This window comes from Anser brachyrhynchus, assembly GCF_964034855.1.
Source record: "Anser brachyrhynchus genome assembly, chromosome: 2".
NCBI classification, from domain to species: domain Eukaryota; kingdom Metazoa; phylum Chordata; class Aves; order Anseriformes; family Anatidae; genus Anser; species Anser brachyrhynchus.
The window spans coordinates 124144177-124216265 of record NC_137695.1 but is presented as its reverse complement, the minus strand read 5'-3'; the positions used below and the strand labels follow the sequence as shown (position 1 = coordinate 124216265).

The 72089-nt window shown below is 40.7% G+C and overlaps 2 long non-coding RNA genes across 2 annotated transcripts in view; both read left to right on the top strand.

The window, feature by feature from the left end:
* The window catches only part of LOC308189633, a 5934-nt gene extending 5200 nt beyond the window's left edge, over window positions 1–734 (top strand). Inside the window, exon 2 of the long non-coding RNA XR_013946491.1 lies at window positions 1–734. This exon is cut by the window's left edge and continues 1471 nt beyond it. This is a non-coding gene — a long non-coding RNA (uncharacterized lncRNA).
* An 11882-nt stretch (window positions 735–12616) lies between these two features.
* On the top strand, window positions 12617–59151 carry LOC308190753. The gene is made up of 3 exons (XR_013947475.1): window positions 12617–12677; window positions 54344–54508; window positions 57837–59151. It is a non-coding gene; the product is annotated as an uncharacterized lncRNA (long non-coding RNA).
* Window positions 59152–72089: the final 12938 nt, after the last annotated feature.

The following is a 72089-nucleotide window of genomic DNA, read 5'->3' as shown; positions in this document are numbered from 1 at the left end:
ACATATTTACTACGTTTCTTTTGCTATGGAACAGTATATAATATTTATAACAGATCTTTAGTATCCGTTTTCAAGAAAGAAAAGGTAAGCGAGTTGTGGTGGGTGCAATGCCTTGATGCAGGAATGATCAGCTCAGGTTTATAATCCTACAAAGAGTTTAACCGAGCACTTCAGGTCGCTCAGTACACGAGGTATTTAAAAGTCCTCCCCGCTCTCTACCTGTGCAAGGGTCAGTCTCGGCTGCGGCTCATTCTGGCTCACACACAAGCAGGCGAAGATAGACTTTCCTCTGCTCCCTGCTCAGCTCCCTGAAATCCTGCGAAGCTGTGGGTATTGCAGAGGAAATATAAACAAGAAGCAATGATGAGCAGAAATTATAAGCCTGCATAGGTATTATAATGTAAACCTGCATAAACACACAGATATGTGTATGAGTGCGTATGCAGATGTATGTATGTATACGTATATCTCAAAGCAAAAAATGAGAACTGCTATGCGGCATGGCAGGAGCATTGGGAGAGACTCAACCCCAACTCGCTGCACTGGAGGGAAGGGACAGAGAATCTGATGGGCCTCCTCTGTCAGCTGGACCATGCAAGGACAAGTACAAAGCGAGACAAAGGCAAAAGTCCGGAGAAAGGGCAGAGACTGTCCCCTTCATACCTTTGCAGAGAAGGTGACAAGTCCTATCTACACTTTAATCTCTGGAAAAAAAAAAAAAAGGCAAAACAAAAGCACAAAAGCAACACCATGCAAAAGACTGTGATCACTGCTCTTTGCTGAGCGCAAGAAGAGAGAAGGTGAAGACCCCCCACTCCAGGCGGGGGCGGATAGTACGGTTATCATTATTGTCCTTGTCCTTATCACTGTTGTTTAGTTGGCTTGCCTTATTTACTCTCCGAGAGCATCCCCTTGCTCTTGCCAGCTGTGGCCGCCGTTCGATAGCGGGCAGTGCAGAATGAGGCCCGCCGGGGTGCCCTGCGCCGCCTGGCGATGGCCGCTGCCGGTGCCTGGACGGGAGCGGGGCCGGAGTCCCTGCAGGACCCCCTCCAAGCCCTCCTGCTTTAGGGGGCGGCGGCGGGCTTTGCCGGGAGGGATGCTCTGCGCTGCGCTCCGGGGCACCCCGTCGGGGCATCGGCTCTGCACGGCGCACAGGGAGAGCCGGAGGCCGAGCCTCTTCTCAGCCCCTTCCACACCCCTGCCCTGCCTGCCGCCATCCCTCCTGCATCTCAGCCCGGTTTGGGATTTTCCCTCCGTGCTTCCCCCCGGCGCCGAGCCGCTCCGTGCGGCCGGGCCAGCACCAGGGACAGCGCCGGCCCCGGCCTCCCTCCTTTCCTTTGTTCCTCCGCCGGCGAGGCCCCGCGGAACAAAGGAGGCCGCCGCCGCTGTCTCCGGAGCCCCGGCCTCTCCCCTCCCCGCCCCGCACCCCCTGCTCACCGCACCGACGTGGCCCCCGCCACCTCCTCCTCCTCCAACCGCAGCCTCATCTCCGCTGCCCCGGCCTTGCATGCATCTGCCCCTCTGCTGGCGTGTCCCCCCCCCCCTCGCTCCCCGCTCCCCCTTTCAACCCTAAGCCTCCTCCGGCCTCCCCCCACCCCTTTGCCCCGCTGCCTCCCCCCGCTCCGCACCCGTGAGCCGCACCGCACCGCTCCGCTCACCGAGCCGCACATCGCTCCGCTCTCCCCGCCGCACCGCTGCCCTCCTGCAGCGCTCTGCTTCCAGCCTCACCCCCCCTTCTCCGCCCCCCTTACCCCCCCCTTCTTTTTTACCCCCTCCCCGGTGCACAAAACGCCCCCCCGACCCCCGAACGATCGTGCCGCGGAGCCCCCCGAAAGGAGGAGCCACCGCCGAGCCCGCAGCGCTCCTGCCACCGGCTGGGCGATGCGCAAAGAACAATTCCTCGCGGTGATCATAGCAGAAAATGTATTTATTTCCCAGTCGTCGACTTTACATGGTTTTAAGCCCAGGAAAGCGAGAGGTCGAGGCACCGCCACCTCGAAAGACACCGCTGCCACCGCACGGCTCCCGCACTGCCCCACGTCCCCGTTACCTGCTGCTGACAGCTGCCATCCCCTGGCAGCGGTCCCCTCCTCTCCACGGGGCTCAGCCGTCCCGGCCTCGAGTCCTATTCAGTGGCGCTTTCCGTAGGTGAGTAGAGACCGTCGAGCCCTTTATTGCTTTTTTCTGTCCTTTCTGATGTGTCACTTAGCGCTATTCTTTTTATTCGTAGTGCTATGCTATGTTCGGGCGAGAGCTCTAATGCTGCCTGGAGGATCCGCTCTTGGCATTCACCGCGTGCCTTAATTGTATGACATTAAATCAAGGTCCGCTGTGAACACGGAGAGTCAGAGCCTTGGAGCGCTCCCGCTCGCTCTCTCTGCAAACAGAATAGCAACCGAACCCCGAAAAAAAAAAAGAAAAAAAAAAGAAAAAAATACATACATAATTCCCCTCCGCCCTAGTCCCGTCCTGGCCTGGGCTGGATGTAATTCATGCTCGAATTTTTCTACTGGCCCATCTGTTGTTTGCAATGCCCAGAAAGCTGTTACATATGTACTTAATGGCCTAAAAAAAAAATCATGGAAATTAAGCGTGTGCTTATAACGCACTTCCAGGCGACTGCTTTAATTTCGCCAGCGTCTTCGCGTGATTTGAAACGCAGGAGTTGGCTCTCCCCGCATCGACGTCTCTGGTTTGGCATCCCTGCCCGTTAGGGACCGTGTCCCTGCTCCTGCGGCTCGGCTGGAGCCCGGGCCGTGGGACCCGCGCCCCTGGAGCATCCCCGCTCCCCTCGGCCGGGTGTCGGCGGTGAAAAATGAAAGGACAGGACATGTCATCTTTCTTTGTAAAGCGGAAAAAAAAAAAAATTCACCTCACTGGCACCTGCCCCTTTCCCGGGAGGGTCTGGGCAGCCCATCTGGCCTGCCTACGCTGAACTGTGCGAGCGAGGAAATGAGGGGTGAAGTCATTACAATAAAAAAATAATTAAAAAAAGCCTAAGCTTATTATTATTATTATCACGGTTGTTGCCGTCTTTCACCGCTCAGGACGGGGACCCTTCTGTTTTGGTGCCGATGGCACGCCGGGGAGGAGCTGGGGGGCGGCCGGGCACCGCGCATCGCCCTGCGGGCTCGACCCGGGATGGACCCCACGACCCGTGCGGGCTGACCTCGACTGCTGCCTCCGAGCCTGGCCCGGGAGAGGGAGAGGAGAGGCGAGGAGAGGAGAGGAGAGGAGAGAAGGCGAAGCGGGTGCGCTGCGGCTGGGCTCCGGCGGCGAGCTGAGCTTCGCGGAGATATTTCGGCGGCTTGCCCGGGCATCCGGGGGGCAAGCCGGGCAGGCGGCTCTGGCCCCCCTCGGCACTGCAGCTCCTGCGTGCGATCGCCTGGAAAAGAGACAAAGCGAGAGAATTAGAAAGGCAGGCGGGGAGGGACGGGCGCCGGGAGCCCGCACGCCGTGCGGTTGCCAATGACAAAAGGGAGAGAGGGGGGAGTCAGAGCAGGGGAAGGGCGGGGAGGGAAGGGGAAGGGGAGGAAGGAAAGGAAGGCAAGAGAAGGCAAGGGAAGGGAAGGGGGGCCACACGGGTTGACGCGGAACTGGTGCCGGCCAGACCTCAGCCTCCCGGGCTGCTCGCTCGGCGGCCGAGCCGGGTCAGGCGAAACGCCCATCACCGGGGCGTCGGTGGGAAGCGGCCAGGCGGGGGGAACCGCAAAGGGCAAGCTCCCTGTCCGCCGCTGCAAAAACATCCCCGGACAGGAAAAAAAAAAAGAAAAAGAAGAAGAAAAAGAAAAAGAAAAAAGGGTATTTAAATGTATTCTTTTTTTTCATTAAAAAAAAAAAGAAGAAAATGGATGAAAGAAAGAGAAAAAACACCCCAGCTTCTTTTCTCGGCTTGAGGAGCGTAAGAGAGCAGAGAGCGAAATCCATGGGGAGAAATCCGAGCACCCAAATAAAAGGAAGACTTATGACCCCGCTCCGAGTATTAAAAAATAGTAATAAAAAAAAAATGGCCAAACCTGCCGAGGGCTGGCTTCTCCTCCGCCCAGCCGGAGCCGCAGAGCGCAGAGAGGAGGAGAGCCCCGCGAGCTGCTTTCGGGGGGTACGAAGCGGTCCGGTCTCTCCCCCTCGCTTGCTGCTCCAGAATTAGGGATTAATGCCTCTCCAGCCAAACAAATAAGGCATCTGCCTTCAGTACAAGAGGATTACACGGGGCTGCTGACGTCACCAGCCAGGCAGATGTTGGCTCCCAAAGTCCCGATCATCTCCCGTGTCCTTGAAACCCGGCGCAATCCCAGCCCCGCTCCGCCCGCCCGGGTCCCTGCGAGGTCGAGGGGGACCCGCTCGGAGGGGACCCCGCCGAGCCGTTCTCTCCCCAAACGTCCTCTCGCATGGTGGGGAGAGAAAGGTGTGAAAAGCCGAGCCCGGCAGAAAGTTCAACCCTCCCCCTTCCCTCCGGCTTCTCTCCCTCCCCCCCACTCCGCCTTCCTCCCACCTCCCCAACCTCAATGTCACATGAATCTGTACAGTCATAGCGAGGAAGAGGAGCCCGCTGCCAGGCTCAACCCAGAGGCCACCCTCCCTCCCCGCACGGCGACCGCCCCCCCTTCACTGCGGCACCGCCGCGTCCCCCCTCCGGCGCCCCCCGGCCGCCCCCGGTCCCACCCCAGCCCCCGCTGTGGGGCCGGGGGAGCCCGCCGCCAGCCGGGCCCACCCGAAGCGCCCGTGGGCTTTGTCCCCGGGGGGCCGGGCCCGGTTAGCACGGGTCTGGCCCGGTTGTGCGGGGCCAGCTCGCTTACGAGGCTCCGGGCTGGGGCTCTGCGGCAGGCGTGCAGCAAGCTGCCGAGCCGAGCCGTGCCGTGCCGAGCCGTGCTGAGCCGTTCAGTGCCGAGCCGAGTTAGGGCAGGCGAAGAGCGCTGAGGTCGGTCAAGGCCAGCAGTCGGTGGGCTCTGGCTAACGGGCTTGTGCCGTTCCTAGGAGGGCGCAGAGCGGCTTGTCCGTCTCCGGGGCTCAGCTCTGAGTTTGCTGCTGGCTGCTGCGGAGCTTTGGGTGGGCTGGAAGGGCCGCAAAGTGCATCTGAAAGGGGAGTCCGACTGGAAGCGCGATCAAAATAAAAGAGAAATTTGCCTGAGAGCCATGTCTGTTGCCTTTACTGTGGCATAAAGTCCATGACTCATCATCGTTAGTCCCTTTGCATCAAACAATGGTTTCAATCATTTCGGTACCGCAGAAAGGCAAACTTAATGATGTGACATAACGGAATGGGATGAGGAAGAAGGGATCGCCAGTACCTAGGCTCCTGTTGGGCTGACGTTGTTGTTGATGTTGTTGTTCAAAGGAGATGCTTTATAGATCTGTTCCATATTATCCTTGTCTGTCAAAGTGGCATTTAATTTTTCCAATTGTGGAACTTGGTCACTGATAAAATCAATTTAATTTACACCACTGTCATTCAGCCGATCCGAGCAGTAGGTTTATTTTTGGCTCGGAGTTGAAGGGAGGAAAAAAAGAAAAAAGAAAAAGAAAAAAAAAAAAGCAATCTTGTGCAGAACGGAGAGATCTTTCTGCTTCTTTTATGGGAGGTAAGAAGAGAAAACACTAGCACGGCATTCTAACAGGGCTTGCTCTCATGCCGGAAAATTCTACATGTCATTTCTTAAGGCTTTTGTTTGCAAACACGAAACGGAAAGCAGGGAAGGCAGGCCAGACGGGTTTCGCTCGGTTCCGTGCCATGCCATACCATGCCACACCATGCCATACAATGCCATACCGTGCCATACCATGCCGTGCCGTGCCGTGCCCGGCTGCCCCGGTCCGGCAGCCGCCGCCCGGCCGCGCTCTGTCCATGGTCCTGACCGTCGGGCGGCAGCGGCACGGGCTGGGCTCGCTGCTGCTGCCGCCGAGGGCGAGGGACCCGGCAAAGCTGTCCCGGGGCACTGCTAGGCTGCCTCTACTGTATTGGTATTAGTGGTGATAGTACAGATAGATTTCAGTTCAGCACCTTGGAAGGAGGTGTGTGTGTGTGTCGGGGGGGTCTGCCTTTCTTGGGGTTTGTTTGATAGCCCGACGGTTTCGAAGTGCTCTCAATCACCGACGCTTGGGCAAGTCCACATTGCAATGAAAAGTGGTTAATATCGGACAACGGTCTTAAAACGTCGGGCTCTCGATAGTTTCCTTGAACGGATTAATGTGGAAATTCAGAGGCGACTTTTGGTAAGTGGTACCGACCTACCGACCGACCTGAAAAGAACTGACAGCCTTGCAAACTATTTTTCTTTCCATGTTACAGCGGGAATAACTTGCAGACAATGGTTAAATATGCTCGAAAATAGCACAATACACATACACAACCTATTTCCGAGCCTAATGTATTCTCTTACTATGTGGCTACACGCATAGACACTCTCTCTCTCTCATACACACGCACAAACACGTATATATAAATAAAGTTAAAATAATTTAGTGGAAAAGTCAGATATTCGCTCAACAGTTCACGAGCCTTTTCTCAGCTGAATTCGACCCTCCAATCCCCCAGCTGGCTAACGTTGCTTCTTCCTATCATTTTATACCAAGGACAGTTCTCAGATTATTATTTCTTCGGTCTCCCTTCTTCCCATAACCTGTCCCCCTGACTCGAATAACGCTAAAATTGCCGCTCCGATGCAAGAGGCTCCGAAGACAGCAGCTTTAGAAATTGCGCACCAGCCCTGCGAGGAGCAATGTGTGGGCTCTCTCAAACGTGAGGTACGACTGGCTGGGGAAAAGGCAGAGCTGCAGCCATTCACACTTCGTGGGCCGGGAGACTTCTTTCAAAAGAGCCCTGAAGTATTTAGGATTTGGGGGAAAACCCTTGTACCGGAAGAAAATGGCCTAAACACAATAGGACTCGCCATTTTCTCCTTCCAAAGCACAAAGCAGCTCCGCGGCTTCAGTACCACACAAAGAAAGCCCGGACCCTCTGAATTCTCTTACATTTTCCCCCCACCGTTTCAAAAGCCTTTCCCTCTAAGCGATCCGCTTTCCCAGGAATGCTCACACAGAAATAAAGGAAGAAAGAAAGGAGGGGAGGGGGAGAAAAGCGACTAGCTAAGGAGAGAGGAAGACAGTTTTGATCTTAGTTTATTTAAATTAAATACTGCCACGGAAAAGTCACGTTCTCACATGTGCTCTTGAGGGAAAAAATAAATAATAATAATAAGAAAACCATCTGGAAAGCTGTTTTGACCACCGCATTCCTTCAAGCTGGGCGGACTCGCGTTGCGCCACAGAGACTCGAGCAAGACCACGCTGCCTGAGGATGTGTATGTACACACACAGGCGCGCACACACACACCCGCTCCGGAGAAAAATGCCTTTTCGGGCCGGCTAAACCCACAACCTGGTGTCGAAAATGCCCCCGTGCCCCCCACACCGCCGGGACCCGCCGGTCCTCCTCGCCCGCGGGGCTCCCGCGGCTCGGCCGCCTCCCCGCGCCGCCCGCTCCCCCTCGCCGGGCTCTGCCTTATTTAGGTAACTCGGCAGGAGGCTGATAAAGAGGCGATGATATTAAAAAGACAGAGAGGGAACAACAAAGAAGCAAGCCAAACCCGAGCAACTCAAACCCAAACCGCGGCGGCCTCTCGGTATCGCTCAGAAATGCAGCAGGAGATTTTGTACTTACAGCCAGCGCTAAAGTGAGTAATCCTCATCCCAGCGTGCTTGGGTTTGTAATTTCTCTCTCTCTCTCTCTCTCTCTCTCTCTTTTTTTTTTTGGTCTATTTGTTTTTAAGCACTTGTTCGTTCCCATCGTCCATGGCTCGGAGTGGATGCAAACAAAAACGGCCCGTTAGCAGGAATAAAAACAGAAGTGATTTCATTATGTAAATGCAGGAAAGAGGCAAGATGCTGCGTTTCTCCTAATACTTTCTGCTTGGGAACCAGCAGCTCTCAGCTCAGGAAAGCAGGACTCTGTGTGTGTCTCCCCCTCCTCTCTCTCTCTCTCACACGAACACGCACACACACGCACACACACACACACACACACACTTACTCTTCTCCTTCTCCTTCTTCTTCCTTTTTTTTTTTTTTTTTTCAAAAGAGGGCAGGTCGTTCCCTGAATCCCAATGAGTTAAGTCAGTCACTTTCCTTCGCATGCATCACAGCCTCCTTAGAGCTGCAGGCACAAAAGAGCATTTAGCTGCCTCCAATTTGTGTAGAAGGCCTGTCCTTATTTTTTTTTCTTTTTTGAGTATAATTAAATCATGTATTTCACTCAATATAAAAATACCACGTCCCCAACTTTGACGATTGAACCACTAATTGTAACCTTTTAAATAAATTCCTGAACTTGTACGCGTACTTAGCTGGTCTGCAGGGGCTTCACAGCAAATTGATGCACAGCATTTCTCAGCTGTGCGGACCTGCACCCTGCTTCCTGCAAAGGTCAGAGCTGTACAATCCACAATTACTTTCCAATGAAGTCTTATATCAACAAAATCTCCTTGAAAGGATTACGGGCCTTTCAGAATAAAGCTTTAATCTTAAATATACACGCCGGCATATTCCATTTTAATCAAATATGAGAGATTGTTTAAAAAAGTAGCTGCACACGTACATATGTTTTCACGAGGGGTTACTTTTCTCAGGCGGAAAGGGGAAAGTGTAAGCCCGGTAGCACCCACTCCACATATCACTTGCTGCTTTATGTCTGTCCTTCCTTCCAGGCAACACAGGAACATGCATGTGCGTGTGTATACGCACACATACACACATACGTGCAAATATATACACAGGCAGTCTTACACGACTGGGCGTATCTAGCCCGCTCATGCCAAAAGCTGAGAAGCGCAGGGCTGGCAGAAGCCTGCCAGGAGGCGAAGGAGCACCCAAGGGACCCAGAGGAGGGCCGTGATGGTGCGGAGAAGATGCGGGCGGGTGGCAGGGCCCCGGTGGGTGATGGGCGATGGGTGCTGGATGCTGGGAACCTCCCGACCGCGGCCGCCCCCCCCGGGGCCCTAAGGGGAGCCCGGGGAGTTTCGAAGGGCCGGGGCCACCCCAACATCTCGGTCACCTCAGGAGTTCTTGGCACTTTCTTTCCACCCTTGTCATCTCCTAATTCCAGCTGCACTCGCTCAAATGGGTGGTAATCCGACTCTAGAGGAGATTAAGGAACCAGAGATAGCTGCATTTAGGATTACCGAAAGGAAATGAAGGAATCTAATCCACTCCTGCCCCTTACGTTACTGGGTTTCAATAAGACCTTATACCACCTTTTAGGATTTTAAACAAATGAAATCGCTTGGAGAAGGGGACAAAAAGAGACCGAGTGCTGGAGAGCGTGTTTACCCATTACATGAATGGAATAGCAGAGGATAAGGTGAATTGCAAAAGCGACCGCGGCTGGGCTGCTTTGCTTCTGCATCCCAATAGCCGCCGGGTCTGGATGGGCCCAAGGCTTGCAGCCCCTTCAGAGCTCTCCTCAGGACCAGAGGAAGTCCATGCTGGAAATGCACCTATAAACCGCAAAAGCAACCCGGTAATGATTTGATATCAACCCTACCCCCGCCAAACCTCACACCTCGAAAGAAAAACATCCTCACTATATAATGAGGCTGTAAGTACATTGTTTCCAGTCAATAAAAATTATCAGCAAAACTTAGAGTGTACTTAGCTTCGGAATATTTTCTGCTCTATTCTGATTACGTAAAGCCAAGAAGAAAATAACCAGTGCTTATTACAGTGATAAAAATATAGTCTTCTTGCTTTTTTCCTAGGTTCACTTTAAACCGAGGAAACAGGATACTCTTTTGCTTCCAATGATACAAGCAATCTCCAGAAACAGCACTGCACTAACCTAGTCCCGAGACCAGTTCCTTCTTTGGAAAGACTGTAATAGGAGTGACATGGAAAATTAAAAAAAATACTGTGAAATCTAAAGATGTTTTCATGTTGTCATTTCAGATATAACCTTTCCCTTCCCCAGATGATTTTTTTATAGTTGAAGTACTATACTGCCTAAACCTAGCCTCTCTAAATAATATTTAATATGAATGTGGTTAATTATATTGAGCTTCTTCATATACTGATTATCCTCGGTGCATTATCAGGGCACTCTGAAACGCTCTTCGGTGGCAAGAAAAGAGCCTTAATATAAGGAAAAAAAAAGGCTAGTCATCCTCGAGTAAGATTTTGTTTTGTAGAGTGCATGTCATGGTCCTTTGCAAGCCTGGAAGCAAAGTGAATCAAACGCCTCGGAAGAAGACCTACGTCGACAGAGGCTCCATGTATAGCAGGCGCTAATTATTAAAGCTCGTTCCCTGATTTAGGACTCTATTTTCCTTAGCGAGCCCATCACCCTGACACAACGCAGCTCAGGATGTTTGTTCAAAGCTTATGAAAATGTAACCCAACTCATTGCTAGAAGTTGTTGCTAATTAGTTGATAATAAACTTCTCCGGACAGGACACAAAAGTCTTTCAGAAGTGCAAGGTGTTCTTTGTTATGCCCTCACAAGGGGAATTAGCATATCAATCGAGCAGGGGAACAATAGAGCAGGGCGCTTTTTTTCCTCCTGTTTTTTTTTTTTTTTTTTTCTTTTTTCCTCACCCCTTTCTCCCCTTCCTAACATTTTAAGTGGATCTGGTGGGCATGAAAGCGAAAGGCCGAGGGCCGCCGTGCCCCCCTCCCGGGGATGCTCAGGGCTCCGGCTGAGGCCCCCGCGCTCATCGCACTTGGAGCCGGGCCCCGCTTCGGGAGCGAGCCCCCGGGCGTGCGGGGCTGCAGCGCTTTGCGAGGCCGGACCACCGGGCAACCCACCCCACCGGGCAGCCCACCCCTCCAGCCCAGCGCCTCTCCCAGCCCTCCTCTGCGGCGCTGACAAATGGGAAGAGTTGGGGGGTTCCCAGCCGCCGCCCTGCCTCCCCCTCCCCTCGCCGCCGATGAAAGAGTTTCGGCCTGAAAGCCCTTTGCAAATGGGTGTTTTACGACGCCTCCCCCCTTCCCCCCCCCCCCCCCCCCAAGGTAATCTTGCTGCCCGATATCCTTAATAAAGACTGTTGTTGTTGCCCCTTGGGTTGCAGGGGGGGGGTGGTCTCTGACAGCCTGGTCTTTCTTCCCTCACCTCCAGATTTCCAGACCTCCCTGCACAGGTGTGGACCTCGAGAGAGCAATGGGCCTGATAAAAATGCTCAGTCAGTTATAAATTCAAATAACTGAGGGGGAAGAAATCCCATTCTTAGCAATTTAACAGGAATTTGTCCTATTGATTGCAACCTCCTCCTGTTCCTCTCCCCCACCTTTCACTTTTTTTTTTTTTTTTTTATATAAATGCCTAGTAGATTCACAGGAAGACACACAAACTACACAAGGCACAACCAAATACCCAAACCTCCTAGCTGCTTGGTGACATGTGTAAGTGGAGGCCGTAGAGGAATGGAAATACATGCATAACGGGCCGGGGAAGGCAATTAAACAAAACTCCGCAGTTCTGAGGCCTCTGATCCATCTAGCTGTGTTCCTACCCAAAGGCTCTACAGCTGCAAAAGTTATTTATCCACATGGCTAGAGTGCAAATAAATGCATAGGTTAGATTGAGAAATGTGGTTTGGGCCCTACAGGTAAATCAGAGCATGTCTATGGAGTGGCATTTGCCCTCCTTGGTGGCTGCAGATGAACTCTTTGTTTGGAGTGTGGGGAAGGGGCCAGCCTGAGAGGAGATAAAAGCTAGGCTCGCCTAATCAGGGCAGAAATAAACCAAGAGATTTCAATCTTTTTTTTTTTCTTTTTTTTTTCTTTTTTTTTTTTTTTTGGAAAGGAACAGCACTCTCCAGTTGGCTCCCACTCAAGAGAGAGGATGCTTAAAAACAGTTATTTTTAGGAGCTGCAGTGATATGTCGTGTGCATTAAAGCATAGTGATGTACTAAGAAATAAAAGAAATCTCCCTCCCCCCCAAAAATATCTCTGGGGAAGCAGTTCCTCAGGAAAAATGTGTTGTGTAATTAAAAAAAGAAAGTATTTATTAAGAGAAAATGTTTGTTTTCTAAGGTTTATATAGAAAGTCTTGAGAGATGAGAAAACCTCAAAACCTAGGAGTTTTTATGAAATTCATTTAAGGGAAAAAATGTTAAGGATGGTTGTTTCCCCAAATGCAAAACATCAGGGAGGAATCTGAAAAGAGCTTTACTTTCTGTGCAAAATCTCCATTGTTGCTTGGCAAACAATGGGAGCTCTGGGCGACTGTAAGGCTGTGAGAATGAATAGGGAATCCGCAGGATGTGTGCGGGTCAGTGCTTGGGGTCTCTGTCCTAAAGCCCCTTTCTCAGCTTGCCACAATAAAGTAGCACAAGGTTTAGTCTTTCCTGGGTCACCGGCCATCTTCTATTATTCAACACTTCACAACAAAAAACACTTATTAATCAGCGCTGACCAGAGGCCCCTTTCGAAACAAGAGAAGGGGAGAAAGAGAGAGGGGGGAAGAGAGAGAGAAAAGAAGATTGAGAAACCCTGAACAGACCCTCCCAATACAAGAGCAACCATAGGCACTTTCTCAACTGGCCAAAGCGATTTTTTTTTTTTCTTTTTGCCACAACAAAGTTTCCAATCAGGTCACAGAGGACTGGACTTTCCCCCTACCCCCACCCCTGTTTTCCCTCTCACTCTCTTCCCTACTTGCTCTGAAGATGATGGAGACTTTGTTTTGCAAGTAAGGATGGCTTTAGGTCAAATTGCCAAGGTTGTCTGATTTTAGAGGTTCATCCTTGCTGTATTGGAAGATAAGGCTGTTTCTCATCTGGGCCTCAACTCTGGAGATGGCGTAGGAGAGAAGAGGTTTGCTTGTGGGGCGCTGCTCTTGTGCTTTATGAGCTGATGGATGAGGTGTCAGGGCAATAGTTGTGTGAGGACTCGTTTCAAAATGGTATGAGAGAGAGTCAAATGTGCCATTTATTGACTCTGCTGAGGGCAATCGTGGGCTTGTTGTTGTTGCTCCTGATTTTCTAGCACTATGTTTTGCAAAGGGCTAAACGGTGAGCTTTGGAGTGAGAAGGAACTGAGAGATTTACAGAAAAACTTTGTATTCCTCTGTGCAAAAAAGGATGCAAAGACAGTGGTGAAAAGGGATCTTAAAGGACCTCATAAGTGATAATTTAATTCTCAAGGGATAGTGGGGGGAATTCTTTTTTTTTCTTTGTTGCCTTCTAATAATTTTTCAGGATGTTTATTTATTCTTAAGTAAGCTGGAATTTCTATGTAATGAAATATGCATAGATTGTCACACAGCCCACATTATTATGTTCATGTCTCTTACCCCCAGGAAAATTATCTGAATAAGTTTGTACCAGATAAGTTTAGCTTGTTGGATAAATTTTCTTTTTTTTTTTTTTGAGTGGAGAACGTGACTGAAAAATCTAGGTATTTCAGACTCTGTTAAAAGTACAGGTGTAGATGTGCCTAAGAGAAAAAGGCAATTTGTAGTATTTTTTGTATTTAACAAATGCATAAAGACAGCAAATATTGAATCCCCTGTGGATTACCTGAGAAATTGAAATTATTCTCTCAAGAAAATTTTAGTCCACCAGAAAGGTAAAACTTGCTTTACTTATTTATTTATTTTTGCTGACTAAATTTTGTGTGTGTCTGCATGTCATGGGGGTGGGCTTTTTTTTTTGTTTGAAGTCGTTGTGCACATTTTAGCTAGGGTGTATCACTGGACAGTATGAACCTAAGGAAAAGCTGCTCCTTAAGCCCTATGAATATTGTACTTTGTAGCGTGTAAGCTGTGACCAGTGCACTACAGAACTCCTAACTAATGGGTTTTGTTAGGGGAAACAAGAATACAGTATTATTTGGGAAGCAGCCTCAGTGGTGCTTTACCACAATTTGCCTTGCAAACACAAGGCTGCAGTTCATGTTTTGTTCTCAGGAAATGTATTTTACTTAAGTGCTTACAGAAGAGTATTCTCTCTTTTCCCCTCAAATATTGTGTTACTCAGATTTTGCAGAGCTTGACGTTCCAGCAATGGAGTAATCAAGTGTTACCTAAATTATTTAAAGCTTGGGATTAAAGGCCTTAGTGCTGAGTGCTGACAAGCTTTCAAATGTAGCCTGGGAAAAGTTTTGTATCCTTTCCTGTGCGTGCACTTTGAAAATAATTTGGAAAAGTACAGTGAATTATTCTCAGAATGTATGCACAGAGAGAATGAATAATTCTTTTACAAGTTGCTCTGCAAAGGAACGAGTGACTATTAAAAGCAGAGTAGCAGTGTATACACAATAATATTGTGGCATCTGCAATGTTATTTTTTATCGGATCCATTCCTTTCACCAGAGCTTGCTTAAAGGAGCTCTTTTATTTTTTAACTTTGGTTTGGTCCACAACACAGAGCATGCATTAGCCAAGAAAACCGGCTATTTCAAATGTTAAGCTCCTTTATGTTTCGAGGCCTTACCCTTCATTTCTTGCTCTTCAGAACACCCAGTGGCTTCATTCTTCTGTGCACTGAAAATAAAAGGTGACAACATATGAGTACCTTAAAACATTTGATAAAATGTGTAGAAATGCATTTTAACCAGCTAAATTTTATTTCCACTTGTGTGTGGATTTGGTGAGCTATGTATATATTTAGTTATATGTGCTCTTTATAGATTTTTATTTTATTTATTTTTTAATCTTTTGGTGAATGGGTGGATTGTTAGCATTAAACAATTTTGGAGAATTCATTTATTCTTTTAGATAACATTCTGTTTCTTCTATCTTGCAATGTAAAAACAGATGCATGGCCATTATATTCTGAGTTTTTGTTGCATCACTACTAAGTAATTTGAGTGATATTCTTTAAAATTAAAGTAATTCATAGAAATTAGTATTTTTCTAATTTGTCAAAAAAGAAATAGAATTAATGGTTACATTTTGCAAAGGTATCACCACCAGTGGGTTGTTCTGTGCCATCAGAAGACATATTAGAAATGTTACTGTATAATGTATGCTTCTCTTTCCATTCTTACTAATGGCTGATTGTATGAATAACTCCCATTTAAATCAGTGAGACTATTCATGGACTGAGATACTGCTCTACATGACAAAGGAGAGGACAAAATTTGGCCCACAGAAGTGAATGGGACTATAGGAAGAATGAGATAGCACTTGGAGTGTGGAAGGGTGCACACATTTCTCTTTAATATAATGCTCCATCTTTGCACAGTGCTTTAAAAACAGTGACATTTCTGCACATAAGAGTTTGTAGCTTTAGCCCAGAGAGGAAAACTCAAGTCACTGGGGATAAGTCAGGCGTGTGAGGCTGGCAGTGATGGGAAGTGGAGAGTATCGATTACAGGCAGCAGTGTGGGTTAAGGTGGTGAAGACCAGGAGGGAGAAGACCCCGGTGCTTTGTTGATGGAAGATTTGTGCCAGGCTGAAGGGCTGGTATAAAGCTGAGGATGGGTTTAGGAGATAAAAGAAGCTCAGGTTTACTGCTGTGAAGTACTCAGAAAGCAGAAGATGTTCTTCCTGTGTGTTTACATATCATTTGTTGTTTTAAAATAGCTTCATATTTATTTGTATTGACATTTTAAGGTAGAAAGATTTCTAAAATATTGCCGTGTTTGTACAGTGCATCCTGGGTTAAAAATGACTTATTGTACTGTAACAGTTCTTGATATCTATGGGAATTCTGATGCTCTTGGCATAAATTATCTCTGATCCAGTGAAGGCTGCTTTACTCAAATATGAATTGTATTCACCCCACTTGTTAAAGGTTTTCAAGCCAACTGATTTCAGAGAAGGCTTGGTTACGATTCAAAATAGATAGAGCAAGGTTTTATGAAATGAATTCCTGAAAAATTGGCAGGAAAAAGAATACATACAGCATTTTAGCTTTGTACAGATGTACAAATATGCCTTATATACACCTGAGGCGTTACACCTTCACAGCTGTTTGCATATATGTGTCACTATGGACTGACAACAAAAAGACCTTGCATACACATATTGTGGTTTTTGCAAATTTGACTTGGACATGTAAAAGCGTGTTTTTTCTTTTAGTAAGTCAGGTCCTTGGTACTGAATATGAAGGTTATGTTCATTCATGAGAAAGTATGCTATATCTAAATACAGCGGGAAAGAATGTGTGAGTTTATCTCCTAAGAGAAATATTTGTCTACTCTAGAAATGGTAGTGTTACCGTGACTGAAGGTGTTTTTGTCAAAGATAGGTATAGACTAGGTAAAACTGTGATAGAGGTATATCATACTTTGTTGGGTGTAGATGCATATTCAATAAATGAGAGCATGGAACAGGCAGAGCACTGTGCAATACAGCAAAAACTGATGCACACAGACTGAGAGTACTTTCACTCTTATTCACACCACAAGTTTTCTGTCCAGTTCTGCCCAGCACTACTGGACCTTCATGGAGATTTTGTCAAGTGTTTTAATAAAGGCATTATCTCAGAGGCCTGCCAGAAACTGTCTCTTTAAGAGGAGGCTGAAGCCTGCCTACCTGCTGGAAGGCATCAGCTCCTTACAGACCCGTAGTTTGGGACCTGCAATCTCAGCAGCTGATGAGCTGGGGGACCTGCTGGGAGGCAAGGCAGGGGATAAAGGGCTGAATCTCTTGGTCAGCTTGAAAGCTGTTTTGATAAGTTTTAAAAATTATTATTTTTTTTAAGGTGGAATCTGAATGATGAAGCATTCACCAGAAATTAGTATTATCTATCTAAAGAATTCAAAACTAATGAGTAATTCTTTACAAGGCTTTGATTTTTTAAATTATTATTATTATTTCTTTTAAATTTATTTTTAATAATAAGATGCTTAGGGCTAATATGGCTGTTTTTGAACCTAGAGCCCTATTTTTTTCAGACTTTTCATCTGCAAAGGCTGGAAATTCACTTTAAAAACAAGATTTGAGCTTCTCTTGCAGATATCTTGATTGCAGCAGCTGGGGCTTTATGAAACACTGGCTCATGGAAGTGGGAGAGCTAGCAGTATTAAGAAGCGAAGGAAAGGGCCTAGAATTATTATGAAGCCTTATAGCTGAGAGAGATCAAATCAGTATTCAAAAGCCTTTAAAGAGCTCTATAATTCAGTGTGCGGGGTGTTGTTTGTGTAGGGGGCTGAGTTTGATCACAGATCCTCACTAAAAGACTGGAAATCTGAGGAGAGGATGCTGGTGAGAGTAAAGTTTGTGGCTGATGCAGCAGGAGTGAGGCTGTGCATTGTGAGGTTGATGGGTGAGCCCTGGGTAGGAGTGCAAGGATGGAGGCAGTAATTCCTCACACGGGCAGGAGCAGGGGGCTGAGAGGGAAGCTCTTGCTCATGCACCTGATGACTGGTTGCTTAAATGGATCAAAATTGATAATTTATACAGCCAAGATCAGCTTGCTGTAGGCAGGAGCTGCTCCAACGTGGCTGCAAAAGGCTGAACTCGATGGAAGATTGAAATTGCTCAACTAACACCATCTTTCATGACAAAACTGCATTGTAAATCTAGATGTCATGGTTTGGGGAAAAAAAGTACCGGTAGATGGCGTGCAAAAATATTCAGCACTGTTCATAGGTTTTATTGGAAAATGTAAGTTCTTATTACTGCAACTGGCTTTGGGTACGGAGACATTTAAGTAGCGAGTTTAATGAGGAGGTCCCTGGTAAGCAGGGACCTTGCGCATGCAAGGGGAAAAAAGGAGTGAAAGAAATTTAATCCATTCTTCATCTGTTTTCACAAACTGCATTTCAAGTGCTGCTGCTTCTTTTTTTAAACCAGCCAAAACATGCACACCTCAGCAAGGATCATTTCCTCCCTGGGCTTTACACTGCAGTCTCCTCTTTTGTAATGCTACCAAAAATACATTGTTAGAGTTTCACTCTGTCTTGAGAAGGAGGAAAACACCGAGAAAAAGAAAAGCTTGTTTATTTTTCCTTTATTCAAACTTACAAATAATAATAATCTGTAAGAAAAATCAATCATTAAATACCTCAGCTGAAAATATCAGTCCTCTGGAAAGATATGAGTTCATGAAACAGGGTCTAGTTGGTGTTCTTAATTTTAGTGGGTGTTACTATTGCATGTCAAACTGTTTAGTCTCGTGTAACCTTCCCGCAGAACTGGAAATACTCTATTTTTTCTTTTACTTTTATTTTTTTTTGGTGTGTGTGTATGAGGTATCGACAATAATTAATTTCTTTTATGATGGTGGATTTTTATAGCTGTCAGTTGACACTGCCCACCTGCAGAGCTAAAAGTAGTATTGTGTGACTTTGCTGTCAGCAACTCTTACTCTAACACAAAAAGGTGCTGAAATCATTTGTAATTATAGGCGGTCATGATGTGGTTGTGTGTACATGAAAATACTGTGTTTGATAGGTATCTTTGATCATATTAGTGACGTTCTGTCTCCTAATCAGTAGTTCTCCAAAAATGGTTTTGAGATTGCAGGTATTCCTCACCTGCTCCACAGAAAGATATTATATAGTGTTATTCAACTGAGTATGATATGGTGTTAGATGACCTACAAGAAAAACTGAAGTTTGCTAGTAGTTTGATATAGATTTTTTTTTAAAAATGAGAGTCACTGCATAAGCCTGCTACCAACCAACTTTGTTCAACCATTTACAGTGAGAAAATATCTTCAAAGGCCTACTCTTAAAAACATCTTACAAACACTGTCTTCCCTTTCTGTTCTTACCATAGTTCACTGAAACAGTGTGAAGGTATATCAGAATTTACAGAGGTGAGATTTCTGCACGAAGACATGATATAAGTGTGTCTATGAAAAAGACTGAGGGAGAAAGTACCAGCAAGAATATACTGTGTCGCTTGTAGGCTTTCTTGATTTAATACAAATTGCTGCTCATGGAGATTCAGACTAGAAAATACTAAACTCTAGATCATTGCTAGATTCTAGCTGGATGCATTGTAGAACTGGAAGTAGGAGTCTCAAAACACTGGAGTGCTTTACTTTTATAAGGGTGAGATAGGCAGAATTTTCTCCACCTGTAGGAAAATGGGAGGCATGGAGCTTTGTGGTTATAACAGGAGAAAATTAAGTGCATTAAGAAAAATATTTTGGAAGTTTTTGCTAATATTTATGACTTATGCTTTCCATTTGTCAGTTTTGCTTGTTATTTGCACAGCTATCTTTATATGTGGAAATCCTAAATATAAAATGAAATAAACTATGTTGGCTTTTTATTTTTTTCCAGTTAAGTTTATCTACTCTACGTCTTGCTTGCCTTTCTATTGTGTTCTGTCTTAATTAGAGTTCCTTTGCAGCAGTCTGCATAACTTGCTTGTTTGTTGTGACAGTACCACCGTTTAAATCCAAGCCAATAAAATCTTTTCTTCATGCCATTCTGTCTTGACTTCTCAATTTTTTATGGTGGTGTGGTAGTGATTCTCAGATTAGATTAAAGTTTGAAGATGAAGCAATCACAAAATTCACTTAATTAATTGATATTTTATTTCAGTACATTTAAATGGTCACATATATTTTATTTTCTTCACAACTGAGTATTCAGAATGTCTAGTGGCAAAGTAAGGTATGATGAGATGTAAATGGAAAATGTTGAATTCTACTCTCTTGTACACTTTTCCCACATTAAAAACAAAGCATATCTATCTATCTATCCTAGATGAATGGTTAAATTACAAGGTTTTATTCTTTTATTATTCACTTGCCCTTTTGGCATGGATTTTAATAGTAGTATATGATCTGAGGTTTCTGGTATAGAGAGTCAGTGTGGAACTTCTTTCTTAACCTGTAATTCTTGTTGGGATTTGTTATGGGTAAGGATTTAAATATTTCTGAAAAGTAAATGCCTTTTCTGTCAAAACATTAACTTTTTGTGAGACAAGATGATTTTAAAGATTTAATTTTATTCAAATTGAAATTTAGTTTTTGTTTGTTAGTTTGTTTGTTTTTAAAATCTGGAACACAGTTCTGTGAGTTGATGATTCCTGTCACTTACATGAATGAATAAACCGTGTTTTAGAAATTAGTACTTTGTAGAATAAACATTGCATTGGTTTTATGCTTTTCACAGGTCAGTATTTTATGATATGCACTAAGAATTATTTTTTTTTGTGTGTTCCACAGAGAGAGAATGTGATCTATTGCATGTTCATTAATGCCTTTACTGGGTGTCTTGAAACATGTGTGAGACACCAGGTAACAGTGATGATGGTACATCTGAAGGAAGATACGTAGTACTATTAAAGAGCATATAATTTAATGAAGTCTGATTAACTGCAATTTGAAACAAAGTGTTCTTTAGTAATATTCAGCCTTGTAAATGCCCTCCAAATTTTATGGGCCTTTTAAAGGCAGCCCGTCAGATGTTCATGCCAAACAATAGTTAGCCAAATACGTTTAGATTTCCAAGTAAACAGATCTAAGTATATGCTTTTTAACCCACTCTGCTGTTACAAGCAGGCTGGGGACTGCTGCTCAGGACAGCAGTCTGATTCCCCAGAAACCAATTCAGAGAAGCAGCCAAGCCAACAACAACAGAAAATGCAAGATTAGAAAATTAATTCTCTACTGTGATTTAAAATAGTTTGTAAGTACAATATCAGTTCATTCGTCTCTGCAAGGATACCCAGCTTAATTTTATCAATTCAGAGACCTACTCAGCTCTAAAATACTAGTTTCAGAGTTCATGTCCCTGTTGTGCTTCCTCCGTCCTTTGGGTTGACAGCCTGACTTTGGACAAAAGTATGAAAATGAGAGGGTGGATGGCCGTTTTTTAACAATTTCTGTAAATAGTTGGGATGAGTTTTAAATTTTGTTCTCAGATTACTCAGGCTCCAAACCAGTTCATTGTGAAACGCCCTGAACATCAATATTACGTTTAAAAGTCACCACTCTGAAAATCTCTAATAATTTAAGAAAAATGTGGGCCTTTGCCTGTATTCTTGCTATAAGTCCTACCATTACTCCCTTTGCTGAAAAGTAGGGTATCAATTCTTTGGTACCCTTCTCTATGTTAACATCCTTGACCATATCCTATTTCTAATTCATTTTTTTTCCTCTGTTCTAGCATTACTATCTGAAATATCACTCTACCACATTGAGTTTACCTACATAAATTATTTCTTTCAAATTATTCTGACTTCCCACACTTTCACTTCTCTAATTTTCTAGAATCTTACAACTACAAAAGTTAATTAACCAATAGTCAGATGATGGTTTGACAAGGGTAAACAAGTATTGCCTCTGGTTTATCCTACTGGAGAATGAGAGAGGGAGGTTAGAAGAACGAGCTGTTGGAAAAGAATTTGGTGCAGAGGTTCACATCGGAGGAGAGATTTTTTTCCCCCCTCCTTTACACATGTATATAGTCTGGCAAGAGGAAAGCTTGGTAGGAAGAGGGGTTGCATGGTCTACACCTTCAATAATGCGAAGAAATAGAGCATGCTGCAAGCCATGCTTTCCCCAGACTTTGGTATCTGGTGTACCAAGGGTGCCAGGGAAGGTCAGGCTTCAGTACAGGAGCATAACCCTATGTGACTTACCACAGAGGAACTTGGCTACCTGAAGGGTTTCATCTTTGACCTCAACTGTGGTATATATTTATATATACATACACGGACACTACTGGGAGGGCTGAGAGGAGCTCTGTAAAGGGAAGCCCAAGCCTAGTTTTAGAGAGAGAAAAGAGCTTGCTGCTGGCATTGTGTGCATGAGGTCAGCCAAGCCCAGAGGAGCATCCCACCAGCAGTGGTGCGCTGGATGACTCTCTCATGTTTTATAGGGTTTAAGAGCTCCTGATAAGATGACTTGCATAGCAGTTGTGTTTTGAGTGTTTAAAACTGGAGAGCTAGCTCTCAAAGTTACTGTCTATACTCCAGTTGCCCTACTAGGGGACATTTAACTGGAATTAGCATTGGCCAGCCAGGTGTTTGCTCCTGTGATGCACACAGGGAAAGGGCTACAACTGTCATGTATAAGAGCTCTGTCCAGGAGAGGAGTTACATCTACCTCAAGGTGTAGATTTGCCAGAATAAGGCTTTGTTTCTCTTTTGGGATAATGTGTCCAGAGAAGTTGTGGATGCCCCATCCCTGGACATTTACAAGACTAAGTTGGATGAGGCCCTGGGCAACCTGATATAGTGGGTCATATCCCTGTCCATTGCAGGAGGATTGGATCTACATGATCTTTAGGATCCCTTCCAACCCAAGCCATTCTATGATTCTATGGTTCTTTGCCAAGTTTTATAAATAATGTTAGAAACAAACTTGAAAGCTTACTTCACATGATAATATTTACCTAGTCAGTCAGTGTAAAATATACTGTGTAAATGGCCAGTAATCAAAAATACTCATCTTTTTTCTCCCATTTGGTAAATTTATTTATTTATTTATATTTTTCTGTACATTTTTGTAATTTTTGGTATTCAGACAGAATTTGTTAAAGTTGAGTTTAGGAGTAATCATAAATAAGAGTCTATGGATCATTATATAGATAAATGCTTGAATATAGTCAGAAAAAAGACAATTCTTACTTATGTGAGACCCTACTTTTATTAAAAAAACCTCTGTAAGTTAAAGGAATAGGTCTGGCCTAACTAGGTTAGGACTTTTTTAAACCTGATTCTACCTTAGTTAAAAAACCTTTGTCATTGCATTAATAGGTGTGCCCAGCACCTCTCAGAATCAGGCTGTAAAATGTGTACAGGCAGTTAATATTTTTATGAGAGGAAACCATTGTAGACCACAAACTCTGTGAGGTAGGTTTCTTTTCTAATTATCTTTTCCCTGAGGTACCTATTATACCTCATGGTGGAATAAATTGTATTAATAATTTTATTCATTTAAATGGGAAATGGTTTCTCAAAAGAAGAAACTAAAAAAGACAGGATCAGAAAAGGAAATGAAGGCTCCATCTTGCTACTAACAAGGCTGATTTTTGAATGTCCTACAGTCATGTATCCCGATATGATACCTTGGGTAAATGCACTTGCTTTATTTCATACATGAAGTCATACTGACTTTAAATGGGAACTGATCAAGTGAATAGTCCCCACAGTGTTTTTTAGTTTATTTTAAGGCAAGATTTGATTATCATTTCTGTTAAACCACTAATATTTATATACTGAGTACTAGTTTGTTGCATGGTATAGGTGAGCGCTAATTACTGCATTTTGCAGTAATATTTTTAAATTTGCTGTACTCATACTAAATCAAAAAGAGGACATCATTGCTAACCCAGCTATGGTAACTCAGTAAGATTTAAGATAGTTAATATGACAATAAAAAAAAGTGTTAAGGTTCCATAGTTTCCAGTGGGGGGTGACAGAATGAAACCAAGAAGGGGGAACTCTCCCACCTCATGGACTGACTGCTAATAACTGTGGGTAGAAGGTGAGTTTTAGAGTGACAAATACTAAATTGATAAATACAGTGTTGTCAACTACAGCAAGCTGAGACTAATCCCAGCTTCTATGCAATTGGACTGTACTCATGGTAGGCAATTGATACATCACCAAACAGCAATGTGTGTGGAACAGTTGTGCCAGATGGTTATTGTAATAACCTCTCATTTAGTTAGTTGTTACTATATGAGGTGATTATTGACTGACCAAATTAAATCACCCTGCACCTGCATTGCTATGGAAATGGTGGTGTTGGCAGGTGTGGCTACTGGCTAATGTTGGTTAAATGCAGGTTTAAGGTTGAAGAAGAGAATATTCTAGCTTCTGTCAGATCCTGGGAAATACCATAAGAAGATGAGCAGTGTTTGACTATGGGAAGAAATGAGATGTTGAATGAAAGATGTTTCTGGAAATGGCTACACTATGAAATGGAAGCTTTTGTGAGCAAGCCCAGGGCAGTAGTACTAGCTTAAAATCTGCCCAGTAGTGCAGAGATGAAAATCTCTGAGGAAGCATCATCTCCTCTTTCTCCCCATCTAGGATGGAAAATATGACCTGAGCTCAGCATGCCTGCATACGGTCTCTGCAGGAGAAGAGGTGCCAGGGATCAAACAGTGTTCACTGCAGTTCCCTTCTGCTATGCAGTCTGACACAGGATTATAGACAGAGCCACTTGTAGTCCAGAATCTGTGCTTTGCAGAATACAAATCTTACACTTTTGTATGTGATCAGGCTTTGGAACCTCACATAACAGTGTAGACTTTCACCCTAAAATCCCTGTATTCATCCTACAGGATGGAGCACATCTTATAGACAGTGAGAGATTCAGTAGGAGTTGAGCGTCCATGCAAGTCTCTATGTGGACTCTATAGATTAAATGATCTCTGTCAAGTCACAGGATAAGCTCAGGAGAGTAAGCTTACTTCTGTGCAGTAGTTTCATTCCAGCATTGTCTTTCAAACATAGATACCACAGCCCAAGATGAGTTCTAGAAACCATTTAGTTAACACTGTACACTGTAAACCTAGTACTAATGCTTTCTCTGTTTCTGCTGTCTCTGTTTTTTTTTTTTCTTTTTTTTTTTTTTTCCCCTGGCTTGTAGACCCCGCGATCCTTTCAGTCACTGTGTCACGCTGAGAGCCCAAATTGAGCTGCACCAGGAGGTCCTCTTATGGAAGCAGGAAGATTTTTAAAGCATGACTTGAGAGGAAGTGGTGCAACATTGTCGCCTTTTCTGAGAATCCTCTAAAGCGATATTTCTGAGAGCTGTAATTTTTTTCCCCTTTTAAGTGGGATTTAACACAGTCCTAAACATGAAAATTCTATTGACAATGTATTTTTTTTCCATTGGTTATTTTTTTATTAATATTATTTTTAAGATAGCATGTAGCTGTTGAATTTATCCTAGAGTCTTAAAATGTGGCCCATGATTTCCCAAGTACACAAGTACTACATGTGTGTATTCATTCAAAAGTACTGCAGAGCTTCCAATCAATGCAGTAAATTCAGGAGACCATGTGAAGAATTTAGTTCTAGCTTCAGTGCAAGAACACAAGACCTTGATTGTATGGTTCCTTAAAACACATGTGACAGGCTCAGACCCACTCTCCAGTGAGCTGGGGCAGGGCTTTGAAACAAATGCTTGAGCTTGGCTTGTTTTGTATTGAATACTGAAATGCCAGTTGAGAAATTGTGGCCAGCAGGTGAGAACAGCTCTAGTCTGGAGCTGAGGATGCTCAACTGAGAAGGGACTTTCTGTTACACTGAATGTTTAGTTATTTATGCCAAGTGGAACCATATCACTGAGGAGTAGGTCTTTGATTCCCTGCCAAATTTTGATAATGTTATGGTGAGGATGTTGTGCTGGTAGGCAGGAGAGGGAAGAATGTATATGAGTTTCCTGTCACATAGGGGGATGCCTGTACCACTGGAATTGGTGCCGGAATTTAAACAGATTATCATTCTTGTAGCGCTTTTTCTGAAATTTCTCAGTTCCAGAAATTTGTCCCCCAACTGAAATAATTTGGAGCGTTTTACTGAATCCAGCGTAAATGAGACAATACTTTTAGTATCTGGATTGTGCACTGAAAAATTCTCCCCCAGCTCTGCACATGAATAATTGGCATATCCTGCTCCATAGAGATCAATGGTAGCAGAATAGCATAGCATAAACTGCTGTTGCTGGAAGGAAAGGGGAAGGGACAATCTGATGAAGTCATTGCTGAGAGGCTGAAGCCCTTGGATTTTGAGTGATTAGATTGGTCTCTTTTTGTACTGGAATATGGAAAATGTTTTGATTTCTCAGAGGTCAATGGTCTACTTCAGACAAGGGGCCCAATAAGTCTTTGAGATCTATATGCTCTGGAAATATTTTTTACATAGCTCATGGATGTACAAATGGATATAACTTAACATTGCTTTCTCTCTTCCATTCCCTTTAATGCAAATTGATAGAAAACATGTAGAAAGATTTTGCATTCTTATCTAGGTATGATCTTCTGTGAACTTATCTCAGAAAAAAAAGCTGTCTTGAAGGCAGAATGACACTTCCAAGGGGTCTGTCCCTTAGCCCTTTTCATTTCCTCTCTTTTTGCATCATTTCAGTAGCACGAAACACAAATTTGTTCCTCATATCATTTCCAAACCATGTCCTCTGATATTTTGACATACTCGAGTATGAGGATTCGAATTCTGTCACATGTGACATCTGGATTGAGTCTATGAAAACTTTGCTACTATTTCTTCAGGCTGGAGTCAATAATAACCATCCTGTACAGATATTAAGTTTACATTATAAAAAATGTATATGATATAACAGCAATATCAAGTGCATCTTTCTCTGTAATTGTTCAATTTGCCCTGAGGGTGGTAATAAAAACTGGTTATCTTGTAGAAACTTCTTTTCTGGAATTCAAAATTGCAATAAATAAATAAATAAATATATAAATTACCAGCATTATTGTAAAATGGTCACTTTATTCCTGACCATTGTTCATTTTTCTCTTCCAGAATGTGACCTTTCCTTGGAAGTGGACACTTAAATGATTTTAAGGGCACAGAAGCTCGCATTATTTTATCATAGTGATGCTTTTTAAAATCAGATGATATCTAGACACATATATATGTGGAATTGAACAAAAGTAGAAGAAAAATCTGTTTGAAAACAATTGATTCAAAAATATTGTCCTTCTGTTTCCCAGGATTATTATTTTTTAGATGGGAGAGTTGAGGTGTGAAAGGGATGAACTGCAGCTATACAAAACATCGGGCTGAGAGGCAGGAGGGATGGAGAGGGGACCGTAGAGGCTAGGCACCTTGGGAAAAGGGATGGTAAGCTCTGTTGTGGGTTATGTGAAGGGAAAGAGAGGCTTGAGATGTAAAGAAAAGAAGATTAGAAAAGTGATTGAAATAGCATAAATATTTAGAGATGTAAACAATAATAATAAAAAAAATAAGATTAGTAAACTAGCATTTAAATAAGAGTAAACTAAGAGAGGTGATGTGTACACTTTGATACTAAGGTGGTTACAATGCAATAGGCAGGATTTCATTAGCTCTACAGAAGGCCGAACAGGTTCTCCTTGCCTCATTCTTACTGACTTGAATTCTGTTCAGGATAAATGCATTTTTTAAAATACATCCCCAATGAAGTAAAAGAAAAAAAAAAGATATATATATATATATAGTCATTGCACTCAAATCCCCTCTTCTTAGAGAATAAAATGAGAACAGTATTTTGTTAAACCAAGGAGAGTCAAGAAAGTGACTTCAGTAGGATATGTGCCTGTTTCTCCTTATGATCAGTTTGGGTGTCAGACTTCCTTTGAGATGCTCAGAACAAGTAGCTTACTCAAAGTCACACAAGAAGTATGGTGAGAATGCGAGACTTTAATTCACTGCCTCTGGCTATTGCTATTGTCTCCATGAACTTTTCTTCCTTGGGATACAGTAAAGTCTAGAGGCCATTAACCTAAGGGCTCCCTAGTTCAGAAAACATGGAGAAGCTGAGAAACAGTGTGTCCAGTTGACCTAGAAGAGTCATATAAATGCTCATCAGGTTTAAGGTAAGGAATATCGGTGTTTCCCTCTCTTTTTATCTTTCTTACTTCATTGTTTTAGGCTTTGGATGAACTAAGGTGTCCCATGCCTAAAATTTTACTCTCTGGTCAGGGCAGGTTAAGAAAAGCCTTGGTGTATCTATGCCTGTGCAAAGGCAGAGCAGCACTTCACCTGGAGGAGCATGCTCAATTAAGGGTCGTAGTGCAGTTTTCTGTTTCTTTTCACCTCCTTTTCCTTTGTACTTTAGGCTGTGACCCTGAAGCACACTAGTATAATAGAAAACTATTCTGAGGGAAAAGATGGGAGTTGAAGAAAAGGTGCATTAGGATATGGCAAAGGCATAAAATATGATAGTAAGAGACAGTCAACCTGTGGGAAAAGATAGAAAAAGGTAAACTTATGAAAGTTTATACCATACACTGATGCAATGTATCATCTGATAAGTGATGTTCCAGTGCAATAGGAACCAGAATTTGTCCTTTGCTCACGGTGGGATATGCTAGAAGAGCCTTAGGGTCTTTACACCAAGACAGTGGCTACTAAGGAAGGTTATCTGAAAGCACAGGTGGTAGGCATGTAGTGACTGGTAGAGAGCCTGTCCATCTCTTGCTACCAAACACCTTCATGTCCCTTTGAAAACCTAATTTTTTTCTGAAAAACTCAGCCATGTTTGTGAGTCTCTATTCTGAAAGGAGATTCTGGAGCATTTTCTTTTTTTTCCCTTTGCCCTGTCTCTTTTTATCTTTTGGCTAGTGGGTTTTGAAAGCACTTAGTGATGTCTCATTTAAAACAAACAAACACAACTGGAAATTTCTCTCTCTCTCTCTTTTTTTTTTTTCCTTAAATACATAAAATGTTTTTTTTTGTTTTGTTTCTTAATAGCTTCCTACAGCAATTCACTAGATTAAGTTGAATTCATTTTCAAAGAAAATAATATGTAACCACTGTAAATTTGTGCGTTGGTTACGGTTTCCAGTGATGGCTAGATTCTTGTGTGGAGTTCACTTTGATCTGGGTGGATAGGGATCATGTCTCTGTGTGAAAGATATCAAGAGTAAGGGAAGATTTATTTGGGGTGGGGGTGGGGGTGTGCCTGGTCTGCTGGTCATACAGATGAGAATCCTGCTCAAATATATTCTGGTTCCTTTCTGACCCCTTTGGCCTTCTTCTCTGTGGGATTTGGTATGTGAAGGACTGGCGTGGTTAGGCTTGGCTGAGGGAGATGAGGGAGATGACCTCTCTGTGGCTTCAGGTTGGTGTGACCTGCAGGCTGGCCGAACTGCGAGCCCTCGTGCTGCACGACCATGCACAATGCACCCTGGGACCACACACAGCCTCCCACATGCTCACAGGGCATTCTTGCAGGATTCTGTCCCTACTAGGCCCAGCTCAAGAGTGCAAAGGGGCTTCAGAGGGACTAAATATCTCACACACAGTCCTGGTCACATCTACCCTCTGAAGAGGACAGGATGGAGGGTGGAGGCTGGAGGATGCTGTGCAGGTTGTGAGAGCTGGCAGGAGACTGACGGGTCAGCTTGTGAGGGTCCATGTGTTAGAGCAGCAGAGTTACTTGCATCCTACCAGCTTGAGATTTCTTTTATATTAAAGGAGGAGTTTTGTTTTGCTAAAATCTCTGTGCAATGTGACCAGGAGCAAATTTATCTTGTTAGTACTTATTTACAACTGACAATTCTCAATTAGCATTTGAGCCTAGATTCCCATTTCTATAAATCCCTAATGAGAGTATAAATTACTAATGAAAGAGCTAAATCTCAGGGCCAAAATCTTACTTCATTAACACATTAATGTAAATCTAAAGGGTTTCTGTTTGTATGAGTATTTACTTCACAATAACACTGGTCTAACCTGTATGGGAATGAATCCTTGAGACTTTTGTAGTGGCCAGCACAAAGTGATGTTGTTCAGTCTAATTTTCAAGTATAGTTGGTCTTATGGAAAACATCTCAAATATTTCTGTAGTGATATATTTTATTTTAGACTATTTGATTCCTTTGTTTATTTGTTTATTTTTCTTGCATCTGTTACTTGGGGCAGAAAGACTGTATGGAATCCTAAAATATTTGTCACATTTTGTTATGATTACTAAAGATTTTATTTTAGCTATCATTTGATTGTTAAATTGTATGGCTCATAGGAAATAGTAACAATTTAAACTTCAATAATATTAGAACAAAAGTAACAAGATCGATTTTGAATTTTGCAGTGTTTTTGAAAGTCGCTTGGTAATCTATGGTAAAATTAACATTTTACTACTGTTAGCAAAGACCTAACAGTAAACTTACTGTACTAACTGATTATATCCCTGTTTTGAACACTTTATAAGAATGATAATACTTGGTCAGGGGATGGTTATCTCAGCTAGGGTAGTCACTAGAAACAGACCCTTGTTCCAAGGGTCTTTTAGGAAGGACCTTTAGGAAAGGTCTGTTTGGAAATCACTTAGGTAGTATGCACCTAATATATCGTACTGGCCAGTGATGTTGTCTTTGACAATAGCAAAAAATGCTATTGGCTTACATGATATCACAGCTTCAAAAATACATTGAAGGCCCAGGGCCCAGGCCTGCTGAGTGCTGATTGCTGTCCATCACTTACCGCACTACTGTGTTTAGCAGTGGCTCATTCTGGACACTCGGTAAAGTTGATGAGTGTTTAGCCCAAGTTAAAAACTACATTAAATAGACATACTGGAAACCATGGACATGATGGAAAGAGTCCAGTGGAGGGCCACCAGGATGATCAAGGGCCTAGAGCACCTTTCCTATGAGGGGAGGCTGAGAGAGCTGGGTCTGTTCAGCCTTGAGAAGAGGAGGCTTTGAGGGGATGTCACCAATGTCTATACATCTGAAGGGTGGGTGCAAAGAATGGAGCCAGGCTCTGTTCAGTGGGGCCCAGTGCCAAGACAAAAGACAACGGGCACAAACTGGCACACAAGAGGCTCCCTCTGAACACCAGGAAGCACTGCTTTGCTGTGCTATTGATGGAGTACTGGCACAGGTTGCCCAGGGAGGGTGTGGAGTCTCCTCCTTGGAGATCTTCAAAATTCATCTGTATGTGGTCTCGGGCAGCCTGCTCTGGGTGGCCCTGCATGAGGAGGGAGTTAGACAAATAACCCCCAGAGGTCCCTTCCTACCTCAACCATTCTGCGATTTTGCAATATGATACAACTTTGTGTTCAATAGACGGTTGAATATTACAGGTAAGAGTTGTACTTGTAGTCCAAGTATTAATGAAACACAAATTAAAATTTTCTCTGCTAGGTTTGCAAACTTTCTCTTTTAATGAGCTCCTTTAGTTGAGATGTTCAAAGACTTTCTTGCAGTGTATATGAAGTAATTAATTAAAATCATAACTAATATTGCATGGATGGCAAATTATAAAGCTAAAATTGTTATATTTATGAAAAAAAGCTAGTACTGTCATGTTGAGTGAATAACAGTTTTACAGTTTCTCCCAAACAGGGAAAGTTAAAACATATTTGGTAAGGGGGAAAAGTCTACTAAATATCGAAACACTGGCACCATTAGAGTAAAAAGTATTGTACAACTGTTTTTATCATGCTTTATAATATATGACTGAGTTTCTCATATTCTTAGAGCATTATCATTCAGTTTTGTAGCAGGTTGTATACAGTATATTATGTATGATTGTACTGTCTTATAAGCAATAGAAACAAGTGCAAAAAATATAACTACAAATAGATGTTTTGACTATGTTGAAATGAACCTGGAGGAAGAACATACTCTCCTAGATCTTAGGATCTCTCTGTTAGGAAGCAAAAACTAGTGTGTTAGAACAAAATGTGCATATTTAACATATACCATTAAGCTTTAGTATAGCAATCACAAGATAAACAAGCTTTGTTGTTGTTTGTTCTTATGAAGGAATGAACAAATAAAAGCTAGTAAAGGAAGTCATTCTTAGCAGAAGGTCAAATCTGACACACATAAGTCTGGTCTTGTAGTTTGTAGCTGCAGAAGACACTACTGTAGCCAGTTAGCTAAGTTTGGACTGTTGGTGTAAGAGCTCTCCTTGAAGTTATGATGTGATGCATCATCTTTTCCTCTGAACAGTGCAAAATATTTATTTCAAACCTCTCTGTGCCTGAAGATAAAACATGGATTTGGTGTCACATAGTTGGCAACAGCAGCCTTAGAATTAGGCATTCTGAATTCTACGTGGCATGCTTTATAAATGCTGTTTTTAGTATAAAAACATAGTTGTCATCTTGCTAATATACCAATATGTAAACAGCAAAATGATGATGTGTAAAAATGGAAGAACAAATATAAAACATTTTGTAACAGCTTACTTTATTTCTTGTAAATACTTCTTTTTTGGTGACATACTAAAATAAACAATCATAAGTAGAAATGCAGCAATTTTTGTGAGCATAGTGATATCTGAATAGAAATGAGGACTGGAAAAGATTAAGTCTAATGTTTGCCAAGAATTTGTCTTTTAGGTGTGTGGGTTTTTTTGTGTGTGTGTTTTTTTTTGTGTGCGTGTGGTATACTTTGTTCAACCAGTACTTGTTTTGTCGTTATGAAAGCTCAAACAGTTGTGAAAATGCAATGAAATTATTGTTGCACACAATCTGAAATCTATTTTAATTGATTAAATATAATAAAGGTTTTGAAATGAAAAATAATAATTGTCATTCTGACCTTCTCATGTCAAGAAAAACAAATTGAAAACCACAGAACAAAATAAAACAATGTTTTTCAACTTTCAAAAGAAATATTCAGTCAGTAAAAGCACATTTCATTCTGTATATTATATTTAGCTTTTGCAGGAGGTATTTTTAGAGTTAATGGGTTTGTATATACCTTGAGTAAATAGATGAGGAAGGATTTATGTCAGATACTATGTCGATGGGCTTTAGTTTAAATACTTAAGACAGCTAAATAGAAGTAGATTAACTGGCCTTAGTTATTTCATGTTCCCTGTCTGAGTGGAAACATGCTTCCATGTCAGCCAGAGTGTCCTAGAGGCTTGGAATTGTATTTGCTGCCTTTTTATGCATCTTCCTTTAACTTTTGCTTAACACATTTATTCAAATGAAGCTGTGCATTTGTTTATTCCTTATCAAATCAAACGGCATGGTTCTAGGACAAGAACAAACAGACAGGATCAACAGAAGCACCTTCAGTCTTACTTTTTTTTTTTTTTTTGGAGGGGGGAAGATAATATTTAGCAAAGAAAATATCAGCTTCATAAAATATGCTCATAAAATGATGTTAGCCAAAGTTCTTGTAACTTTTGTTCAGTCTCTGAAAATATAATAAACTTTAATGGCTGTAAGAAAGACTGAATGCAACAACCAACGTTAAAACCAAATTGGACTCCTCTCTATACCCAACTTCAGGCAAACCAACTAACCCAGCTCTGGGGACCACCAAATCCAATTGAATAAATAAACTTAAGGATATGACTTTTGGATGGAGTATAATTAGACTTTAATTCAAACACTTGAAAGATAAAGCACAAAATAATTTATTCTGACTGGCAAGTGTTTGTATAAAGAATTGTGTGTGGTGTAAATTCCAAGTTTAACATCACACATGCATGCTCTGTACATTGCCTATACTCATTTTCTCTCTCCTGATTTTATTCATATTGATTCTTATTCTATCCTGTGCTCATCACTTTGATTTGTATAAATAAAAAGTCTACTAAATCAGTAACAGTCTTAATCACAGCTGATATTTTGTTCTGGCCTTGCATCTTCTGTCCCTTTTTGTTACCTGCTTTAAGGATTAAGCGCCCAGACTTCCCCTTAGGTACATCTAGCACATCCCACACCATCAGCAGGTCACACAGGTGCGTTGTGGTGATGGCTCTGGCAGGTAAATGCAGAGTTCCTCTCTATTGACCCTTGGGAACAAATCTGTCAATGTATCCACAGTAACTTCCTGTACAAGCTTTGCTTGGTGGTGTTTACAGCAAAATACATGCTTAAGCATCCTGAACATGTGAAATGAAATATGATTTTAAATATAAGAGAGTACCCCGTCAGAAATTACCTGCTAACCCTATAGCAGTGCGTATTCTCACATAAACACGCTAATCTCCAGAGAACATGAGAGGAAAAGATGTCTTAAAAATTATGGTGATTTAATTTTATTTTGCCCTAGAATGACATTCTCTTGAGTATTTGTGAAAATGAAGATGAATATGCAGGGCTACATTTGGTTGATTTCGCGCCAGATGGCCAGTTGCAGAGGCTGAACTAAGCTGAACTGATTGATTCGTTTTTGCCATATTGCATGCTGGCGTTTACCAGAGTTCACATCATTCAAATACTAACATTTTTGGTGCTTTCTCTTTTTACTTTATTGTATTTTTCTCTGTTTCTTGGGATGGCCTCTGTTTTCATAGTCAACTATTTTCCTACAGAATTTTAACTTTCTCTTGCACTACTTTATCACTCGTGAAGAGAAAATACATTATTAAAAATGAATTCTTAAAATTCTGTGGTTTCAGTTTACCTATTATTTTTGGAACCACACAGAAAGTCATTTAAATTCACAGTTTTCTAAGTTTCGTGGAGATATTTCCTCAAAAACTAATAGAGATTATATCAATAGTTACACAGAAGTTACTAGAGAAACTCATGGAAATTAATAGAAAAAGTGATACTTCCATTTGTTTTGAGCCTTTTTATAGATATCTATAATAAATTATATATAGGAAATAGGATACAGTATGTGAATGTATACATATGCATCTTATAATTTAGAATAGATATAGATTTAAAATACCTAATTAATGTTTTTGTTTGTTTGTTTGTTTGGTAAGGTCTGTAAGCTTTGTAGAGAGTTGAGTAAAACCTTCGTACAGTGTCATTCTATCAAAGCAGCACTGTATGTCTTTAATTTCTGTACATACACAAATTCTCTTGGAATGTAAAATAAAGTAAGGTCTCAAATTCATTTCATATTTTTTTCTGTAAAATAAATAGTTTGATCATGTTGCAGAAGGAGAAAAAAAATCTGAGTATATACTATGAGATAAATATAAGTGGAATAGTATTCTGGAAAAGAAAATCTGCATCTTGTTAAAGGAGTCTTTCTTTTCACTATTCCACTAATCATAACTTGGCATATAATGTTAGAATCTTCCTTTTTGTTAGGCCACGTGTTTTGTAAAGCACAGTTCCTCACTGATTTCATACCTTGGGCAAAGAGGTCTTTTATAGAGTCAGAGGAAAGGAAAAAAAATGTTGAGTTTTATTCTTTACTGACAGCACTGCTTGTTGATCAACAGCAGAAATTTCAATCAAAATGTTGGTCAGAAAGAGCAAGAGATGGTGATACCCCATCCTCAAGCCAGGAGGGATTTTACTGTGGACACATAAGGAACTACGATTTTGCAGAGAGGAGCTCAGAAGGGCAGGAGGAGTTTCGGTCATGCTTGTTTCACAGGACTGGGCCTACAGATTGAACCATCAGCTTAATCTTGAGTACATTGCAAAGTCCACATGGTGCTTTATAGGAGAAATCCTTTGCCAGGCTATCATGATTGACACGTGCTGGTTTGGGGTTGGGAATCTTCCAGACTGCTTCAAAACAGATAATCCAACCAGATATCTGGCTGCAGTAGGACAGATGTCTTCTTCAGCAGTCACACCTAAGGAGGGCAGGGCAATCCTCATGTCTTCAGCTCAACTTTCCTGAAGCTCAGCTGGGTGGGCCCCAAGCACCTTTGCCTCTCTCACCCCCAAAAAATACTCTGGTTTCTCTGCCATGCTGGGTGATGTGCAGGCAGGAGTGCTGTTCTTAAAATATTTAAAGCACTGTGAATTTACTTATTAAAACCAAAATATTCTCTGAACTTTTTCCACACAGTTATTTTAATGGCTACTGCAGTGAAAAAGGTACAGAACTGAAGCAGCCAGACCTAAAGTTTGCCATGTACCTCACTCCAAGGACTTTCTGACACTTATGCTCAAAAATGTATGGTGGGATTGATATAAATCTCACCTTTTCTTAACGATTTTCTGCACATCTTTGTCACCTATAATAGTTCTGTGAGTCAAACAGAGCAGTCAGAAACCCAGTCTATAGGATTGAGAAGGATTAAAAAGGGTGAACCTACAGTACTTTATTGACCTAGGTCCTCACATTAACCTGATCTGATCCTTTAATTACTATGAATAGAATAGGGCTTACAGTCCTACTTAATAACACCCCATGCTTTTTATTCTATAAAGAGCTTTCCTATTCATGTGGCCTCTTCTTTTCAGATTTACAGATTTGTAGCAAGAAGGAATGCGTGTTTTTTTTCTGTCACTCCAGGGGAGAAAGCTACCTAATGTGTATGTGTGGGATACTGGAAAGCATAACTACAACCTTTCTCTTTTGAAAAAGTTGTTTGAAAATCAATTCTCATTCAAGTTACTTGTTTTTTGGCAAGAAAAGTAGAAAAGGCAACCAAAACACAAGATCTTAATTTTATAAAGGTAGTAGAACAATCTTAACATAGTTTCTATACTAAATGGAAGTGTAATCAAATAAGATCCATATTTTCCCCCTTTCCATACACATTTCCCCCCTCCCTGAAGGATCAGAGAACTAGCATGTTACTGTAATCTTGGCAGACTGATATATACATAAATGATCATATATATGGGTGATATATGATACTATAATTAATAATTGGTATTTTCTCTGAATTCAGGAAAGCAGCTGCAGCCCACTGATAAGGTACTTTATGAGAATGAAATCAAAGCTGAGCATTAATGATTATAATTTGTTGTGATCGATAATGGTGAAACAATCATTTTATTTCTTGAATTCAACTGAAATATGAGTCGGCCACTGGGTTAAAAATGAAAAGGGGATATAGGTTGTGATTAAGAGTGTAAGATTTGTGCTGAGAGTGGTACAAAAAGTAGCAACAGTCTTCCTAATTTTTAGATGAACATATTGTGCCCAGAGTATTGTGCATATCCACCCAGAGGACTGGTTGAGAGAGCAATCTGAGCCTATTTTTGAATTAACAAGAGAAGGACTGACAGAAAAGAAGTAGAGAGTCTGCTTCTTTTTGGAAGGAAAGGAGGAAGGGGAGAGAGAAGTGGAATGAAGAATCTGACCAGAAAATTGATGAAGGTGGTAGGAAGAACCTGACCAAAATCAGCTTTCTCTTGCAGTCATCACTTGCAATATGATTTGCCTGAGCACACAATCCTTTGACTATTGTAATTATAAAAATATTATAGTTGTATACTTAATTTGGAGGAGAAAGAGAATAAGCCATAGAAATTTTGCTTTTTGGATGTTTTTCTGTTTATTAAGTGACAATATGTTTCTGTATTATTTTAAGGCTAAAGCTTGATTAAAATGCAGCAATGAAACTGGTCAAATTTTATTTTATTAAATTTGCAGTAAATAATGCTGTTAGCAAAATAAATACTGAAATAAGATAGTATTTGACAGCAAGGATGTACTTAAAATATTTTATCATAATTCTTTAGCTTTCACAAGACAGGTATTGTTAGGACTCAGTCTGATTAGTCTATCAAAGACACATTGTTACCTCCTTCTCCCCACCCTCCACCCCCTTGAAGGTAGAATAATCTTTACTATGCTTTTAAGGAATAAGAATTCAAATTGAAGCAAACTGTGAAACTGCCAAAGCATGCTGTTTATTGACAGGTTATATGAAAATGATTGCTTAAAATTCCACCCCACAGACAGACAGACAGATGTGTTTAATCCCTACTTTAGCGTTATGGTCTTGCTCTCTGTTGCTACTCTGTATGGCTGTAATCTCAAAAGACCATTTATTAAATGTGAAATATTGTATGTTTCTGTAGCCCCCTTTCTTGATTGTGTTCCTAGGTCCTTGTTGGGCAATTGATTACTCTGTGCACAATCCTGCTGCTTTAGGTATTAATGGAAAAAAAAACAAACAAAAAAAACCAAACACCACAAACCCACACACATTGTCTTCAGGATTTAGGCCCTTTATGATTTTTTAAAGTTCATTATATTTTGCGAGCAATAGAGTTTAAAATCTGTGATTGGAAAGACTTACCCCTTACATCTTCCTGTGAGATGTTTTACCTTTAGAAAGAAAAAGCATTTGGAAACTGTAGGATGTTTTTGATCTGTGGGATTAAAAGGAATCAGTACTGAAAATGGATTCATATCATTTTCTTTTTGGGAACCCAATACTTGGGGGGAGGGGGAGGAGTGAAAAAAATAACAGCTGATTTAATATAAGTGGGCTGAATTCCCTCTCCTGGTGGGTCTTTCAAACCTCCTTTTTCTGTTCTTGCCATCTCTCTGTGAATATCCCCCTCCCCTTTTTGTTAAAAGGCATTTCCTATGAAAGCCTACAAAAGCAGCTTTCAGTCTGATTAAGCTTCTCCTGTAAAAACGTGCAAAAATAGGGATACATTTGGGTCAGTATCACCCTTCCATTCATCTGACTTCATTTGCCTGGGCTGCCTCCTAAGGAAACTGTATGTGAACAGTGACAGTTCCTGGGTCATTAGGGCTTGCCAAAATTTCATTTGTGACATTCCAGAAGGCAACAGTGAGAATAGCTGAAAACCAAATTTTTGGAAAGTCCAGAGCAGCTAGGCATAGCTACAGGTTTGCCACTGTTGGGTATTCATTTTCCAGTCTTACCTGGAATGAGCTACTGCTTGAGTGAGGTAGAAGGAAAGGCTCTCTAAGTCTGCTTCCAGAACTTGCTCACCCTCAGTTAAAGCAAACTCTACTTCACCTTAGTCTACTTGTCTGTAAAATGGGTACAGGATATTGTGTTTCAGATAGGTTTTGTGAGGGAGGATAAGTAACTGAGACACTTTTCTTGCGTTGACTTTTCTCAGCATCTGTGTCTTTCACTTGCCCATTAGTAGAAATGCATACAATATTTGTCTCTAGCAGATTAGTGTTTGCTTGAGATATTTGCACAGCAATTTACAAAGGTGCTGTGATAACACATGTAAGCATTTCAACAGGATAACACTGAAAAATTAGCTTGAACTGGAACTCTGATATGTTTCTGCCCTCACAAGAGGTTTGTAACCTTCCTTAATATTTCTTTTGTTTAGTACATGGTGATGTTGAAATGTAATCTTTATTACTAAATGAATGAATGACTGGTGTTGCTTAGGGCACAGACTAAAAACTATTTTCACATGAAGCCTAAGTATTGTTGCTGTTGCAGTTGTCCTGTTGTTTTATTAGCTCAGAACAATGTTGGACTACTCTCTAAATCTAATAAACTCTGTAAAGTGTCTCCCCTCAGTAGCATCTTTGATAATGGAGAGCAGATTCTAAAAATACAATGGAAGCATTAAAGAAATGAAAAAGTAAAAAAAAAAAAAAAAAAAAAAAAGAGGCAAACTGCACAGAAAAGAAAGAAAAGAAAATACACTAAATGTTAGTTTTTAATCACTTTGTGTGAGTATTTATGATTTAATCTGCTAACAGCCACGATAAGCATAGGATTTGCTGGATTTTTCAGCACCAGCTGCACACTCTTATTTTTTTTTTTTGTGGAGAAAAAGAGAGAATTATCAAAAAAAAAAAGTGACATGTTTTATTCAGTTTATTACTTGAATTATAAAAAATGTATTTTTTTTTTTCATAATGGCTGTCATTTGCTATCAAGTATATTTACATGGAACTGGTTGTTTCAAATATTATAACTGCTTTCTATACTCTCCTTATTAAGTAAGCACCTTTTGATCTCTGAAGAGGAGAAATGGCCCTTGAGACAAAAGCGTTTTTCCAGTGTGTGTGTGTATGTGTGTGTATGTGTGCGCATGTGTGGATGCGTGCGTGTTTGCATACGCACATAGACATATACATGTGCACAAAGCAAAAAGCTTCACACGTTTATAACTGAAGAACAGACTTACGTGGTTTTCATTTGATTTCTAAAAGCAGAAAATATGAATTCTGCCTTCAGAATGTCAGAATGCTAAAGCTATTTTTGCTCTGTAAATGGGAGATATATATATATTTTAATTACATTTTTTGACTTTTATATGGAACAACATTCAGATGTTTTATGTTTCACATTTATTTAAACAATCATTGTCTCTCTCAAAATATTTTCCTGAAACCTTACGTACAGGTAATAAAAACCCAGCATTGGAGAAGGTTCATCTGATAATAGCAATACAAGGCTGTCTGATTATGCCAAAATGATATTGGAGAAAGGAGATTTTATTAACTTACTTAGAATGAAATCCATAACATCTATGAGCTTTCTCCCTTCCAAATGGACCAAAAGCTTCATTAGAGAACAGAAACCTTTTTTAAAGTGTACATGCTAGAATATAGAATATATTTAAATTGAAGCCTAGGGAACAAATGATAACTATTAAATTTCTTTGCCAGAAAGATACTAAGATATTCTTTAATTTTCCTTTCTTTTTCCCCCTCCCCCCCCCCCACTGTATTTGTATTTATTTATTTATTCCCCCCCTCCCCTCCTCCCCTGCCCCCCAGCTCCCCCCCCAGTTAGCATCTAGATGCAGTATCTACCTGCTAACACTTCAGGCAATTCACTCCCTTGTTTTAAGTGGCTTGAGAGGTAACCTCAGTTCACAGAGTATCCTAAGAGCCAGGCTCAGTGTTAGGGGATGCCATACTTGTCAAATACCTTTTCTTCCCATGTCTTTGTACAGGTCATCAGAACCTAGGTGCTGCCATGCACATCAGGCTTTTGAAATGCTACTTTTCTTGGTGCTTTTTATGTCCTTTTCACCTCAGGAAAATACTTGTGCCAGAAGAGATTTTGCCTGGCATGTCTCTATGCAGGAACGGGAAAAATGAATGTTGTTAGACATGTTCGTGTAGAAGCAAGGAGGTTTTTCATCCCTGTGTTTGCAAAGGCAACTGCCCACTGGCTCAGGCAGTAGGTTTCTCCATGTTTGGCTGTCTGCAAGATTACATGTCAGTAGGAGCTGATGGTAGATAGCTGCATATAGTCCTCTGATTTCTGTAGGGGTATTTTCCCTCCAATTGGACTTTCTCTCTCTCTTTTTTTTTTTTTCTTTTTTTTTTTTTTTCAGGCAGGCATTAACAGAAAGGAGGTGCACGTGGAGAACGCCCTGTCTTTCGTCCCTTAGCTCTGCCACATTCTCCTTCCCACCTCCCAAGGAGGGCACACCTTTCCCAGTCAGCAGCTTCTCAGGACTTCCTTCTGGCAAACCCAAGGAGGAATTCAGAAAGGCTTTTCTTATGGCCACACCACTCTGACATCTTTGCCATTAGGAGCAGCAAACTTTCCAAGAAATGTGGCTTTTGGTTCTTGTGGTAGAAAAGGATTTTTTCCCCAAAATATTTTAATATATCTATATGTTATATATATATTTTTATTTTAAAATATAGTATTTGAAAATATGAGAATAAGTGTTTGAGTTATATATATGAAAGCGTATTTTGATTAAAAGCAAATCCCCAAAGCTTTACTACTATTGCAGAAGTTTTAATATGAGCATTTTGGTCAGCATTGAAGCACCTTACATCCTAGACTCCAGTAAACAACAGATTAATATCATAAAATGAGATATGCTTCAAAAAAATTAAGTCAATATATTAGGGAAAACCATACTTACAAACAAAGAAATAAAAACAAATACCAGGATTTTAGTTTAAGTTTGTGGTGATTAAAAATACAGCCACTGTGGGGAAAATGTGCTGATTGATTAAGTGGAAGAGATTGTGCATGGGTAAAAAAGAAAACTTTGAAAAATGCTTTATTATAGCTATTTAAATCAGAAATAGCTATCTTCTAATTGGCAAAAACTGAAGTTGGAAGAAGAATTTTTCAAAGCTGACATTTTAGGACTGGGAATTCTTTTATTGGGAGATAAACTATTCATTTCACATGATTTCTCACCTTACTTAAATACTAAATTCTCAACAAATTCAACAAAATAGCAGATTCTGCAGATGACATGCAGCAAAATGCAAATTTTGAATGCCTACTGCAAAAGTAATATAATTTGGAGAAGAGGATTATTTTGAAAAAAAAAATACAACTAAACAACAACATATTTTCAGTAGGTTAATAGTTGTTTGCTGCTGAAAAAATGTATTAAGTTTAGCAATGCTTGTTTTCAATGACATCTTGTAAGTCCTTCAGTTTTGAGTCCTAGGTCACCTTGCAAATATTTTGCTCATTTTTGATGGTTACATTTTGTACAGGCACAAATAGTTGCAGTCTTATATAGTGCTCTTGCTGTCATTTCCAGGGCCTTATTCTATAGCTGCTGAATGCACTTTCAGAAGTACATTAAATATCTCACCTGAGATGAAAAGGCCTTCTGAAACATGCCTTGCTAAAAAATATCTTACACTGTGGTAAGAGAATTCATAAATTATTTGGTCTACCTGCATTTATTCAGAAACCATCGAGTCCCCATCAGAAATGGAAGCAGCAATTGCCAGCCTTGCTTTGCCAGACAAGCGTTTTTTTGGTACTGAGACACACTAAGTTTGCCTTTGCTGCTGTACTGCTGTGCTATTTGAAGACAGGACTAATGTCCTCAAAGGGTTAAACCCAGTCTTGAATTTCAGTTAATCCATATGCTAATCTATTTTAAATATCCCTGCATTACTACTAGCATATTTTTAGAAGTGCGGTTTGTTGTTCCAGTTGCCAGCTGTTTCTGATGACACAACAAAATAGGGCAGGGTATAGTTTTAAGGGTTATTTTGGCCTTTATCTTTAAAAAGAGGAAAAAAACAAACAAACAAACAAAAAAAACACTCCTTGTCCAATGATATTTTTGATTTGAATGTTTTATACCTGCACTCTGCAATCAGCCAATTATTGTAAGCAGTGTGATGGGCCTGAGGTATTAGCACTGAGAACATTCATGTTGTCCCTCAGGTTGGGGATTGTTTTGCAGTGATCACCCGTCCTGATTTGAAGATTGCATGACAAGACACTATTAAAGAAAGGGCAAGGAATTCAATTTCTCGATGTCATTTTGCCTGGCCTGGTTTTGAAAATAGGTCACTGTATGCTATCTGGATTTGTATATTATAACAGCACCTGCTAGTATTTTCGTAGTGAAGGGTCTATCCATATTTTCATTATAAACCTCTATTTTCAGGGGTTTATAGACTGTAACTTGACCATAGGAATAAGCCTCTATCTAAATGGTGGCATGCTAGGTCTCTTCTAAGGAGCATGTTTTTTACACTGCAAATCTCCACAGATACGTGTTCAGCCATTTCTGCAGGAGTGAAAAATGCAAACAGCTTTTCAGCTGAGGTTTGGTATCGATAATAGATTCCTTCAGAAAGAGCCAGTGTGCTATGTTTATCTTTTAATTAAAATGATATCTAAGAGAGCTGGATCTGAGTAAATATAGGGTATAAACTTTGGTGACTGGGCACGTATATTTTAATTATGCAAATCCTTAGTAATAAATGCCCTTATATAATAGAAGGATTTAACAGGGTCAAAAACTGTTTGTTTGAAAGGGTTTGTAAATAAATCATATGGATTCAAATGACAAGTTTATGTTTATATACTTGTTTACACTGCTTTTTCCCATAATGTGGAATTGTTTCTGAGGGAGTCAACATCACTCTGTGGCCTAATATTTTAAATGGTGAATAGATTCAAGCTTACACAACTGAATCAGCACAGCTGTGCAAATGTCTGTATTTAAAATTGATTAAATGCTTCCACCTATACATAACAAAATCCAGACCAAAGTCCCTTACTACCACTAACTGTAGGATTTTGTAAAACAACTCCTGAGGAGCGTCTTGTCACCTGCCATCTACTTCCTGACACGTTTTAGTTTTTGTTGTTAATATGATCAGGAGCAGCCAGGCAGCAGCAGAGCTAAATGAAACTTCTAAAACAAAGATAATAAAATACATTCGAGTAACATTAAAGGATTGTCTGAAGACTGCAGATGTAAGGAAATTCAGGGTTAATGCCGCGTTACTTCATTTTGAAGTCAACCCCATCGCGCCTGTTTATTGCAGGGGTCTCCAAACGCAGCCATCACACACAGATGCGAGGGAGGCTGCCACAGCACCCATGGGCTGAGCTGAGAGACAAACTTTCAGGTGGACGAATGCAAAATTTCCAGATTTCTTGGTTTTGGAGGGGAAGGGAGCTGAAGGGAAGGAGAGGAGGATGATGGTCCTGGCGGTGCCATGGGGTCTGAAGCAGCACAAAAGAGAAAGGCGGGTAAGATTTCAGGGCACGGGACCGTGCCTCATTTTGGCTAGATGTTGAGATTCCTGGAGGCATTATTTTTACCTAGTCCTCAAAATACCCACCGGTAAACCAAAATCCCCCATCCCCTGCAAAGCCAACAGTTTGCTCCTTAAATGGGTTTAGACTTAATTTTAATGGAAGTGAAACATAGTCGATGGAGGCAAATTAAAACCATATAATTTTGTAATCTTAGTTTAGCTATAATTGCGGCAATAAAACAGTGGAAAGAATAATTGTGGAACATATGTTTGTGAGTGACATTATCTAGGTGACTTCCCTTTTACGGCAATGCGCTGTCCTATTTGTCTCCCCCTCCCCATGCATTGGAATGACAAACCTGCGAGCCCGGAGTTAATGCTGATTGCAGCAGCTGCTTACACACGGAGTCTCCATGGCAACTGGGGACGTTGCCACGCAACCGTATTCTTTTAGGGACAGTGAAAATGCCCAAAGGCTTACTAAAAATACATGGAAGGGGGGGAAAAAAAAAATCTTAAATTTTCTTACTACTTTTAATGGTTGGAAGGGACCGTGCTGCCGCCTGAAAGCACAGGTCGCGCAAATACAAACCCGGCCCTGACCTTTCAAAAATTGCTTGCCGTGGCTCGAAACCTCGAGCTCTATTGACAAAGATGACTTTTGATCGATTGTAAAATTGGTAGCTAACACGCAGCAGCCCTGGTGGACTGCAAGATGCAGCAGAGGCCCATTGCTATTCCGGAGAGGTTGAAGGTCAGCCGAGAGCCATCAATGCCGTATTGATCAGCGGAGCTGAAAAATGCCCGTGTTTTACGGCCCCCATGCACCACAGGGCTGCAGCCCCGGCCTCCAGCGGGCTCCTCCGCCACCCGGGTGCATGCTGCAGAGCGAGCCGTCCTACCAGCAAAAGTGACATCACTTCGCTCAGCTCAGCTGTTTCTGCAGTTTTCTATAAATAGCTAGACAAAAAATTGAAGGCTGCTTTTAGGGAATTTAGCCAGCCAATCTCCTGATTGTCAGCAGATGAGACAGGCTGTTTGCTTTTTTTTTTTTTTTCCCCACCCTACTAATATTGCACTGGAAATTCTTCCTCCTAGTATTCAGAGCTTGACCCCAAATAACCAAAAATTGAGAATGGTACACATGGCCACATTCAGGATTGTCCTGGGATAGGTATTTAATTCATCACTCATCACTTCTCTAGCTCCATCTTAAGGGACGGAGGGAGCAGAAAGGGTTGACACTGCTAGATGAGATGCACGCTTCTGTCCTTGTGCTGAGCTGGGATATTTGCTGAGCTCTGTATCACCCCAAGCTGTGGAAAGCCCCATGTGCCAGGCTCCCTGGTGCCCACCGGAACTGAACACACCGTTCACCTGAGTCACAGCTACACAAGGGTTCTTGTTGGTTGTAATAGCGGAGACAAAGTATTTGAAGGAGTCAATTAGAAAAGCAAACAAAAGGGTTGTTAATAAGCATGCCTTCTATTTTTCTTTGGTTCTGATTTCCCCACTCTATTTCTTAATTAATCCTCTAAGATAGCTGATGAAATAAAAACATAATCTGCCTGCTCTGTAAATAACCTCTCACTTTACAGTACTTCTTTCTGGAAATAGGAGCGTTAAAAACCTGCAAAACACAGAACAAAGTCTTGGAACCATGCAGATAACAATGTGCATTCTGCAAATTTTATTACATTTTGGAGGCCATGTCAGTTCTTTAGGAAAAAAAGAGGGAAAAAAACCTCTTGCAAACAGAAGAAATACCAACTGGTCTGGGTGACAAAAAGCATGTCCTCTGCAGATGCTATCCATAGCTAGCCATCATGTTGAGTTCACATCGCTTACCATTCCTTTGCTTTCAAAGGCCTTGCTGTCTCTGGGATCCATTCCCAGAGTGTCAGGGAAGGGAAGAGTCTCACACAGCATATGAGCCTCCCTCGGCTCACCAGCACTCCCCTTCCAGGCACAAGCCTGTGCTCAGCATCACGCGGAATCAAGCCGAAACAGTCCCCATCCTTACTGATTTCAATAGGGAGCTGAAACTGCCTGGCAACAGGAAAGATGAAAGTACTTGTTTTTCAGAGAAGGTAACGGAGCTAGGAATAGAAAGCACACTGTTCCTTGAAGGCATGGGAGAGGAGACCAGAAGGCTTTCTCTGCCTACTGCAGTACCGATAGTGCAGGGAGTATTGCAAGGTGAAGTGCTATGGCCTGCACCATATGAGGGACTAAGACGGGACTGTGACAGCTCATGATGGCTTCAAAATATGCATCCTTCCCTTAGCAATGAAAATGGGAAGGAACTGCAAAATGTATGTAAAATTATTGGTATATGGGATTTGAAACTATGTTTGTTCTCTGCAGAACCTGATCTATAAATGGTCCTGTGTGTAAAATTTTGAGTCTGTCCCAGAGAAGGAGATCAGTGAGAGCTGATTTCTTAAACATCTTCTGAGGTTCTGAGTGCACATGATACAAAATTATTTACTGAAATATTTCTGCTATGGTTAATACTTAGTCTCTTTGAATGGTCAATACTGATGCTCTGACTTGAGAGGGGAGAGGAAGGAATATGGCAGAATGAGATAAATCCAATCTGCCTTCTCTGCAGAGTGGGCCAAATAGTATTTGACACATTGGTTGAGTGGTAAGCAAATAAACAAGACAAAATAAATGAAACTTCATAAAAACTGCTGATTTTCATTTTTTTCAGAGGAAACTAACAGTTGGAAAATGCAGTTTAATTTTGCCCAGAAACTTGTTAAATATTTATTCAACTTCCAGAAGAACTACTGGAGAAGTATTGTCATAAGAAAAACAAACAGACAAAAAACATAATATCTCCCCCCCCAAACAACAACAACAACAATAACAACAACAACAACAACAACAACAACAAAACACTAGTTTAAATTATTTACTGGTATTGCATATAAAAACTGATTTCTGTTTTTAAGTCAATGTATTTATTCTTTGCATATGAAAGGATATAAAACCTTTATGGTTTGCTCATTTTTTTCTATGGTATAATATTTTTTTAATAATGCTCACCTTCTGCCATTTTCATTAAATTTTAAAAATTCCTGGTTTTAAAACTTATATCTTCCACTGTAATGTAAAGCACACGTAATTGGGATTTTTGGTGCTGAATCAAGCTAGTATTCTTCCTATTAAAAAACCACCTGTTTACTAAGGACAGAATAGAGAGAGATGAAAATAAATAAGACCTTCCCACATTCCTAAACCCAGCATCATCTTGTCTTATTAATCAATACAGCTAGTATGTATTGAATACTGATAAGCTAGACAATAGTTTTTATTATCTTTGCATGTTCTCAAGCCCCTTCTGGGGACAACAGTCTTGATGCTGCATTCTGTGACCTTTTCAAAATCTCATATTGAAAATATGAGTGGATTAGCCAAATTTGTGAATCACAGGCCTGTTCACTAAGTCAACAAGAACTTGCTTGCTAATTTCAATGGATGCAGGAACAAAACCATTTGGATTCTGCCCCAGCAAAACTCTATTTGACCTCAAGTCAAGAAGAAATCTTTTCCCATCATCTTTATTGTCCTTTTATGTCTTTTAGCTGACAGACGGACAAAGAACTTTATTTTTTCTGAATAATTTCCCAAGAAGGGAAAGGTGAGTCCTATCACTTTTGTTTCTGAGCAGGCAATCATCATGTGCATAAGACCTCTCCTCAATCTTCTGCTGGAAGGAATTGAAAATTACTTATAGTGGGGGTGAACCCTGGCTGAGGTTGAACTTGGTTTGCTGGTATGAACAAACTTGTTATTTGCTTGGGGGAGAGAAAGAGTGCCCTGGAGAACCATTCCCAGAGTACCCTGCACCCTGAAAGGTGCAAGACCTCTGAAAATAATTCTAGGCACCACATTTTACCTCCCCATCCTTGACAGGACAGAAAAAGCAGCAGCCCTGTAAAGAAAAGTGTCCTAAAACACTGAATGACAACATTTGGAAGGACAAGGGAATTGATTCTGTTGCCTGCAATCTTTTCCTTAACTTTGTTATTTAAGGAATTTATTTATCTTTATTCAATGTGGTTTTCTCTTACCACTCTAGTAACTAGACTTTCAGGATTTTCTTCAACATTAGAGACCTATTGAATGTGAACCAAACGCGTGTGTGTGTGCTCAGACACACACAGGGACAGCAGCAAACATGATGCTTTGCAAGGCTGTTTACTAGTGGAACTATACACAGAGCAGCCACATTGCTATTAAATATCTCATTAGTATCATACAACTAAAAACTATTGCCTGTCTTAGGCTGAATGTATATATTTTTGAATGAGATGAAGCCTTTCATAAAAATGCCGCCTTTATCATTTTGTCTGCTTGTGTCAAACTATCTCAGGGCACAAAGCCCAGTGGAAAGCCAACTTAAAAAAAAAAAAAAAAAGTCTTTGTAAGCTCTTTCATGACAGCGAACCATTAAATCTCATGAGTAATGTAGGGAAGAGCTGGATCATGCCTAGATTGCTCTTTACCCAGGATGCACCATTGCCTGCAAGATTCTGAATAAAAAGACACACCTGCTAGCGAGCTGATAACACTCTGGGGTCATTTCATTGAAGAAACTGTCAGCCAGGAGGTATTTAAATAAAGCCACAGATGAATTCATGACCTGCACTGCTGAGACTAAAAAAAGGTGTTGAAGCAGAAAGAGAATGCAGATAAATGCACATTCCTTTGTATTGCAACAAAACTTCGACATGTAAATCAACTGAATGGGAGAGAATGGGAAAGGAATGTGCTTCTCCGTACAGTAGCGGGAAGGGAGATGGTTCAGCTGCACATCTGGCTACCGGCCAAAGCAGTCGTGTGCCATGCTTGTTTGCCTACTAGTGCTGCTTAGATTGGCAAATGCCCATGCAGTTTGAAGAGGGCAGGCGCATGACTGGATGGCTGCCAGGAAGTGTGCGGGACTGATGCCACTGCTGGACGCCATAGCCTGGTAGGAATGAGGAATACAAAGGCATTCAATAATCTGAATGTCCCTTTGCTTCAAGAGAGTGGTGCCAGGCAGCATTTAATGAGAGATTGCTTTGTTACAAAGTCCTCGACATCAAGTGGGCTGGTGAGCTCATTAACCTGACTGCAGCAAATAAAAAAGGCACACTCAGAAGACTCCCATGATAGCATACTCAATAGTGTAAGAGTCCTTTTGCTTCCTTTATGGTGATCCATTAGCAAGCAGCAGTGTAAACAACATAAAGCAAGCCAGTTTTCTGATTGTTCAACTAAAGTCTGTTTTCTCTTGGGGATTATGCCACCAGTTGATGCTGTAACACCCCCACCCCCCCCCCACCCCCCCTATATCCCCCCATTATTATCTATTACATAATGAGGGATTTTCCCATATTTCTTAGGAGCGCAACTGCAGCTAAGGAAACTACTGACAATTCACATCTCTGGAAGAAGAAAGGCAGTGATATAGGGCACATCAGAAAACAAATAAACCACAAAGTGATGCCAAGGGGAATGAATAATATGATGATGTTTATGTTTATACAAGTTGAGTTAGAAGTTATGAAAATGATACGTATCTGTCTTCGCTGCCTTTGTTCTTGTTTACATAGGGCTTTATATCTGTAGGAGAAGCAGCCCACCTTGCTTACGTAACTTGAATCTCTGTGTCTTTCAACAAATGCTGTTTGCCCTCAGGAAAATTAATTATAAAGTAGTACTTCCAGAACAGGTGCCTACTGTATCTCTATTCAAAGCATAGCCCTTTGCTGATTTCCTAATCAAAAGAAGAGGGAAGAAGCAAGTCCCCAAAGAACTTCCACTTTTAAAACAAAAGGGAAAATTCCTTGTTGTAGTTATTCCATTTAATCCACTTGAGCTACACTAGTGGAAACATTTTTTCAAAACCTAGAAAAGGTCAAATTAAAATACCTGTGCTTAATTCCCAGGAATTGCAAAGGACTATTGCTTCGCCATAAGCACCCACCAAACAGAAATAGAAAAATAGATAAACAAGGTCAATGAGTTTTTCCTTTTTTGGCAGGTTAGGTGATCAGCACAGACCCAGTGCACACTAATAGTAATGATTTTTGGTTATTCAATTGCTCAGTCAAGGTCCTATTACTCAAGTATCTATCTGGCAGAAAAAAAATTAAAAATCCTATTAGGCACTAATTAGTACCATTTTCATAAGAATTACATACTAGTTGCAGAATTCAAATGCATTCTTTTCTCAGTAATAACATTGGTTTTAATTCTTTAACAAATGGCAGAATTCTTTAATGATCTTCAGGGCTCTGCCACCAGTCAGGTCCCATTATAGGATCAGTATAAAGTCCCAAGCAGTAGTTACAGCACCGCTGTTAGTATGTGAAATTGTGAAAAAATACCGAAGGAAATAATTAGGCTACCTCTTCCTACCTTTATCTACTTCAGGACAAAAATGTTAGTCTGAATTATGTTTTGTCTGCAATGCTTAGACAGTGTTTCACATTTTGTAACTAAAAGCCTTTTTGGTCTCTGTTTTCATATGTTGTTTCCCACTCTTTCAGTCAACAAAATGCAATTTAACTGCTGCAAAAAATCTACAGGGAGTTGTTGCAGTAGATCAGATGCAACTTCTTCCCAATCCTTTAGAGACTCTAAAAGGGTATCAGAGGAAATAATCTTATCTGCTTTTCAGAGTTTTTATGTTCTTAATGTTCAAATGGAGATGGAGATGACATGCTGGACTGAGTCCAGTGAAGACCCCCAAGACTATCTGGGGGCTGAAGCACATAACGTATGAAGAGAAGTAAAGAGAATTGGGTTTGTTCAGTGTTAAGGTGAAAAAGCTTTGGAGAGACCTCACTGCTATCTACAGCTGCCTCAGGGGAGTGTAGAGAAGATGTAGCTAGACTCTATTTCAAGGTGCACAGTGATAACACAAGAGGGAACTGATGCAGGTTGGAATAAGTCCTATTAGATAGAGGGTGTTTTTTTTTAGCATGAGGGTGTTTATGTATTTCAGCAGGTGGACCAGGCAGGTAGAATTGTTATCATTGGAGGCATTAAAATCTTATCTTGAAAAGTCCATGAGCAACTTGACCTAATTGATCCTGCCTTGAGTAGAGAGGCCAGCCAGGCGTCCAGCAGAGCTCCCTTTTGGCTTAAGTTATTCCTTGATTTTGGGGTCAGTCTGAGGTGAGATTGTTCAGGCACAGACTGACATCCCAGAAAAGGATTGGTCCTCTTGCAAGACTGACCAGGAACAAAGAAAGGTGGCACCCCAGGGTTGCTCTGATATACAAGTTCTCAAAAACATAATTCTGGGAGTGTTTGTGGTATTTCACACTTCTATCTCTGGCAGCAAGTCCTTCACACTCCTAAAAAAGGTCACTAAATGCAGGCAGCAATAGCACCTTGTCACTACAGTATGAAACACTTGCATGTGAATTTTTTATTTGAATCATGCAATGCCTGATCCAAAGGCAGTCCTTGAACTGCAAACTCCTGGTGAGAGGACATTGCCAGTGATTTATCCTGACAGTGTGTTGAGATGAAAATCACTAGATCTGCGAGCACTCATAATCAAGCCCTAGGCACAATGCTGGAAAAGAACAAAAGGGGTGGAAATATCAGACACTCAGGGCCACCACAGTAACTTTGAACTTAACACTGCTCTGGTACACAGATGTGGCAGGATGTAACTCTTTTTCCTTTTTATGAGGCAGCTTGGGTTGATGTTGGGAACAGTGAGGAAAAGTATCGTCATGCTGGACCATCTGCTGCCAGGGTAGGATAATGCAACAGAGATCAACCCATACTATCCCAAGAGCAGAGGCTTGCTCTGGGAACTGCTGCGTGGCACCTGATCTACAACAAGGACTGAAAGCAGGGGAGAAACAAGGAAGATAAGCTTTAGGAAAACCAAAACTGAATCATTATATTAAATATCACCAGTAACCTTTAACCCAGCAATGGAAAATAAACTGAGTAACAGGCCTTATCACTTTTGGTAAGCACGATAAGGGCAGGTATTAAGCACAGATAGATTGGACCCAGGGTAACATATTTTTCTCTTCATTCTCTTGCTGCTGCTACACGAATCTCTCTCCTTTAAGCTTGAACAAGGTTATGTTGTCAAAGCACCTTGTGCAGTTCCTCTGAAAAGTAACATGGATGTTTGACTATGCCAAGATAGAAACTGCAATTGTAATGGTAAAAATCTGATTCATAAACACATTTGGGAAAAAGCTTCAAACGGACCTGAGAGTAGAGAGGAAAATACTCATTGTTGCAGCATATGCAGCTCTTAGTTCCTTTGGCTGACTTTCCTTCTGTCTTCAAGGCTTATTCAACCATTTTGACCTTGCTGAGATGGGAGTGAAGAGGACTGTCTGTTTGGTTTAAGCTGGACAAAGCCTTTTAAGGGAAGTGAGCAAAGGAAAAACAGGAAGGTTCAAGAATCATTTTAGCAATGCAGGGGCTGTTTCTTGGATGTTTCATGGACAAGTGCTAGCAAATTAGCAAGGAACTCTATAACCTTCCTCACAAAACTTTTAATACTTTTTCTTTGCTTCATTGGCCTTGCCCACTAACATGATCACACAGAAAGCAGTAAGAGCCATCTAGCAGTATCCCACAGCATCATTTGTGTTGGACCAATAGGTCCAGCCTTCGAAGCCTTTCATTCTCCCAGAAATACTTGTAAAGGTGTTTATATGACTCGGTAGAGCTTTATGATGAAATATTCCAAGGATAGCAGCTCAACTCACAGATTTCCTATCATCCAAAGACTTGTCAGGCTTTGTAGCCAATATCTACAAAGCAAAAATAATTATTTTCATGAGAAGTGGAACTTTGCTCCATGTAAAGTCCTGCTGTCAAGCCAGACTGACTGCTGGGTAGAGACAGAGCAAGTTCACAGGAGATCTTCAACTGTCTTAGCTTACTGGACCGTACAATGTCAGCACCGAGCACTGCAGAGGACCTGTCTAAAGCCAGAGGACAAGGTTTAAAAAAAGTCAGGGTATAATATCTTCCTGTGCAGCCTAGACAGTGTAGTACGTGTGTTCCCTGCAGCTGCATCCTCAAGACTTAAGGCATCTTGTGAATTCTGTTTGTGTGCTAGTTCCGCTCTGGGAATTTAATAGCACTTGCTGGCTGTTGGGTTATAAAATAACATAGGAACCGCAGCAATCCTCCACTCTACAGTTTTGAGAATCCTACTTGTAGCAGCAATACATGATGAACAGTGCAAGGAGTTGAGAAAGCTCGTTCTTAACAGCAGCCTGAGCTGAGAATATTATGGTGATACCAGGTAGCCTCTGCCCATGCTAACAGAGCAATTTTTCGTAGAATTTTCAGAAGTGTGGGAGAGCTCTACTATAAACACAATATTCATTTTGTATGTGATCAGACCGTTATTCTGATGGATATTTGCTTGGGCCCTGATGCACTGAATCACTGAAAAGAGAGAGAATCAACCAGCTGTTTCTGAAAAACCTTGTCCTTCCCCCATTTATTTCTTTATTTCTTTCTTTATTTATTTTTGTAAGCAGATGTGCTGAAAAAAAACACCAGCTTTGATTTTCTTAGCCTTAAAGAGCTGCAGAATCTAGTGTGATAGTTTATCATGATAAGACGGACCATGATTTTTCCTTTCTCTGGGCCTTCTGGCCCTCCTGCTGTTTTAACTGTTTATTCCCTTTGACTCCAAATACACAGACCTACTTAATGCTGTCACAGCAAGCCCTAAAACTTCCAGATGTAAACTGATGACCCTCGCTACCCAAATATCAGCCAACTGTCACTCTTTAACCATTTGGATTTCCCATCTGTAATTTTCTAGAGCCTCCTTGAACACTTGGGCCAATGCATATATACTGTGGAGAAAAAGAGTACATCATGCCTGCAAGAGCTTTTCACAGTTACTCAAGATCTTCAGTGGCAGGGACTCTTAAACTATAATAAAGCTGTAGGACAAAGTGAGAGACAGAATAGTGATGGTACTTGTTCTTTTTTATTTTTTTTAGTAGTTAGTGACTTTTTATAATTCTGTGATTATTTAAAAGATCACATGACCTGAGAATACATTGTAATATGCATATGGCCTGTCTTGATAGCTAATTTCCAGAATGTTAATTCAAAAAACTTGATTTTTTTTTTTTTTTGATCTTACAGAAGTCTACCTATGATAACTAAGTTTTTGGTAGTGTTGGACCTACCTCTACTGACAGAAGAGGAATGTTTTTTTCCTCTTACATTTTGTGACTAGTAAGTTGAATACTAGACTTCCTTATTTGTACAGGATAAAACTCTTCCTGCATCAGTGGTTGGTGGAGGAGGCTGGACAGATGAACAGTGCTTGCTCCATCCTAAGCAGGCAATATAGGACAACCTTTTCTAACATTGACCAAATAGGTCATGTTTATTTTATTTTCTAACAATTATACCATATATTTAAAAAGAAGGCAGAGAGGATAGGTCTTGTAGCTTACATTTCCAGGAGAAGCCTTATTTTGACCTTCATAATGACATTTATGGGAGGAAAAATTAAAACTTCTCGTGACATAGGATAATTTTCTCCCAGGCCTAGACTTTAGTCAGGAGTCATGAAGGTCACTGATTTCTGGCAGGATGAAGCGCCCACCACGTGGTTATCCCCACATGTGTGCTTGTTGAACATAAATTAAAAAAACAGCGTCCACTGATAATGACCTCAATTTTTGTCTCTTTCTCTAGCCTCATCTGGCAATGAGAAGTGGACCTGGTGTGACTGCAGCTTCTCTCATGGCCTCTGAGGGCAGAGGGGACACAGACTACATGGGCACGAGAAGGTACAGTGTGAAGCTGGGGCCCAGCTACCTTTCAAAACCAGGGTGGTTTTCCATATCCAAAGAAGCCAAGGTTAGTCTGTTTGTCTAATAATAATATATATATATATTTGGCTGTGACAAGAATCACACAATATTCTACAGTATTTTCAGCTTCACCTGATGGCACTAATGAACAGATCACAGAATCACAGAATTGAAGGGGTTGGAAGGGACCTCAAAAGATCATCGGGTCCAACCCCCCTGCCAAAGCAGGTTCCCTAGAGCAGGCTGCCCAGGTAGGCGTCCAGATGGGCCTTGAGTATCTCCAGAGAGGGAGACTCCACAACCTCCCTGGGCAGCCTGTTCCAGTGCTCCGTCACGCTCACCGTGAAGAAGTTCTTTTGCATGTTGGTGCGGAACTTCCTGTGCTCTATCTTGTGGCCATTGCCCCTTGTCCTATCCCCACAAACCACTGAAAAGAGGTTGGCCAAATCCCTCTGTCTCCCACACCTCAGGTATTTATACACATTGATGAGATCCCCTCTCAGTCTTTTCTCCAGGCTGAACAGACCCAGGTCTCTCAGCCTTTCTTCATAGGGAAGATGCTCCAGGCCCTGTATCATCTTTGTGGCCCTCTGCTGGACTCTTTCTAGGAGATCCCTGTCTTTTTTGTACCGGGGAGCCCAGAACTGGACACAGTACTCCAGGTGAGGCCTGACCAGGGCAGAGTAGAGGGGGAGGATCACCTCCCTTGACCTGCTGGCCACGCTCCTTTTAATGAACGCATGGAGATGGAGATACTGGTTCATCTCACATATTGGTCTGTATGTCTTGTCTGGAGTTGTTCTCCCATGTCATGAAAATGTTTTACTGAGAACTGCTGGAAACATTACCTTTCATTCTCGGATAGGTTATTCCTGGTCTATTGGAATTCTTGTCATCTGCAGGGACAAGACTAACTGCCAATATGCTCTTTGAAGTAGTAAAACTCCACAGCCTTATAATGTTGTCCAAGAAAACTTAGATAGCGACAATATTGAGACATTTATTTTCTCAAATCTGGGAATAGTTGCCAAGACAGCAGAGAGGTGATTTTCTGCCTGGGAAATGTTGGTTGTCCCCCTTCCCTCCCCTTCTCTAATGTCCTCAGATGACAGCAAACCAGGTATTGATAAAATAATCAGGGTCAATGTCAATAATAACAGGGCATTGTATTAAAGAGTTCATATCAAATTCTGTCCCCATGCCTGTCTAAATAGTAGGGATAAGCCTGTTGTCCCCTCCTCCCAAATCAAGGATTTTTTTGTGATAAAGTTAATTTGAATCCGAATTTTGTTGTTGTCTCTTCGGTAAACCTTCCCTTGCCTGCAGTGATGTGTTGTTTGAATTAAGAATTGAAGGCAGACAGCAAGATTTGGTCCTCTAATGTTAGCAGAATTGTTAAAAACCATAGTTTTCCCCAAAGCTGGCACAAAATATGTATGAGATAGTATTAAAATAGACAGAAATGTAGGAGTGGTAACTCTGAAATTAGCAAAAGAAGAAAATAGCTGCAAATAGAAATGTATGATAATTTTTTTTGAGCACTCAGCTAGACTAGGGGAGGAGATGGAAGAAGCTGCATGAAGCTGTGAGTCAGGACAAGCAGCTGCATCCTGCACCCGGCCTCCCGCCACCTCTTCCCTGCCATCCTGCTCTGCAGTGCGGTCGCCTGCGCCTGCTGCAAGCGTGGCTCCTACTTCAGCGAAGTGGGAAAATGGATTTTACTGTCCCCAAACTACTCCGCTTGCCGATTGCCACCCGATTTTGAGGAGCCTGGTTGCCTGGGAAACGTAACTGGGTGTTGCTGTGGAAACTCGGCTTCGCTGACCACCGGGTTTCCCTGCCGCTGGGCGTGGAGATGGGGACTCTCCGCATCAGTCCATGCTAGCAAGTGACAGGAGATGGCTTTGCCACTGGTGCTATCAATAAAGTTGCAAAGCAATGTTAATAGCTTTGCTTTCACTTATTGAAACCTCCTTTGCCGTTGACTCATGGTGGGGGAAAAAATGAGGCTAATCCATTTAGGTAATAGATTAGAGGAGGGAGTCCGAGTAGGAGGAACATTTGTTTATTAGGTTCAGAAAAGTTGCTAAGACTTTTAGTGCACAAATTATCTGGGAAAAAAGTGAATGTGAAAACCTCACAAAATGTAGAATTTCACATGTAAGCTTTTTGAAGCTAATATCACCATTCCTTTGCTATTAATGTTCCTGTGTACTCAGTTGGCTTAAATTGTTCATCTCATAATGAACATATGCTGTCAGTAAAAGCAATAGCTGCTCGGCATGCATTAACTCCTTGTTTCCAAGACTCATGCCAAGTTGAAATGGCATCGGCCATGTGTAATCTTGGTTCCAGATTTTGGGGCAAAAGGGGTTAACAGGTATCTGAAGCAGAGTGCTGTAAATTCCTAGATGGTCTCTGCTGGCTTTGGAAACAGAGGGAGAACTGTGCAGTGGCTAATTTTTCTTTCTCTTTTAAGTAACAAACCAAAAAAAACCACACCAAAAACACACCACTATTACAGCTCACGTTGACATCAATGAAATCATAATAATAATACTTTGCGCTTATGTGACACCTTTTATCCCAAGTTCTCAAAGGATTTTTCAAACCTTAATGGTATACCACTGTATTTTCTGTTGGCAAGGCAAGGCAGTCACATGATGGTGTGGGAGCGGAGGAGACACGAGGCAATTTATAGGGTGGTAGGACACTAATGCAGATTTTAGGAAGCTATGCAACCAACTGACAATAGCTCTATGGCTAAATCACATTTAAGATAAAGTATCTGTCTAATCTATCATTGCTATGGTTTGCTGCAGTAGAAAAGGATGAAATCTCAGTAGTCCATTGATACTACTGCAGATACTGCAATGAAGGAAACCACATTTAGGCTCATTTAGAGGTATCTGTTGATCTATTTATTTAAGTAGATGCTTTTTTTTGTTGTTGTTGTTATTTTATTTATTTTATTTTATTTTATTTTATTTTATTTTATTTTATTTTATTTTATTTTATTTTATTTTATTTTATTTTATTTTATTTTATTTATTTTATTTTATTTTATTTTATTTTATTTTAATTTATTTTTATTCCACAATTCTTAAAAATACATGTAATATAAAAATCTATAGTAGTTCTGATGTATGTGCCTTAGTTCACCAAAGGCAATGCTAGCATAAAAGCCTAGAATAACTTAAATAATTGTCCTATATTTTTATATATTAGGGCTTCCAAAATATTCTGTGCTTGAGCTTACTTGAGAGAAATTTTGGCAAATCAGGGAAAATTAGTCTCTCCTGCCCCCTCCCTTATTTTTAATTTAAAAAGTACTTTTTTATTTTTTTTTTTCTCACTGTAATAAATTGACACAGATTTGATGTTCAAGTGGAGAAAGGAAGACAAGTTTGATCTCTATACTGGAAACGTGACATAGAAGTAACTCCTGCTTTCAGATGCACCCATATCCAATTCATAAACAGCCAGTGCTCTGGAGACATCTCCTAAGGGACTTTACGGAGGTAGGGAAAACTTTGTTACCCATAGCTCACAGGAAACTCTGCCTTACCTGTAACTAATATAACTCAGAGAAACTCTGATGAAATCTATGGAGCTTCATCAATTTACACAGGCTGAAAATCGTGCTAAACTATTCCCAGACAAACAAAGGCATACAAATCCCCATTTGCCTACACAAAGGCAGATGCTCTACCTCCTTACCTGCTCCATTTGCTTTAATGAGGTGTTCAAAGCTAAGCGCAAATGGTACCATTTAGACGTCAACATTAAGCATGGCGATGTTTTAAGAGTAGCACTTAAGGAAATTAAATGTGTAATCTGAGCTAAAGTGAACAGTGTATGACTGTTGTTAAATAAAGTTAAAATGGACAAAGTAAAATTCTCTCAAGTGCCTCTAACTAAGGCATGTTGTATGTCCTGTGAGTTATGTCATAATCTTAGGCTGGAAATTTCTCCATTCAGATTTTTAACAAAGAAATCAAATGTGAAAAGGTGTTCATTTTTTGAACATTAACATCTGACATGCAAAATGCTAAAGGTGTGGAAATACTGTAGGTTATGGAAAGGCAACTTTTGGGGAGGGTCAGTGGCTGTACTGCATATGGAAGGAAATAGGAAGGGGTTCAGTTTTGTTCCCTTTTCGTTTCCTCTGTCCCCACATTGCAAATACTTACATTGCATACTTGCATTGCAAATGTAAGTAGCAGAAACATGATTTGGTACACTTACACCAGTGATGTACACAGCATCATTGCCTGCAATGGAATTATTCTAGATATACTTCTCTGTGAAAAGAGACTAGCAAATTTAGCTTAGTGTGCTGATATGAAATGCAAAATGATAATGTCATCATTTGTGTTTCTTCCTGCACTGAAAAACTGCTTGAGGCCTTGTGGGGATGGAAATGTTAGTAGTTACAACATAGCATTGCATATATATATATTATTTTCAATATATTGGTTTTAAATCTGTTTTTAGGAACTGATAAGGCATACCTCTGATTAGTGGCAAGTCATGTTTATAAGGTCCAAGTTCTGATTTTTTGTATGTATGTATTTTAACCTCAGGCCAAAAATAGAGTCTTTGCTAGACTCAGCAAAACCGCGTATTCATGGGGAAAGCATTATCACAGATAAAAAAAGTATCTGTTTTAAAATCTTTTTCAGACCTTTCTACTACCCTTGGGTTAAAAAAAAAAAAAAAAAAAGCAATGAATAAATTAGTAGCAACATCTTTGTTCCAACAACCTAATTTTAATAGTATCGTAATAAAAGGACAAAGGTCATAGATTAAAGTATTGTAATGGAAATGCAAAATCTATATCTGCTCATAGGTATAGAACTGCATTTTTAAAGATATTACTACTTGTAACAATTATAATTTGAGCCTAGTGTCATTAATAAGAAAATAGTTATTTTTTGTTCTCATCCAAGAACCAATATTTACAAGTGTGTGTATATATATATATATGTACAAATAAACAGTTAACAACTGCACTGAGAATATCTGCTTGGAATATTGGGTCAGCTGTAGTTGTTTCTCTAATGTTTTTATCAAGACACCTGTTACAAATTTTTTTTTTCACTCTTTCTTGTAGTAGGGGGCAAGTAATAGACTCAGGATGCATTTAGAATAGAAAAATATGATTATTTTCCTGAATGTTTTCTGGAAATATGTTAAAATGGTTCAAATTTATTATTCATAAAATGTCAAAAGTATCCACTTTCTGTCAAAAATCACACAGAATAATGCAGCTCATATCTACCAAAGTCTGCCATACAGAGTCCTACATCCCAAATAAAGAATCCTGTTATACATGTTTAGAGACCCCAACGTGGCTTCTGCATTAGTAGATGCATAAACTTAATCTCTCCCTCCACAGATATCAGACAGAATAATTTCCTGTAACATGGGATATGAGCAGATCTCTTCCTTATGCCTACTGTCCCTCTAAGTCTGAGGTAAAAATGAAGGAGGAAGCTGTCACAAACACCAGAGGTAGTAAACTTTTGTCTGCAGTATTTTATGTGTGATTGGTTAAAGGGAGATAAATAGTAGTGGCTTCCTACAGTATCGTACGTCTCCCTCTCTCTCTCTCTCTCTCTCTCCCCCCCCACCCCATTAAAACTGTTTCACATATGGTTGAGGATCCATGCAAAAATAAATGACATTCCCTCCACCTAACGTGATAGTATATAACATGGAAACAAAAATTCACTTAACTTCTGTCATTTCCTAACAAAATTCTGAATGAGCAGTTTACAGTGGCAAGGCAGTGCTGTATGACTCGTTCTTAGCAGAGCAGAATAGTAATAAAGAAATACCTGAAGGATGCCAGAACTTTGCGTTCAAGGGATCTGTTTTGTGGTGCACATCAGATGGAAGCTCTGAGAGACATTAGAAAACGCATTGGTGTGAAGGCTCTTTTCGTCTTCACCTGAGAATGCAAATGCCTGCAGTCCTGCTCTATCGACCGTCAGCTGTTTTGCTGCCAGTTGAAGCACAGTGGTGAGAAGAGCAGCCTGGGGCCTCCTATTTATTTATTTATTTATTATTATTATTATTTTTTTTTTTAACATGCACTGGAGCGGAGTCCTGACTCCTACAGTGTTGTGATGTCTTCTGGTCACTCCTGGATCTCTGTCCTGAACCTCCCTCACTGAGACCACAAGTATAGAGAGCAGACAGATATAAACTGCGGTGTTTGAGTTCAATTAGAGGTACACAAGCTACTTCAGAGCCATACAACTGTAGTGCTTCTAGAGCTAAACAGTCCTCCTGAGCATGCACAGGACAAGGGAGCTGCTGCTGGCCGTGGCTCCTAAGATGGCTCTGCTTGGGACTGGCTGATCTGGAGCAAAGTGGAATGCACAGCACCTACAGGTCTTTGACCATCCTTTGTTCTTGCACTCTTAAGCCTCTTCTGTCACTGGTTTCTTCACAGGACTAGTTTCATACTCTGAAGTGATGTCTTTGTAAGGCATGTCCTCCTCGGTCCTGGTTTGTTCACAGAAGGAAAGCAGGCATAGCCTCTTGTATTCCCACTCCTGGGGCATGGAGGCCAAGGTGGAAAAATGGCAACAAGCGAGAAATATAGCCCTGTCCTCTCTGCTGCCTCCAGTCCCTGCTCCCACCCAGCTCCTACATGCCAATGGGCTGTCTTCTCCTTCAGTCAATAGCCCAGTTTCCCAGCCTATAAAAAGGTTTCCCAGCCCTGAAGCCTTGCTACAAAGCAGTTTTGCCTGTGCAGAACTGTCTTGCTAGTGACAAGAAAGGAGCCCTGACTTAGAGATTAAAGGTGGAAACCATAAATCAGGTTTATACAACCTTTTCCTGGGAATGAGTCATTTCAGAGCAAGGCACTGCTGTAAATGGATGCATGTCAATGGCAGGGTGTGATGCCCAGATGGGGCATAGGCTGTGCTGATGTTAAGGTGATGCGCATGTTAGCCTGTGTCTTTAGTGGCCTCTCGTGAGCCAATCAAGCTACTTTATGAGCCACAGCTATAATTTGGCCTCCTCTGCCCTCCTAAGTGTATCTTGGGATAAATACATTCTAGGGATCACAGAAAGTCACAAATTTGTGTGGTAGCAGCTGGATCTGTCTTTCTTGTCTTTACGCATTTCATGATTTTCAAAGCTAAGCAGATTTGGGCCTCATTAATGTTTGAATGCATTAAAAAAATGGATGCTGCTCATAGTATAAACTGTAACCCACTATTTTCTATAGTATATTATTATGTATATCTTTTATCTTCATAATCTTTAGAGAGCTATTTTGTAGAGTGATATTTATTTTGAAAATATATACAGCTCTTCAGACGTCTTCACACAGAGGGTCTGGTCCTTCACACAAAACAATTAAAATGACGTTTCCAAAAGAGTAATGCTTTTCTATGTGTTATGTAAGGGAAAGGGAGATTTGGGGGGGAGGGGAGGAGAAGGGGGGGGGAAGGTGTTCATGAATATAGTTCATACTGCATGAGTTCAAACATCTTAAGAGCAAGATGAAAATATTGTGCTTATTTACCATTTCTTCCCACAAAGGAACTCCAGGTCAGAGAATTTCTCAGATCAGGGTAGCAAATACAAATCTGTGTGTCTCTGCGTGTATGTGCATGTTTTAAAGCAAAGGATAATTGCTGGATTTTTCCATAGAAATTTATGTTGTAAAACAGTGATGTGCCCCATGCTTTGCTTGGCCTCATCCTTCCGTGCAATCGTAGTAAGGGAAAAAACGTACACATATTTTTCAGTGCCTTTCTCTTGGTGTCATTCTGTTCTTTGCACTGTACTACTCAGATTTTCCAATTTGTTTTAAATAGCTTGTGGATACGGCTTCTCCTTCTTCCCTTGGGATACTCTTCCACAATCTAATGGTTCTCAAAATTAGAATTTTTCCTCCATCCCAGGTGTAAGACTTTGTTTATAAAGCACTGAATTCACACAGTAATGCATATGGTGCAGATGTTTCACATGGGGACATTTATGTGATGTGCTTCCATTGAAAAATGGGGATAAAAACAAAAAACCTTATTAAGTGACTTTACAATATATGATGTGTAAACATGCTTTTATTTTGCAGTTTCACTACAAAATTAGTGACACATACAACTGTAGTGGAGTACTGCTACATAAAAATTAATTACCAAGAATTGTATTTTTCCAAAGCTTAGGATCACAGCAAATTAATTAAAATTCTTCATGCAAAAGAATGAATTTCAAAATATGTTTTTACAAAATATATGTATAGTGCATTTCAACCTTTTAAATTTTATGACAGTAACATGGGCTTATTTTTTTTTCCTTTTTCTGCATTCTTAATAAGAAGGCAATTGAGATATATCAAGTCTATAGCATATATCACTGTTTTTATTCAAGAATTCTTGTGAAACTAAAGCATTTCCTTTATTCACAAAAATCATAATTGCAACATACATAAAACCTGTCAAAGCTCCAATTTCCAATATTCTAATGAATATCAAAAGAGTCCAGCATTTCTGACTTTGACAAATTGCAAATGAGGTTTTATTCATTAAGAGGGCTGCTAATGTTTATTTAAATGCAATTTACTGTTGCATTATTGATTAGCTACTGCAAAATTATCTTACAAGGAGCACGTGTAGCAAGAAGATTTCAGGTTGAGAAAGGATTTATCTAGGGAAGGCCTGTAGGCTTGATTTAGGCCCCAGGACATGAGAGTTTTAATTTATCTGGAAAGAAAGGCCTGGTGGAAGGTTTGCTTTGTTTGCATTTAGACAGCAGATGAAAGGGGTTTTGATGTTGAGCTGGGAGAAAATGGCTGCCACTCTTGTTATTCACAGAGAGAATTGAGCAAAAGAAAAAATCTATTATAGGGGGCAAGATAAAAAAGTCTCCCCCCCCCCCAATCATTTTCAGAATCAGACTATATGTGACTTGTTATTCTCCAACAGAGAAATAATAACGAAAATGTTGCTTGTTATCTAAAATCTCTTAAAAAAAATCCATATTGTATTTATTACTGAGCCCTCACTTCTTGTTTCAGTGCCATATAACTCAAGTGAGGTTGCTGTTTCTGACTTGAAAGTACAAATTAATTCTGGACCTATGTATTTTAATGAAAACCAAATGTATAATGTTTTCAGTGTTTCCCACCATAAATAGACTCTTTCTGGCAACATCTCATGGAACTAATTGCTAAAAGCCCAAAGTGCCAGAGAGTGATACAGAGCCTCTTTGGCTTCCACCTTAAGGACGGAGGCATTTGCAGGACCTATTTGTTTTAGCATTGGTTTTGTCTACAACAATCAATTAGCATGTAAACCACTAGCATGAATCCTATCCTTCATGAGAAGTACTACTATAAGATTAAAGAAGACTCATGCAAACACATACCAATGATGCATATTTGAGAAATTAAGGGCTATCACTCCATTGATCTAACAAATCGAAGCCTGTGCACACAAATAAAGCCATTGGAGGACATGGAATCTGGTGAGCACATGGATTCTAGTCCTGGGATAAATTATTTTAAATTTCCAGCCTGGAGAAAATATGTTCAACTGAACGATGTGCTGCTTCAAAAGGCATAGTTCAATTACACACTATCAGGACCTAAACATCCTTTTCTGGACTCATTACAACCTGACAGGGCTTTTCATTTCAAATGACGCTCAGGAAAACTTGGAAAGCTCTCAGCCAATTGCAGGGAAGAAGAATAATCCTACTGAAATTAAATCTGAAACTCAAATATTACACCAAGACCTTTCAACTTGATCATTATTCCATTAAACCAACTGTAAAGGCACCATTCTTCATCTGAAATGAGTTTAGAAAAACTTTCATTGTGTGACTTGGTCCACAAATGAGAGTGACAGGAGCAGAATGATATTTTCCTTCGGGTTTTATACCTTTAGTGACTCCTATGATGATGACTAAGTATCAGTTCTGACAAGCTGAAGGTTAATTACTTATTCTGTGTTTCAGGTCTGTCAGGGTGGAATATCAGCATTGATTTATTTACCAAAAGTCAAAAGTATTTGATATTTACTTTGGGCATAGAGAACTTTTGTTCTAAAGACCCGCTGTCTGTCTTCTGCATGCTGCAAATGCTTCTCTGCTTCTGCCTCATTTAAATTTCCCTCCCTTCTTCAACTTTCAAGGAGTTTCTTGGTAGTTTTCCTCTTTACCCTTTGTTCTAGGCAAACAGTAAAATACTTCACATCAGTGAAAATCATGAGCCATTAGAAGGTTGAGATAGAAACAAAGTAGATGGTGTAATTTTGAGTTGGATGAATGCATGCATGGCAGTCAGTCCATTAGAAAATGCAAAAAAAACTAAAATCATATTGTTAATGAAAAAGCCTTCTCAAAATTGGGTAGGTGACAAAAGTCTTTCCCTGTGAATGTGGTATATTTGTCTTATTAACTTAAAATGATGTGGAAAACAGGTGATGCTGATCCAAAAAGGACAGTTGTCTGAAATGCTCCAAGTGGAGCACTGTTTGGTAAACTAGGGTTAGCCCTCATGGGCTTTTCTAAATTTGAATTATTTGGCAGATCATAATTTATTTAAATAGAAATGAAAAATTATGAGAACGTGTGTCTACTTATATCCCACCCTTTACTGACCTCTGGAGCCTTCCTTAGCAGCAGTACTCACGCCTTCTTTCTGATCCTGTCCTTCATGTGTTCTCAGATCCCTCTGACCCCTCTCTCTTGCCAGCTTCTAGGCTCCCTCTCACTCTTTCATGGTTCTTTCTGCTCTCCTCAGAGATCCTTTCCAGTTCGCAAGACCAAAATTCACCACAGTGAAAGGGTTTCTTTATGAATATGCATATATTCTCACATCAGCACTCTGAGACTTGCTCTCCTTGTTGCTGAATCATACTCCTTCACATACTTACTGTTTTGCGTGTTTCTTCAAGGCTGAGACTTTTCTCCCCTTTCAGAAACTTGGCTGTGCTACAACATTTCTATGTACGACAGTTTCCTGTCTTGTTGTATATTAGAAGGTCCTACTTACTTTGATTTGATTTGATTTCTCCAGCAGGATGTAAATGTGGAAGAAATACAGGCATCCCCCTCTGACACCTGTGTTTAGTTTGGCTTTATTTGGGTGCAGTTAATTAAACCTGGATTCCATCCAGGTCCCATTGGTAAAAGACACCTGAATTCCACTGACACCTTATGACTGGAACTACTTACATATAGATTGAGTCTCTAGTAGTCTCTAGTACCTTTTTCAAGATTATTAACTACTCAAGCTATAAATAGAGCTGTTATTTTGTTTCCAGAAAAAAAAAGAAAAAGAAAAAAAGAAAAAGGAAAAAGAAAAAGAAAAAAAGAAAAAGAAAAAGAAAAAAAGAAAAAGAAAAAGAAAAAGAAAAAGAAAAAGAAAAAGAAAAAGAAAAAGAAAAAGAAAAAGAAAAAGAAAAAGAAAAAGAAAAAGAAAAAGAAAAAGAAAAAGAAAAAAAGAAAAAGAAAAAGAAAAAGAAAAAGAAAAAGAAAAAGAAAAAGAAAAAGAAAAAGAAAAAGAAAAAAAGAAAAAGAAAAAGAAAAAGAAAAAGAAAAAGAAAAAGAAAAAGAAAAAGAAAAAGAAAAAGAAAAAGAAAAAGAAAAAGAAAAAGAAAAAGAAAAAGAAAAAGAAAAAGAAAAAGAAAAAGAAAAAGAAAAAGAAAAAGAAAAAGAAAAAGAAAAAGAAAAAGAAAAAGAAAAAGAGCCTTGCATGCATTATCTATCCATAAATACATTTTTTTTTTCCTGTGCATAAGACTGCAGTTGCAGTTGGACTTACTTATGCTGAGATCCCAGATCAAAACATGTATATATCAATAGAAACATCGCTCATTAGGAATTTGCTGTGATGTTTTCTTTGACAAATATTTAAGGGCTATTTGTTTTTCTATATGGCTGACTTTATTTTAGAATCTAGATTTCCAGTTAATTATTTGTACATTTAATTCTTTAACAATAATACTGAAAAATACCTTCTATGCAACTTTCAGGTCATAAAGATATTTATTCTTTTCTTTGACATTCTCAGTATCCTTTAACAGGATTGTTCTATTGCTTGAAAAGATTGATGATCAACTCAGCATCTACTGGAATAGTAGAAGACAGTAGAAACAAATCTTGTTTCTTAACTTTCTTTTCCCCAGCATCTTTGTTCCAAAGACAAAGGAGAACTCTAATGTCATCTTCTGAGTCAAAAGGAGTGTCAAACAAAACAACATTCTGTATATAATCAAGAAGTCTGACATCTATACAAGACCTTGGGGAAAAATGCTTCTTGTATACGTTGAGTCCCAGTGCTTTGTTCTACTTTGAGTAATTTACCTTGAGGATTTGACATAATAGGCATATCAAAAACTTGGTAGAAATAATCTAATCAGAAGGACTCTGCAATATGAGGATACAGAAACATAGGAAAAAAAATGTACAGGTGGAGCATTGGTCTTTTACATAAAAGACAGCTTAAAGTCAGTTGAGATATAAAAGGCAACCACTATCACCTATTAATGAAAGATAACTATGCCAGCATAAGTATAGCATTAAAACTGTCCCATTAGCCGCCCATTCTGGATTTACTAGCAGGTGTGAAGGGGGTCCACAAGGGCTCTAAGGGTAGAGATATGAACTCTGGTACTCCCTTTTCAAAAAGAGGGATTGCGTAGAAATAGTGAAGTTTATTAAAAAAAAAAAAAAGAGGGAGGAAAGTGGTAAAACTGCTAAAATGTCTGTGAACAGCAGAGAATGTTTAAAGATACTGACACTGGCTGAGCAAATATATGCTAACTATCACAACAGACTATGGAAGGACAAGATCCATTTCTCCCTAGACTTATGTGTTTTAAGCAGTAGAAAATTAACAATAAGATGAAGGACACTATTAAATGTAAGAATTCTGATGTCCAAACTGAAGTTCTGTTTAAGTGAGGAAAAAAAAATAGTTAAAAGAAAGGAAAGGAAATAAGAAAGGAAAGCTTTGGCAAGTAGGTGTTAAACACAATGAGGCAAGCCAAAGAGGGTTCTGAAGAGCAGGTTGTTAAAGGCATAAGAACTAAAAATGAATTCTCTTCAAACACATCAGAGGCAGGACTTGTGAGGTAGTTTGTAGGGCCAGTATATGACGGATATAGTAAAGGAAAGCTCAAAGGAAATAAAGCCATGTTGAGAAGCAAAATGAATTCTGTGCTTCTTTGTTCACTGTGAAAGGGGGGAGTGAGGAAAGGTATAACAAAAACTTTGTTTACAGGAGGAATACTGGGAAAAAAAGGCAACATAACTTTTAAAGGAGAGAGTGATGTCTCTCAAATACTGTTCTAGTTCCTCAGAGGAGTCACTTAATGCGTAGGCAAGGCTGATCTGATGGAAACCATCTGCATACCAGTCTGCAACTGCTTCATCAAAGACTCCTAAAAAAATAGCCTATCATGCTCTTATGGCCGGATAATCATACTTGAAAGTCCAAAGGGAGGTACCTACCTCTGTAGTGAGACACCTGAATAAGTGAGTTCCTTTTTTTAATTGGATCTCCCAATTGGATCCTCCCAATAAAGTGAGCTGCAAGAGATGCAGCCGCAAGAGTTGTTTTTTACTCTGTGGAAATTAAGTCTGTTTTTATTTAGAAGTACAGTATTAGGGATACAAGACTGGCTTGTTTGCCACTTGATGTCCACACAAGGACTTTGTCACACTTGCCTATAGCCAACTGTACTAATTGCTGTACATATATGGAGGTAGGGAATAAAACACTTCCATCTTTACATATGACCTAATTTGATGGGCAGAATAGTAGATTACCACTGATTTTAAATATTCTTTATCAGCATTCATTTGTTAACTGTGCTGAAGCTTTAGTCAAGAAATCTCAACTTCATTGTAGTATCCACTCTATAAAAACTTATAAAGACAGAAACACTGTAGATGTGGGAACAAAGAGAAATTCATAGCACACAGGTACAAAGAGGATGAAAAAATCATGAGATCTAGGAAAAGAACAGTATTTCCTATTAATAGTACTGGCAGGGCTGTTGCACTAAGAACAACTGCATCAACAAATCCTGCCTGGCCTGGCAAAATCCTATTCCAATCTCCCCTAAGATCCACACCTTCTTGTTCAAAACCTGCCATTATTGCAAATGTTTTACTATTCTGAGGACAGAGAAAACAAATTTCATTGCACAATCTAGTTTCTCTATTTTATTTTCCACGGTTTACCTAAAAAATGAAAGTCTCTATCACAACAAGAAATTAGCCCCTGAAGAAGCTAGGGGACCTGAAAAGCTTTCTGTATTGCGTTTACGGGGGGCTGTAGGGGTGGCCTCTGTGAGAAGAATCCAGAAGCTGCTCCATGTTAGATAAGGGCCAGTTTCAGCTGGCTCCAAAGGGGCCTGCTGCTGCCCAGAGCTAAGCCAATGAGTGAGGTTGTTTGTGCCCCTGTGAGAGCAGATTTATGAAAGGAGAAAAAACTGCTGCACAACAGCAGCTGGGAGAGAGGGGTGAGAAGCAGCCCTGCAGCCCCCCAGGTCAGTGCAGCAGGAGGGCAGGAGGTGCTCCAGGCACGCAGCAGCAGTTCCCCTGCGGCCTGTGGAGAGGCCCCTGGTGGAGCAGGCTGTCCCCCTGCAGCCCGTGGGTCCCACACGGAGCAGATCTCCACGCTGCAGCCCGTGGAGGAGCCCCCGGTGGAGCAGGTGGATGTGGCCTGGAGGAGGCTGCGGCCCATGGAGAGCATGTGGGAGCCATGTACGGATCCATGTGGGAGCAGTTGTTGAAGAGCTGCTGCCTGTGGGCAGCCCCCGCAGGCTCAGTTCGGGAAGGATGGCATCCCGTGGGAGGGACCCCACGGGCAGCAGTTGGGGCAGAGAGGGACCGTGAAGGGGCTGCAGAGACGAAGCGTTAGGGACTGACCGCAGCCCCCATTCCGTGTTCCCCTGCGCTGCTTGGGGCGGGGAGGAGCTGGAAAAGGGTGGTTGGGACAAGGTGTTTTTGGTTTATTTCCTTTGTTTCTCACTTCTCTAGCTTGTTAGTAATAGACAATAAATTTTATTAATTTCCCTATGCTGAGTCTGTTTTGCCCATGACAATAATTGTTGAGTGATCTCCCTGTTCTTATCTCAACCCTTGAGTCCTTTTTATCATATTTTCTCCCCTCAAAGTGGCCTTTAAGGAGGGAGAATGAGAGAGCAGTTGTGCTGGAGCTCAGTTGCCCAGATGGGTAAAACCACCACACTTTACCATCTGATACTGCTTCCGTCATTTTGGGAATAGTCTTTAAAGAAAACACCATTTGAAGTTATGCCTATTTATTAATAGAATCTAGAAACTGCAGAGCCTGTATATTTTCCAGTTTCAGGAAAAGCCTTTCTATAAAACCATTCACACAACCAGTTATTTGGGCTGAGAGACACTGTACATGAAACCACCAGCTTTAATGTCAAGGCCAGGAACAGCAAAGTTTTGTTAGGCTCTCTGTTTCAAATTCTGGTATAAGTTTGGTAACTTTAGTAAAATTATGCTGCGGATCAATCCGGGCTCTCCTAGGCACCAAGTACACTGTAAAAAATGTTATAGCAAACCCAATTCTATATCAGAGAGAGCAGCATCTCAGCAAACCTATCTCTTTTTTATTTTTTTTTTATGGAGGCTATTTATTTATTTATTTATATTTTCATGTGCGTAGCTCTTGTCTGCACCTGCCAATAAAAAGATATATATATATTTTCCTTAACAAGATGAGAAATTAAGGAAAAAACAGAATTCCAGTGCCTTGTTGAATCAGTGGGCAGGAGGTGAAAGACATGTTTTGGTGTGCTGTCAGGAAGGTATGGCCACGTACATGTTAACAATGACAGCAAAGCTTGCTGGCTTTCCAGGAGTTTCTTAATACCTGTCTGAAAGATGCTGGCGGCAAAATAAAGTAACTGTAAGTTATAGCTGTAAAACTGTTACCTGTTTCAGTGGTTATAGCTTTGTTTCCTTCCTTTTATTTATTTATTTATTTTTTTTTCATGTCAAGGTGTTAATTTTACATGCCCGGGGTATCTTATGAAGAAACATGGGGTTTCCTGCCAAAGAACTGGATGTTTGGTATTTTGCCAGAAAGATCTCTGCCTGCCCCCAGGGTTGACACACTGTCCCTCTTGTCTTTGCAGAACTAATTATTTGGAGGAATTAAATTGCAGTAGCAAATCGGCACCTCATCGTGATTGGAATCTGTTTGAAGTAGGCCTTTTGGTGACTCATTGTATTTTAGAATTCCTTTTAAAATGGCTTATTGAAGAGATCTCAGAAAGATTCAAGCTGGTGGGACGAAGTCTGTGGCACACTGCCATTTTATTTTAAATTACTCTGAAGAAGGTTTGTTCTACTTTGAAAACATTCTCCAACAACAGCCTAGAAAGGAGATGATGTCTCAGTTTTTATTGATTCACTCTTGTCATCATGTTCAAGCATAAAGATGACTTTTCCACTTGCAAGCCTTGCAGACTCCCCCAAACACCTGAAAGTCAACCTAGCTTCTCTCTTTTGTTGAGACTGATTTTGCCTCTGCAGCTCCATTGACTGAGTGCATCTCTAATAGAAGGGTAGGACTGCAAGATAACTACTCCTATGACTCCGTCTTCTTTTATATTTCTTTGCCTCTAGGAGATTCAAAGACATTTTTTCATAGATGGAACAAAGTTCTCAGATATTATAAAAACAAACAAATAAAGCATACAAACAACATAAACAGTGATTCCATTGGAAAATGTTGTTGATCCAAAACTTCTTGGAGTAGGATGATAGTTTTAATTCTGCTTTCCATCACAATAAATAAATAAATAAATAAATAAATAAATAAATAAATAAAATCACAGGTTCGAGATGAAGCCTGGTCAGAATAAGGAAAAGGTTCTGACTCTGCAGTTCACTGTTAGTCACATTAGTGTTAGATAAGCAAATGGAATTGAATGCTGTGTCAGAACACTGCACTGCCTACTGCTCTGTATGAAAAAGGAAGAATTACGTATCTAAAAAAAAACCACTTTTTAGCCTAATGCAGTGTTAGCATCTCCAGTGTTAAATGATTCTATTTACATCAAGGATCTGTTATTTCAATAACAATTTGTCTATGAACAAAAAAGATAGCCATCAAATCAAGGGCTATCTCATCTTTGGCAAAATAAACATTTTACCTTCCGTGTACAGGGATGAAAGAGAAAAAATACAAAGCTTTATTGCATGAGGTAATCCAAGCCTTGTCTTATGATGAGATATGCATCTTACAGCTTGCTCTACCATTATGTATTATTGCAAAAGTCTGGACTAAAATTGTTCACTTTACCAACTTTAGCAAGCACCTGCCAGAGTGGATCTTCTAATAACAGGACTGTATTCTGCTACTCTGACTCCCCACATATTGTCATTTGCTTCCTAAATCATTCAAGTGAAAACACTACTCCTGGAACAAGGTGATATTCCAGGTTAACAAAGGTAGTCCTAACAAAAAATTTTAACTACAAAATAAGAGTGCAGAAATACAGTTCCTAAAACACCATACTATAGATTTGTGACTTACCAAGAGACTTACCAAGACTGTGATAGATATGGTATTGTCTTGCTTTGGTAGTTGGCACAAAGAA